Consider the following 56,974-nt stretch of genomic DNA (forward strand, 5'->3'; position numbering starts at 1 on the left):
AACACCTTGGAGGCGGGCGAGCGGAGCGTGCGCGGGAGCGGAGGTGGGGTGGGCGGAGGTGGGGAGGTGGAGGCGGTGCAGGCGGGCCCCAAAACAGCCCCTGGCGGCGGGCGGGCGAAGCGTGCGCAGCGTGCGCGGGGGCGGGGTGTGCGCGAGCATGCGCGGGCTAGTGCCACAGCAATCCCTGGAGGCGGCCGAGCGTTGCTCGCGTGAGTGGCCAGGGTGAGGGTGGGCGGACCTTGCGCGGGGGCGAGGCCTCGGGCTGTCAGTCCCCCGCCCACCTATCCTGAGCTGGCTTCTGCTCCTGCAGTTGACCTCCTCCTCGAGTCTCAGAGAAGTTTCTGCTTGCTTTATAGTGGTGAGGCGCTCATAACCTGAACTTTACCATCTTAACCATTTTTAGGTGCACATTTCAGGGGCATTAAGCGCGTTCACACTCTTTTGCAGCCATCCCATCATCCAGAACTTTCTCATCTTCCCATACGGAAACTCCACCCCCATCAAACGCAGATCCCTATCTACCTCCCCAGCCCCTGGGAACCCCATTCCACTCTGTCTCTATGAACCTGACTCCTCTGGGAAACTCATAGAAGTGGAGTCATGCAGTATTTGTCCTTTTGTGACTGGCTCGTGTCTACCAGGTTCCACCATGTTGTAGCATGTTAACCTTTTTAATGGCTGAATGATATTCAGTTGTATGTGTATACCATATTTGGATTATCCGTTCACCCACTGATGGACATTTGTGTTGCTACCACCCATTGGCTGTTTTGAATAATGCTGCTATGAAGACGGGTGTACAACTTTCCTTTCAGTTCCTTTGTAAAACAGACACTCCTGTGTATCCTATACTCTCACACTACCCTTCACTTCTTACCACTAAATGTGTGTGGGGGGGGTCCCCACACCACACAATTCTCTGACACCAGCTAGGTGTCTTACAATTTAACTCAATTTTTAATCCATCTATCTGGAGATAGCATGAGATCCCATTAAGACTGCCACACACACTCTCTCATACACTCACACTCTCCCCCCCCCACCCCCCACTGCAGATGCAAGTCGAAGTCCAGGTTGTCACCTGTGCTTCTGACCAACCAGCTATAGATCAGAGGTTCCAACAGCCCTCTCCTTGGGTTCAGTTAGTTTATTAGAGTGGCTCACAGAACTCAGAGAAACATTTTACCCACCAGATTACTGATTTGTTATACAAGGATATAACTCAGGAACAGCCAGATGGAAGAGAGCAAAGAGCGGGGTATGTGGGAAGGGGTGTGGAGCATCCATGCCCTCTGAGCACACCGCACTCTCCCCAAATCTCCATGTGTTCCCCAACCCAGAGGCTCTCCAAACCCAGTCCTTTGGGGATTTTACGGAGGCTTCATTACCTAGATGTGATTAATTAAATTATTGGCCATTGGCTGTTGATTCAACCTCCAGCCCATCACTCCTCCCCAGAGGTCAAGGGGTGGGACTGAAAGCTCTAACCCTCTAATCACATGGTTGGGTCTGGCAACCAGCCCCCATCCTTAGGGGCTTTTCAGAAGTCGCCTCATTCACATAAACTGGTCGACCAGAACTCCCTAGGGTTTTCCAAGCCCTTGGTCCCCTCCCAGTCGGCTTCCTGGTTGTGAGCAGCCAGGCCTGGAATGCAGTTCCACTGGCCTTTCATGGAAAAGGTCTTCCTCTGTTGGGCCTGTGTTCCTAGGGTGACCCAGCACCTCCCTGTCAGCCCTGTGAGGTCAGGGAGGAAACCATTCAAGGACAACATGGTGCGGGGGAGGTGCATTCCTCCAGCCTCACATCAGCCCATCCCTTGGCCAGCAGAAAACCTGCTTCCCACCAGCACAGCCTGTGGGAAGGGCCAGCAGGCTGACCCAGGGCCACCCGGAACCTTACCTGATGTTCCCAGTCCTGAGGGCCCCTGCTGCCACCTGGGGCTGTTTAAATGCAGATTAACTCAAATGAAGTCAAATGAAACTTTTAGCTCCTTACTGGATGGGCCACACTGAAATGTCCAGAGCCACACTCAACTGGTGGCTGCCTCTGAACAGAGCAGGCAGCACCTCCCACCATTCTAGAGTCTGCCAACCAGCACTGCTTCAGGCTCCCTCCTCCAGGAAGGCTTCCCAGATCTCTGCACCAGCCTGGCCAGCCCAACAGCGGGGACCTCTGCATGTGGGCATGGCCTGGCTACTGCTCCTTCTCAGGTCCTCTCACTGCAGCTTCTCATGCCTACAGGTCTATGTGGAGGGAACTGTGGACTGGCCTCAGGATGCTCCCAAGGAACCCCACTCATTGGCCTGGGTCCAGCTGGGGGCATAGGTTGCTGCTGGATCCCATGTGCATGTCCTCCCTCTGAGGCCATGGGCCCTGGAACTGTCGGATGGGGTGGGGATCTGAGAGCTGGAAAATCAGCAGACATGGGGGTCCCAGACCCTGTTTCCCAGCTGCTGCCAGGCCAGGGGTTGTTTCCTGTTATTCTCTCCTTATGGCCTCCTCCCTTCCCAAAGTCAGAAGAAGGAAGCTGCCCCCATTCTGGGCACCCCCCTCCCTGAAGCCCTCCACGATCTCCCTGAGCAGCCGGCGAGCTGGCTCCAGCCATGGAAACGGATGAGAATGAGACAAGGCCGTTCTGTCTGATCCTGCTCCAGCCGCTCCCCTGGCCTGGCCCTGCCCCTATACAGACCTGGGTGGGCCCCACACAGCCCGAGGACCCCACCAGGCAGTGAAGCAGGGGTGGGGAGGCCTGGGCTCAACCCACCAGCCTGCTCCAGAGCACAGAAGATGGGGGGCGAGGGTCGATGGCTTTGCACCCCAGTTCAGCTCTCCAGCCTCATGGCCATACAGGCACTGAGAGGATTTTTTTAAGTAGTTAGGTGAGCATTAAGTGCCAAGTTTAGTGGTTGGGTTCCACCTCTGAGAGTTAACAGACTTGGGCATATTAGATACTATGTCATAGGTGGGAGATGGACACCCCGTTAGGGTATCGGGGCTCAGGCATGAGATCATGGTTATGGTGGTTCAGAACATCAAGAAATTGGTGTTAGAGGTAGGAACGTGTACGACACAGAGGTTGGCTCCCCTAGCCTGGGATGGCCAGTGACATCAGTTGAGAGGACATGACAGTAAATCCTAAGTCACCCCCATCGAAAGCTCACAAAACATACAGGGCCCCAGTGGTTCATCCAGGCCCCTAAGTTCCTGAGACAAGAGACTTAGGCGTTAGGATCCCCTTCTGTGGTGACTGAGCTTTTAGTTAGGCATCTGCCTTCTAATATGGGTTGCATTGCATCCCCCCAAATTCACATTATGGAGCCCTAATGCCCAGGACCTCAGAACGGGGCTGTATTTGGAGATGGGGTCTTTAAAGAGGTGATTAAAGTCAAATGAGGTCACTGGGGTGGGCCCTAATGCAATAGGACTGGTTTCCTTATAAGAGGAGATGAAGACACAGACTCACACAAAGGGAAGACCATGCGAGGACACAGGGAGAAGACCGCTGTCTACACACCAAGGAGAGTAGCCTCAGGCGCTGACACCTTGGTCTCGGACTTCCAGTTTCCATTACTATGAGAAATAGATGTCTGTTGTTTGAGCCCCCAGTCTATGGTATTTGTTACACAGGGTGAGCTGACTGTGATACCTCCCAGAATAGAGCCTCCATTTGCAGTTTTCCTCACAGCTGGGATGCCCTTTTAACAACCTCTGGCTGATGGAGTGTTGATTAGTTGGGGTTCTCCAGAGAAAGAGAACCAATTCGATAGAGATTTATTACAAGGAATTGGCTCACTCAACTATGGAGGCTGAGGAGTCCCAAGGTCTGCCATCTACAAGCTAGAGACTCAGGAGAGTTCTAGCCCGAGTCTGAATCTGAAGACAGGAGACCAGTGTGCTTGCTCAAACTGTCAGGCAGGAGTTCTCTCTTACTCCGCCGTTTTGTTCTACTCAAGCCTTCACCTGACTGGCCAGGGCCCACCCGCACTGGGGAGGGCCATCTGTTTTACTCAGTGTGCAGATTCAGTGTGAATCTCATCCAGAATCACCCTCATAGACACACTTAGAATCATGCTTGTTCTGGGCACCCCGGGGCCCAGTCAAGCTGACCCATAAATGTAATCATCACTGGCAGTCTGGAGGGAGAATCACTTCTTTGGGAACCTTAGTCTTTGTTCTTAAGGCCGTCACCTGATTGGATGAGGGCAACCCACATTAGGGAGGATGGTCTGCTTTATCAAAGTCCACAGATTGTCAATGCTAATTTCATCTAAAAGCACACCTTCACTGCAACATCTACATTGGTGTTGGACCAACCCACGGAGACTCACAGCTTGACCCACATCTGACTTCCATGTCACAGACACGCAGCAAATAGATTTCCCCAGGAGCCCCTGGGCAGTGTCCTGCTCCCATTGACCTAGCTGCCTCAAACTGTATCTAAACCAATTAGGAGTGGGGGGACTGAGATGATAGAAACTGGACAGGCTAAACAGTATGGGGCGAGTTATGGACCGATATCAGAACTGTGGTAAAAGAAGGGGGCGGTGGCTGCAGAGGCCCCAAGATCACGTGCCCCTCTGTGTGCGAGTGGGAAGGGTGCTGAAGGGCTTCACATGTGGCTAGGGGGGCCAGCGGACCAAGGCCAACAGAGACTCTCTATTCCACATGCCCTTAAAATGTGACACTGGCCCATTGAGAGGGATCCTGTAGGCCTGTGACTGCTGTGATGTGAAGTGATATGACTTTAGGGCTGGTGATAAGAGTCAGTTGGCCTTTGCTGGGTCCTCTTGGGCCGCCATGCTGCAAGGAGGTCCAAACCACATCGAGGGACCCCAACATGGACCCCCAGCTCGGTGAGTGAGGAAATCGTTGAGCCAACCCTGGCCCCACCAGACACTCCCAGGCTGCAACTACACCAGGAGCCCAACCCGAGTTATAGAGGGTGAGATCCTGATGTTACTTTGTTCAGGAGGGGCCCAGAGAATGAGGTCCTGACCCCTTGAACTTGACCTAAAGCTCCCTCTCTGTGGATGGGGGGAGGCTTCCCTGGACACGGTCACAGTGAAATCCAGAATGTTCTTCCCCAAACACAAACCTGCCCAGGGTCTCCCTGTCTGCTGGCTTAAGGCTTCTTTTCAGGCAGATGCTGAGGGCCCATGCCCCACCTTCCACCCCTTGTGGGACCCTGTCACCATCAAGTGTGCCTCATGGCCTTGAGATGTGGGAGCACTGACCATCAGGATCGAGGCCGACCCTGCTCGGAGTGGACACCTGCCTTCCTCACCAGCCCTCTCCAGCCACTAGGGTGGTTCTGAACCCTAAAGTCTCCCACTATTCCCCACCTGGAACGCCCACTTATCTCCCTGAGGTCCTGATGTCCTCCAGGCCCTCCACTGGCTGCAGGAGGCTGCTCTCAGGGACACGGGGGGGCAGGGAGGCTATGGAGGGGCCACGGCAAGGGTGTCAGCCAACAACAGTGCCTTGCAGATGTCCTTCACCAGCTCTGCCCCTCACTGCACCCAGTCACACTGATGGGAGCCAGGCATGGCTGGACAGCATGTTTTCCACCACAGAAACCCTGTATTCCTCATGACGACACTGCCAGAAGCACAGCCCCAAATGCAGGGATGCCAGTTCCATGGGCTTTCCTCTCTTGGAGAGGCGAGTGGTGAGTCCCTGCTCGGGATCTGGATAGGCTTTCCTTCTGAGGCTCTGCTTCCAGCATTGACATCTGGGACTTCATGGGGGTGGGGCTTACCTGGGGGCAAGGCTCACCTTGGGGTGGGGTCACCTGGAACCCGGGATCAGCCAGTCAGACCCCACAAAGGAAAGGGACTCAGCCTGCATTTGGCATCTGACCAGAGGCAGGCTGGGTTGGGGTTCACCCAGGCTTGGAGCTTGGCCCTGGGACCCCAGAGAGGGTTTGCAATCTGGGAGAAGCTCTCAGGGCCTGCCCTGCGCCTGAGGGAGGCTGGTAGACAGCAGGATCACTGAAGTCTAGACCAAGGTGGCTCCTTGATGGCAGCAGCTGTTTCCCCAACTGTGCTCACCTTTGCTCCCCACCCAAGCTACCACTGCAGGCTTTGGCCAGCATCTGGATAACGCCGGGGCCTGAGACAGGACTGCCTCGCTGTCCTTTGAGCTGCCACCTTGGGCTCTAAGCATGCAGGCCCGGCTGTTCTTTGTTCTCATTCAGTCATATCCCTCCCCTCTGGGCCAAGCCTGTTGCCTGGCACAGAGTGACACCAGAGTGTCTCCAAGGAGCTGCAGGGGCTCAACCTGGGCCTTGCTCCCCGGATGGTCCCTGCAAAGTGGTTTCCTCTCCCAGCCATCCCAGAGCTGAGACATGTGTCCCCAGAGGCCAGCGGTGGACACGTACACACATGCATATATGTGTACTCACACATATGTGCACATGCCACACTCCCACATACATACACAAGCGCACACACACACATTCATGTGGACATTCATACACATACACATGTGGTTGTAGACAAAAGTTAGTTTTATTTCACTCCCTTTGGAGGCTGTGTCTGAATTGGAGAGGGGGCTGGAGGGAAGAGGCTGTGGTGGGAGCCTCAGAGTGCCTTCCCCTAGCATGGGCAAAGCCATAGCCCCTCACCACCATCCTGTTGGTCTGAGTGGCAAGGGGGGCCGATGTCTTTTCAGAACTTGAAGTATGTCCCAGAGGAAGGGGCCACGCCAGGCCAGCACAGGAGCTGGAGAGGGCATGGTCCCATCCACCCCGGGCCCAGGCGGGACCTTAGCCCCAGATCTGCCTGGGCAGGGAACAGGAAGCAGGGTGCAGGTCCACCTGGCACTCGAGGCAGCTCATGCTTGGGGCCTAGTGGGGGTGAGGCAGGAGGTGGTACAGACCAGGGCTGGGCACAGGGGCCTCTGCCCACTGTGGTCTCTGTTTTCCCTTCTGTACAAGGAAGACCTGGCATTGCTTCCAGCTCTGCAAGAACCAGAACCTGGGCTAGAAGAGTGTGGGTGCCAGGAAAAGAGCCCCATTTGCTGGGCAGGGAGTGAGGGCAAGCACAGTACTCCCCAAGACCCAGGCCAAGCACCCCTGGGCAGTCACACATGGGCTACTGCCAGGAAAACGGGGCAGGACGGGGTGGAGCTCTCTCCTGGAGGGCAGCCTTGTCCTGAAGTGGCCAGCTGGGTGGCTCTGGGAGGGCGGAAATGCCCCAGCCACAGTCCCACCTACCCATCAGGGCTTATGGATCAGAGCTGGGGACCATTAGTGATTCCCAGGCCTCCCTTCCCCCCGCATCCTGGATGAAGATGGGGCTCAGGCAGGGAGGGGCAGTGATGCAGAGCAGGCTGGTGCTCCCCACCCCCTCCCGAGGGGGAGAGCAGCCACCTGAGGGGGAGGAGGAGGGCAGGTTGTGCTCTGCCCTTTAGGCAGTGTCCAGACCCTAGACTTCCTCCAGAGCCCTCCACCTCGGCCCTGGTGAGGAGGGAGGCGGGACAGCAGCCAAGGCAGGCCTCAGATCCACACGGTGGTCTTACCCTCCCTGCTGCTGCTCGCACTGCCCTTCTCAGAGCCCATCCTGGGTTTGGCCCCTGGCCGGCCCTGGCCCCCGGCAGTGCCCCCCGACGTGGCACTGCCCGACCCGGAGGCAGGGGCGCCGGCCCTCGGGGGCCCCTGGGCGGTTGCTGGAAGGCCAGGGCCTGGTGGGCTGTCGAGGTCCCCAAGCGACCGCCGGTCCTGCAGCACCTGCAGTGCCAGGTTGGCCAGGTCCTGATCGTGGGTGCGTGTGCGCTCAGCCGCGCGCACCACCAGGCTGTAGTCTGGCGGGCAGGCCAGGCCCGAAGGCGCGGCGGGGAGAGCACAGGGCTGCTGGTGAGGCATGGGGCCAGGGGTGGTGGGCAGGGGGCGGCGGCTGCGCACAGCGTCTTGCGCGCTGCCCAGGCCCAGGTGCGCCATCTCGCAGAGGTTGAGCACCAGGCAGAGGCAGCTGACCACGTACATGACCAGCAGGAAGACCGTCTTCTCGGTGGGTCTCGACACGAAGCAGTCGACCACGTGCGGGCAGGGCTGGCGGCTGCACGCGAAGAAGGGCCGCACCTCGAAACCATACAGCAGGTACTGGCCCACCAGGAAGGCCACCTCGAAGGCGGCCCGCGCCACCAGCTGGGCAACGTACACGCGCATTAGGCCCTCGCGCTGGATGCGCCGCCGCCCGTCATGCTGACCTGCCGGGCCTGGGACCCCAGTCGCCTTCGGGTCCCCTCCTGCGCCCTTGGCTGCACCCGCGTCCTCAGCCTCGTCGTCTTCGCCCAGGCCCTCGGCCGCCCCCGGATCCTCATCCTCTTCACCTAGGCCCAGCATGGGCTCCTCTTCGCCCAGGTCTGCGGGCTCGGGCCAGCCCGGGTGGGGCGGTGGGGGCAACGACAGGGGTGCGCGGGGCGCGAGGCGGCCTGGTCGGCGGCGAGAGGCGCGGCGGCGCTCGTCCTGTGAGGCACGGGCCAGGCGGTGCACGGCGTAGCCCAGGTACATTACGGAGGGTGTGGAGATGACCACAATCTGGAAAACCCAGAAGCGCACGTGGGACAGGGGTGCAAAGGCATCGTAGCAGACGTTGTCGCAGCCCGGCTGCCGCGTGTTGCACGTGAACTTGGTCTGCTCGTCGGAGTAGATGGACTCACCGCCCACCGCCGTGAGCACGATGCGGAAGACCACCAGCACCGTGAGCCATACCTTGCCCACGAACGTGGAGTGGTTGTGGATCTCTTCCAGCAGCCGTGTCAGGAAGCTCCAGCTCATGTTGGTCATAGGGGCGGGGGATGGGACCTGCAGGCCATGAGCAGGAGCTCAACCTGGGGCGAGGGTAATGGGGGCAAGGGCTGGTGGGTTGGGAGGGTGTACAGTGGCACCTGGAGCCCCTCCAGGAGCGCCGCCCTCTCCCAGGGTCCTGACCCTGCCCTAGGAGGGATCAGCAGGAGGCCGGGGCCTCTGAAGCCAGAGGATAGACCCTACAAGGACAGACAGGGGGTCTCCTTCTCTGGCTGAGCACATGCCCTTGCTCCCCCCAAAACCCGACTCTAGGTCCGTGTGGCCTGGAGCAGGGCCAGCCCTCCTGCCCTCCCCCAGCTCTCTAGGAAAGCCCAGTGCCGTGCAAGCTGTGTCCCTTACCCAGCCTCTGAGGACCTCACCCCAGGCCCTGAGAGCCACAGGGAGTCCACTGGGTGAGCTGCCTTCGTAGGGCCAACCAGAAAACGGACCAGCCTCGCTCAGAGTCTGGGCCTCACCTCAGATGCCTGCTCCCACCTTGCAGCACCCAGGTTGCTGGATTCCTATTTCCAACATACCAGGGGCCCACCAGGGGATGGGCCTGCAGCCTGCCTGGCTCCCCAGCTCCTCAGCCACTCCAGCCCCCCATCAGCCCACAGTTCTCCAGGCCCCTAGACCCAGTGGCCCTCAGCCCCCAGCCTCCTAGTCTAGCCTTCTCATCACCCCCTAATCCCATCCATCCCCAGACTCAACGGCTCTGTCCGCCTCCAGCCCCTGTAGCCCCCAGCCCCATCAGTTCCAGACGCCCCACCAGTGGGCCCCCCCCTTCCTCCACATCCTGGACAGGGGCTCTGGTCCCCCTGTCTCCACAAAGGACCAGTGCCATGCTGTTTGCGTCCCCCCACTCCCGCCACTGGTCCAGCTGTACCAGGGGCTGAGGCCGACCCTCCAGGCTGCTCCTCCCTCTTGTTCCAGCACTCCCATGTCCTCTGCACATCCTGGCTGGGGGTGGGGGGTGAGCCCAGGTGTCTGTTCAGGGTGGCACCACGTGCAGCGAGGCCCACAGACACTGTAAGGCACACACACAACCACACTCGGGTACCCGTGACACTCGGAGACAGCCATGTGGCCACTTACCACGTCCCAGACCAGTGTTCCTTCTAGATCAGCTACCCCTGAGTGAGCCTGTACCTAGAAGGGGCTCAGTGGGCAGGACCACACACCTCTGTACCCCTGCACCTCTAGGGAGGGGGCTGCAGCCTCCTAATGCCCACCCTCCCTCCTCCACACCAGTACCTGCTCCTGGGTAGTTTGGAGGCAGAAAACCCTTGAGTACCTGATGCTTTTGGCCCCCTCCTTCTGGAACAGGCCTGGGAGGCAGCGTGGGCAGGTGTGGAATGGAACAACAGGGGCATTCAGGGCTCCGGGCCCTCTTTATGGAGCTGGGGCCTCTCCCGGGGCAGGGGGTGGGGGCAGGAAGAGGGGGCAGCCGGGGTTCCTGGGGAAGTGACCCTATTTCCTCACATCTGTGTGCAGCGCCCCTCTCATAGCCACACACATGCAAACACTCACAAGTGCACATGCAAATGCGTTCACTCAGACACACATGTGCATACATATGTATACACACTCACATGTGCAATGCACTCATGCACAGGCACACACATTTACAGGTACACAGACTGGCACATGCTCAGCCCTTCAGGGCCATCTTTGATATACCTCTGCCTCAAGGAGGAATGAGTATGAGGGTCTTGATGTCCTCAGCTGGCTGTGTTTCCTCAGCTCTAACTTTAGCTCTCTTTCAGGACCTGTCCCCGACCCTGACCTCGACAGTCCCACATCCCAGGAGGCTGAGGCCTATACTCCCACCATGCAGGAACCCAAAAAAGGGATGGCAGAGCAGCCCCCACTTCTTTCCCCTCCAAGACGGAGCCCAGTGGAGAAATGGGAGGGAGGGTCGGGGTGCCAGGGCGGTCCTGACCCCTTCTGTGTGGTGTTTAACAACTGGCCCTCGGTGGAAAAGCCTTGGTGTAGTGTTTGCTGACTCCCGTGGTGTAAATGCTCCCACCAGGCCCATGACCAGCTCGAGGAGACACGCACGGGGGCGGGAAGTGGGGGTGGGGGCAGGGTTCTTGAGACCAGCTCTAGCATGGCACTGGGTGGACCCTGCCCTGGGGTGTGAAGGATGGCACGTTGCCCTGGGGGGCTGACCTGGGTGCAGTCAGAGCCCCCCCCCCCGAGATGAGTCGTGTGGAGAAAAGAGGGTGCAGCCCTGCAGGGTGTCAGCCGAAGGGGACAGGCTGGGCAGCAGGAAGGGCGAGCAACCCTCCTCTCTTCCTTCCCCCAGTGCCAGTGGGGGAGCTCAGGCACCCTCTGGGTGTGGAGCACAAGCTCTGGCTCTTCAGACCCAAGGGCCCATGCCTGCGTGCTGCGTACACGTGCGTGCAGGGCCTGTGTCACACACGCAGTCACGGCGGGGTCATTCCATGGTCAGGGGGCTGATGCTGACCAGCTATGGCCTGGAGGAGCCCAGGCCCTCAGTGCCATGCGCAGGGGTCCCCTAAATCCAGACTTCTGGGGCCAGCTGCTGGATCGGCACATGGATGCCAGCAGGCACAGCAAACCCCAGAAGACCAGACCCCAAAATTTCCCTCCAAAGTGTCTTCCTCTCAGATGGGCTTATCCTGGACGGCTCTCTGCCCAGACCCCCTCCGCTTCATCAGCAGAAACCCTGAACCGGACTCCGCCGGGTCCTGCCATTCCCTGGGTCTGCCTCGCTTCCACCGAGCACCTTGGGAAGCCCAACGACCCATGCTCCTGAGACTCCTCCTGACTTTGCAGTACAATGCCAAGCGCACCTGGTCCCAATGCACCAGCACCCGCATTCTGCTCCCACACAGGCGGAAACCACCCTGCTGGGGCTTCTGCTACGCCGCAGTCCCACGCGCGTCCACTTCCCACCCACAATCCCGCTCCACCCCACCCCACGCTGAGCCCTGCCCCCTCCTCCTGTCTCTCCACCCGGTTGCCTCTGAGGCCAGCCCACCACCCTGTTATTATAGATTGGTTTACAGATTGTCACCCAAGGTAGAAAATGTATGAGACCCCACTGACACAAAGGATACAATAACTAACTAAATGGGGGAGAAGGGAATTCTGAATAATTCACGTAGTCACTGTGACCTCAAGGAGGGTGCTCTTCCAGAGAGCACAGCAAGGAGGGAGGGAGGAGTACAACCTGACAGACATCACCTCAGGCAGGTGGCCGAGGTCCCCACCTGCAGGGAGGAGCCAAGTTGAGAGCACAGACCTTGCTGCCCCGGAGGCTTCTTCCCAAACCCTCACCCCAGGCGATCATGAGACATATTGACACAAGTTCCAGGAGGGGCTTTTACGAACTACCTGACCTTCAAAATGCCAAGGGCATCAGTAACTAGTGAAGTCTGAGGGAGTCACCCCCAAGAGGGACCAAGGAGACACGAGGACTGTCACCCCTCCCCCTGGGGACCTTGGGACAGCAGAAGGACACATGGAAAAGTAAGGAATCTTTGGCTAATGGCAATGTATCAATATTGGTGCACCAGTTGTGACAAGCACATCACTGAAGAACTGGGTTTGGGGGCAAATGAGAACTCTCCCTGGTCTCTTTATAGCTTCTCTGTAAATCACACGTGTTGTAAAATAAAAAACCTTATTTAAAATGGTTTCCTACTCCATCACTTCAAGTTCCCTCTCCCTGTCTTGTCCCATCTGGAACATATTTCTCTGTGTCTGGAGGCTTCAAGCACAGAGCTGGGAGTTTTGCTTGTGACCTCTTCTGGGTCTGTGGGGTGCAAGAAGGACCCCAACACAGAGATTGGGCAGTGGGAGGCAAAGGCCAGGCCCATGGCTGCCCAGTGCTGATGGGAGACAGCCAGTGGGAGCCTGGCTCTGGGCTGGGCCAGCAGGAGAGGAGGGTGTGTGAGGGGGTGCTGGCCCCTCAGGGAACAAGGCCCTGGCATTTGCTGGGACCTTTGTTCAGAGGGAATCTCACCCAAAGCTACATGTTAGAGCAAGTGCAGGTGGGGGCCACTCAAGTGGGATCCAGGACGAGGTTTGGGGAGAAGGGGCCCAGGTGCACCTCGGTGTCAAGGTCTGGGAGGGGACAGGCCTGGGAGTGTTCACTGAAGGGTGTGGGGTCGGGGGAGGGAGGGGTGACTGGGCAGGGTGCAGTCTGCCCTGCAGTCTGCCCTTCATGGGGGATCCCCAGGAAGGGGGCTGGGGTCACCTTCACCAAGAGTTGCCCGAGGAGGCGCCCTATTGGGAGGAGGGTGATAGGCAGGCACCATGGGCTTCAGTGGGCATCAGGATGACCTGTGCTGGGGTGAGCTGAGCCCTGCACACCTGGTCCTGGCACCAATGGAGTGGCCCCTGCAGGGGTGGGCAGCTGGGCTCTCCCTGCTTCAAGCCCCTTTCACCCCTGGGTCTGAACAAAGGTCCTGGGCTGGTGGGGGGCGGTGGTCAGAGGCTGAGAACCAGAGATGCCCAGTGCCTCCTCCTGTAGTAGTGAGGTCAGGGCCTGCCCAGCCATTTCCTTCCCATCCCTGGCCCAGCTTCCTCCCATGTGCCCCCTCTCATGGTGGGTGGACTTCCTTTGGCTGAGTGCCCCCTGCCCCCCGGAGTGGCGTGCTCAGCTCACCAAGAGGACTGGTGGAACCCTTCCCCGGGAACCTGGGCATCTCAGGCAACCTCTTCCTCTTCCTGAGGACTCAGATTCCTGCACGCACCCGGCACTGGGTGGTCCCTCCTCTACATATGAGTACCTACAAGTAGCCCAAGGCGGACTCAGCCCTGGGAGACTTGAGGCCTTAGATCAGGGACCAGGGGCTGCTCCTGCAATCCACCCACCTCCCAGGCTAAGGTCTCCCTCCTGCTGCTTGCCTACCCACCCACTGAAGTGCCCTGTGGGGGACAGTTCTTACTCAGAGAGTGGGGCTGCAGCACTTGCCTTGCTCAGTCCCCAGTGCTGTATGCCTGAAGAAACCCGATTTCTCTCCACCTCCACTAGCCCCCGGGCCTCCCAATGGTGGCCTCCCTCACAGCCTGGCCTTAGGATGCCCACGAGGTCTCTCCCTTGTCAGTTTTGTAGTGGTTCTGTGGGTTGTCTTCCATTCCCCTCCCTCCCTGTGCCCCTGTCCTGGATGCCCCAGGTGTGTCCTGCCTGAACCCCCTGGCCACTGAGAGGTGTGCGCCTGTCCCCAACCCAGGTGCCCAAAACCCAGGCCCCAGGCCTGGGGACCCTCTGCCACATCCATCCACCCCCAGCAACTCCAGTGCACACCACAACCTCCCACACAGTGTAGACACCAGCTAGTGGCCAGGTTCCCTTCCCAGTCCCCTACCCCCATTTCCCCTCCTGCAGGCACCCCAAGGTGGGGACACAGGCCCCGCTGGGTTGGGTCCCAGGGAGCCTGGGGCTCTCAGCACAGGTCCCCAGGAACTTCCTGACCTGCTCCTGCCCACCTCAGAGCGGACCATGTCTGGACTCCCTCCCTCCAACAACTGCATACCCACACACTTATACACGCATTTGCACGCCCACACACTTCATCCTCAAGCTCAGGCACACACACGCACTGATTTCTGCCTTGTACCGCTCCTATGGGCTTCCTCTGGGAAGCTCCCTCCACAGCCAGAAGAGTGAGGTGTCCCTCCTGCATGCTCAGTGCCCCCAATCACGCAAACGCTCAGCAAATGCCAGTGGGATGATGCAGTGTCTGAGGCAATGGAGCCGTGCCTGGAAGCTCTGGGGAGGGTTGGTGTAAACCTGAGGTGTCAGGCCCCTCCTCCCTCCCCGGGCCTCTGGAGGTGCAGGTGGCTGGGCTGGTAACCGCGTCCCATGGTGACCTTGGACATGGGGCTCCGGGTCTGTGGAGGAACGAGGGGGCCCCTCTCTGCTCTGCTCCAGCCTGGAACCCAGGAAGTGGGGGGCCTCCTGCAGGAGTGGAGGGTGTGGTTGGGACAGGCCTGGGGAGTGAGTCATGGTGGCACAGCCTGTACCGCTCCTGCAGCCAGGCCAGGAACTGCTGCTACAGGGAGGCCTGGGCCGTAGAACCCTGGGCTTCGGCAGGGGGAGGTGTCAGGAGGTGCAAGGGTGTGAGGCTGAACCAGGACCCCTGCCCAAGCTCAGTGCCCCCTCAAGGACCTCCCCAGGCATTGCTGGCCAAGGGCAGGACACTGCCCCTCGGACCCCATGGGGTGCCCTCATTTTCAACCCCTCCTTCAAGCCTCCACCCGTATGCGGCCCAAAACGCCGTGTTAAAGCCACTGCAGGCTCTGCCCCCCCAGTGTGTGGCAGTGTCCCTCTCTCTCTGCCCTGCATCCCCCCTTCCTGCCCTCAACACCTCTCATGTCCACCTGCTCCTCCAACAGCCGAGCAGACCACAGGGCCAGCTGCCGCCCCTCAGCTGTGCTGCCCCTTGTCGGGACCCCAGCCCAGTCCCACTCCCCATTCTTGTCCAGCCACCCTGCATGCAATCTGCACCCAGACAACTCACATCTGTGGCGCAGTGGGTGCTGCTCCTGGAGAACAGGAGTCTGTTCTGCTCTGCTAACCTCCAGGACCCAGATCTGAGGACGCAGGACCTAGCAGGTGGCCAGAAGGGTTTAGGAGGTGCCCGTGGCCACATAAAGGCTAAACCAAGAGCAGTGTGGACAGCAGGCAGGTGTACCAACTACAGCTTGTCTGCCCATGTGGAAGAGGTGGGGCTCCCCAACCTCCCCCCAGGGCTGAATAGCCCAAGGCCCCAGCCTTTGGATACACTGCAGCTGCCTAGCTGGCAGGGGCTGGCCGGTCCCACATGGCCTGAGGGGTCCCAGCTGCTCGGGGGCCCACCCCCTTGCCCCCTTGCTCATCAGCTGGCCTGAGCAGCTTCTGGGGGAGGGGGAGGGGCAGACTTCTGTCTCTACCTCCTCCTCCCCTTGAGTCTTACTGCAGCTCAATCACCACCCAGAATGATGGCCCTGTGAGGGCAGTGGGCCTGAGATGGACAGACCCCCAGAATGGAGGGCCACCCAACCAGGCTCAGCACCCGTTATCTCCTGGGGTTGGCTGTTCCAAGAGAGTTGAGTCCAGGCCCCTGAGACCCTGGGCCCAGAGTGAACAGGGTGCTACTCAGCCCCAAAGGGCACCCCAAACCTGGTCCCCTGGTGGTACCCTACCTTTTCCAGGCCAGGAAACAAGTCCTTCTGAGCCCTTCCACCTGCTGGCTGGCTGGACCCCAGCCCTCCTGAGGGTGTGCACCCGGCTAAGTCCAGGGCCCGACCCAGGGCCACCTCTCACCACCAAGCACAATGTGGGGGGAGGGCCTTCAAGGACTCCATTGTTCCCCATGAGGCTCGGGGTCTGAATCCCTGATTGTCCCTGGGGCTGGATGGGTCCCAGAGAGGGAACCAGTCTCTCCCAGGCTGTACAGTAGGTCAGGAGGCAGCCCAGCCCCATCTCACTTGCCCCCAGGCCTAGGGGCTGCCCAGCGCCCCTCTGCCCACCGTCCAGTGTCCAGGCCCAGCTCTCGCCTGCCCTCTGCTGTGCATCTGCGCTTTTGGATGGAGCCCAGCCTTTCTGTTTCTGCCTTGGCTCCCTGCCTCCTCCAGGTCTGCATCCACCATCTGTCTGGGTTCCACTGTAGGAGCATGGCCTGGGCATGGACCAGGGCTCAGGCGAGTGCCTCCTGTGCCTAGTACAACTCAGCTGCCCCGACTTGAGATGGGCAGCTTTTGGAGGTATCTTCTGAGACTCCACAGAGCCTGGAACCCTAACAGAGGCCCCCAGGTGTCTTCCCTGGGCTGGCCTCTCCAGGAACATTAGGGCCGGCCAGACCCCCAGCGGGCCATGCACAAGGCCCCCAGATAGAGGTCCATCCTCTGTAGTCTCAGTCCCTCTTCAGGTATGCAATGTCTGTCCCTCTGCCACCATCAGCCCAGTTCAGGGACCAGGAGGAGTGGTTCATGCAGGATGAGCCCCCAGGACCTTCTGACCCCAGCCTCAATGGCAACTCAAAGAGACAGTGGGGGATGAGGCCCTGCACCCACCTGGTGGGAGCCCAGGGCAAGCAGCGTGCAGCAGCTCAGGAGCAGCCCTCTCTGGGGGCCGGCAGCCCAGAGCAGCAGATATCATCAGATGGATGCTGCTGCCCAAGAACCTCCAGGGGCTGGCCAGTTAGGGTGTGGCTGCCAATAGCAGGGTGGGGTGGGGGGTGGGTCTGGAGTGGTGTACTGTGGCCCCACCCACCCAGGGCCATGATCCACGGGCTCAAGGACACTCTAACCCAGCAGTTCTTTATTTGGATGTTGGCCCAGCTTCCATGGGAGGGGGCGTTGATAGGGCGGGGTGGGGAGGAAGCCTAGAAATGGACATGGGGAGAGGGGGTGAGAGAAGTCCTCCAGTCACGGTGCGGGAATGAGGGAAGATAGGCAGCACCCCAAACCCTGGGTGCTAGCTGAGGTGAGCAGAGCCACCACCGGAGACCCTGGCCCGCTGCAGGTGGGTGCCAGGCCCTAGGCCCCACCTGAGGAGTTACAGCCGGTGGACCTGCTCAGGAGTGACCAATTGCTTGAGCCTTCTTTATTTCCTGCCGGGGAGAAAGGAAGAGAGACTGGGAAAAGGAAGAGGGTCTCGCCCAGGGCCTGGGGCTGCCATATCACCTGTCCCAGCCTATTTTCCCCATTTGCCAGACAGAGGTCTGAGGCCCCACCTCCACCCCCAGCCCACCTCGGAGAGCGCCTCCTTCAGGGCCCAGTAGGCCTTGTCCAGACTGTCGTTGACGATGATCAGGTCAAACAGGCCGGGCTCCTCGCCTGAGGGTGGGGGCAGGGTCAGTGGAGGCTCTGGTGACAGAGGGGGTGTCCGGGGACCCTTCACGCGGACCACAGTGCTGGGTGATGGCTCCAGCCCTCCTCTGCCCCTTGCTGGGTGGGACTGTTCTACTGTGGGGGTTGGAGAGGGTCCAGGGATACGGAGTGATAGGTGCCCACACTCACTGCTCTCCATGTCAGCCCGGGCAGCAGCCAGACGCTTAGCCAGGCTCTCCTCCGTCTCTGTGTTCCGCTGCCGCAGCCGCTGCTCCTGTGACAAACTACGGAAGTCAGAAGGTCAGAGCCTCCAGGGTTGCCCCCGCCACCGCCCTCCTCCCTCAGCCCCCACCAGGACATCCAGCGAGGGTGGCTGCACAAAGATGTAGACGGGCCGCAGGTCGGTCTTCTTGATGTTGCGCACGCCCTGCAGGTCCACATCCAGCACGCAGATGCGGTTCATGGCCTGCACGGCCCGCACAGCTGCTTTGCTGGGGGTGGGATAGGAGGGGGGCTGCTCAGCTGTGGGCTCCTGAGGCCCTAGCAGACCCCATGGCCTCGAAGAGCCTCAGTGGGACCATCACTGCCCATCCCTTGCTCTGGGCCTCTCTGGGGGTGCCCACAGGGGCCCACCCTGACTGTGGCGTCTGTTCCCTCTTTCTGGAAGTACTCTCTGAGCAACCCTTGCACAAGGGGGCCCTCTGCTGGTCTGCTGTGGCAGTACGGAGGGGCACCTTCAGACCCTGGGCCAGGGCCTCTCCTCCTGGCACCTGCTCCCAGGCCCCACACCACTCCATCACCCCAATCAGTCCCACCCGCCAATCATGCCTCCAGAAGCTTCTGGCATCACCCCCTGGATCGTGCCCTCGGGCTAGCGATGGCAACCACCCTCCCATATCCTGCATGCTGGGGCCCTGCTTGGAGAGGGATGCCCTGGCTGTGGCCCCCATAGCACTCCACGGCACGCCCTTGGGCTTCCTCATCACCTGGACACCCTGTGTAGGCTTTGGCCCCTCATCCTAGGGTCACCACGTACCATGTGCTCCTCATCCACTGGGGGCACTGCCCCTTAGCGGGCATTGTGTGTCCCAACAGTGGCCAAATGACCCCACTTGGCAGCCCACTACTCTTCCCATCTGCACCTGGGGCAGAGTATGCTGGGTCCTGTGGGGTACCTGCCTCGCTCAGCTAGGTGGCTCAGGGACAGGCTATGCACAGAGGAATGCCTGGCCCTGCCTGCCTGTTTCAAGGCACTGCTTCCAGGCCTTGCAAGCCAGGTGCGAGGAGCCAGCAAAGACTCCGCTCTGGTGGGTTGTTGGGAGGGGCAGCTGCTGTTGTGCCAGAGACCGTCTCAGGCTACCCCAGGGGTTGGAGGTGGGGGGGGCATAGTGCAATCTGCCGACCTATGAGACCCAGGTCCTCCAAGTCCTCATTGCATACCAGGCCCTTGTGTGGCCCACTGTTCTCACAGCAGCCTGGCCTGGTAGACACAAATGGGGCTGGGCCACGAGGGAGTGGCCTAGAGAGCCCTGACTGTGGCTGCATCTTCACCCCTGGGGGGCTGGGTCCCTCGCCCCAACTGCCCAGACGGCCCATAGAAAGAAACCCCCCACCTGGGGCCCAGCCAAGGGGAGACCCGCTGCCCAGGGCCCACAGAGAGATACCCCTGCCTGGGCTGCCCACTCTAGGTTCCTGAGAGAACTGGAGGAAGGGAGGGCCCCAAGCATGGCCTACCTGGTCCCATACAAGTTCCCTGAGAACTCAGCATGCTCGATGAAGTCTCCAGCGGCAATGTCCCGCTGCATCACCTCCCTGGTCACAAAGTAGTAATCTGCAAAGGAGGAGGAGCTGATGGGGAGACTGAGGCCTCATGCATCACTCTGACACATGGAGGGCTGCTCCAGTCCTGTGCTGGAGCACTGAGGCTGGCCGAGCTCACCTTTGCCGTTCTCCTCTCCTGGCCTCGGGTCCCTTGTGGTGTCTAGGAACAAGTACCAGTGACTGACTTGGGATGACACCTGGAGCCCCAGGCATCCCATCCCCAGGGCCTTGCCCACAGGGCCTGGCTCAGCCAATCTGGGGGTGTGGGAGAGGAGGCTCCAGGTTAGGGTCAGCAGAGTGGGGGTTTCCGCCACACCGTGTGGGAGTGTGGGGGGCTTCAGGGCATGTCAGTAGGGGTCCCCGCCCACAGCTTCCTTGAGACCCTCCCCCACCTCCCCTGGGGCCTCACGGGACACGCTGAAGCCGAAGATGCTGTCGTGTTCCTGCAGGAGTCTCTTCAGTAGGGTGCTCTTCCCAGCCCCTGAGGGTCCGCTCAGGACAACGGGCCTTGGTCCTGACATCCCTGTAGCGGGGGACGGGAGAGGCAAATATCAGCAGGGCCTTGCTCCCTATGGAAGTGGGCGAGGTGGCTGCGGTGCCCCCATCTCTGCCCCAAGTGAATTCACCCCAGAAATTGGGCGGAGCTGTGGGCAGTCACTCAGAGCCATGCTCAAACCCTGGCTATGCCTCCCTTTGGGCGTGCTACCTGGTAATACATGCACTGACCACAAATGTGTGGCCTCCCAGCTGTCCACTCCTATCCCACCCTCAAGGAGCTCCTGGGAGGGGCATGTCCGGGTCCCAATTCCTGCATCTCCTGGCACCACACCCCAGAGGTGCCCTTGGTCAAGGTCAGCGGAACCCAAGCCCTGTTCTGGCAACTTCCACTGAAAAGCAAGGGGCTGACCCCCAACGACCACAGCTTCCTGACTCCCCTTCTCTGACACTTGGGTCTCATGAAGCCAGCAGGAGAGCAATGGGTGCCACCCTCCCAGCTCATAGCACAGGGCTCAGACACCTGCCACAGGTGAAAACGCTGAGGGCAGGAATAGTGGGGGAGCCCTGGAAGCATCAGCTTAGCCTGCTCTGTGCCCATTGGATCAGCCCAGCACCCCTCATACAGGACCTACCTTCTGCATGGGGTGCAGCCTCCGTGCTCACCTTGGGGCTGCTCGGGATGAGCTGAGAGGAGAGTGGTAATCCTTGCCTGCTCCCCACCCTCTAAGCACTAAATCCCTCCCAGGGCAGCCAGCGCCACCTGCTCAGCAGAGGGCAAAGGCTGCTCCTCACCCTAGAGATGCGCACTTGCCCACCCAGCCACGTGAGCAAGACGGGCTGAGGAAGGTCAGGTGCATCGGGAGCCTCAGAAGACAGGAATCGAGGTAGGCACTGAGCTAGGGGGCTGGGAGGCTATGTGTTGCCCCGGAGGGAGACCCTGAGAGGGCGTGTGGTGAGCTGACCTAGCCCAGCAGGGCTCTGTCTGTGGGGTGCCTGGTAAGGTGTGGAGGGGCAATAAGTGGCCAGTAGACCAGCGATGAGGCCCAGGAGGGACAGGCCACTCTGCTCGGGGACACCCAGTCATCTAGCCCAGGGCAGCTCTCCAGCAGGGCCCCAGGTGGGCACTGCTTTCCTAATTCGCAATGAGGCCAACCTGGGTAATCTGGCTAAAGCATAGCTAGTTATTCTGGGACCATCATGCCATATGCAAACACCCCGGAGAAGGAGTCGGGAAACAGATACGCTCCTCTGCTGAAGAGAGATAGAAGAAATGGGCCCAGAGGAGCTCAACAATTATCTGTCACTTCTAAATGACCAGTTCTTAGTTCCCTTGTCTCTTCCAAGTTTCCTATTACAATAGTACATCGTTTTTATCTAGCAATGGTCCCATTGGACTCCCAACTCCTTTCTGGTGTCTTGACTTTCCCGCCCAGACACAGTGCCACCATACAAATGCCCACATGTGTGTGTGTCCGACTCCAAGCCCACTGCTGTCGCTGCCCAATAGAGCGCAGCCCCCTCCCTACCTTAAGGACTGGTGCATGGGAAGGTCTCATCTCTGGCTCACTGTCGGCCTTCACAAAGTTCCTTCCTTTGCACAATGAACGTCCTGTAGGCAACCCAGCCCACCCCCCTGGGTCTGTCCTGACTTCTAGACAGTGAGTGACCAGGGTTGTGGGGAGAGCTACGTCGGGGTGGAGGGGCATAGGAGGACAGAGGAAACATTGGGGGCCAGTTGGTCCCCGAGCAAGGTTGCTGCCCCTAGAGGAGGCCTGGAAAGAGAAAGGCTATGGAGGCTGGGGTCTGCCACCACACTGCCCGGCCTCGGGACTGTGCCGAGTCACCGCCGCACACACACTGCCTCCCCACCTTGCAAGCAGGGCAGCTGTGGTTGTTCAGCAGCGTAGGTCTTCCCAGGACCCGGCAGCATGTAGGCGCCACAGCAATGTGAGTTTCTCCAGGGCGGGGGCAACATCAAGTGGACACGTGGCAATGCTCACAAGAGATGGACCAGAAAGCCTACCTGGGCCTTGCTCACAGCAACAAACCCTCAACTCAGTGGATGCAGCTGGTGCCTTCTGGACCCAACTTGGGGTATCCACCTCCAGGGAGGGGAGGACCCATCCTGCCTATCTATGAAGAAGCCCCTCAGGAACACTATGCTCCTTTGCCATGTGTCCAACTTGAACAGGTGCCCCGCCCTCACATCCCACAGCCCCCAACTGTAAACCTTCCAGCAACACCCAGAGACTACATGGTTTTGACCTGCCCTGTGCCTCCAGGCCAACACACAGGCCCCTAACATGTTTCCCTGGCAGTTCCTGCCCTGTTCCCCATGCCTGCAATCATGGCCAGATGTTGTGGTCATAAGCTCTAACATCTGGACACTGCAAACCTACATAGGGAAGACATGTCTTCAATCAGGACCAAACACTACACATGGAAGTCGCAGCGCCTGAAACCCTCAAGGAGCATGCTGTGCACAAGTCTTACTCATCATCTTACCTGGTTTCTATCTGGCTTTCTACCCCATGTCATGAACCCTGGGGGCATGGGCACGGCACCTGCATCCCACTGAGACCTCCCATCCCCAGCCCAACAACCACTGGCAGTAAGCAGCAGGTATGTATGCACGCATGGGGGTTGGCTGATGGCTGCAAAGTTCACTCCCTGCCTGGGTCCAAATGATCACCTTACCCTGCCAGCCCACTCCTCACAGGGTATCCTCCTGAGCCCCAACCTGCCCCTCAAGTCCAGGCCCCAGGCCTTCCCAGTGCTGGCCATCCATCGTGCCCTCCTTCAAAGGTTACACTACTGATGACAATGGGAGGGGGCACCCACCTAGCACCACTGCCTTGAGGTGGGTGGGATCCAGAGTCCTTCCTCTTGTGGGGCTCTTCCCTGAGGTCACCTCCTCTTAGCACAAGGGCGTGAGCCACAGTGACCACATGGGAGTGGACTCGCCCTGCAGAAGGCACTTGGGGAGTCGCTGGATACTGGGCTCCACCCAGTGATCATGGTGATAGAGTGATCACTAAAGCCACCTTTGACAGGAGCACACTCAGTGTGGGACAGACCTCAGGGCCTCTCAGTCCCAGTGATCAAGTGTGCCAGATACCCCTGAGCCTGATTTTGGCCCCAGCAGCTGGTATAACTGATTGGCAGTTAGGAATGCTCTGTATCCGCTCCTCCTTGACTATTCCACAATTCCGAACCCCAGCTTCCTGGAAAGAAACTGGAAATTTCCCAAGGACAGCAATAAGGATCAGGGATGCAATTTCTGTAGGAGTCGCTGGTGCAAGCCTGTGCATTCTGGAATGCTCTCTGCTGGAACCCCTCACAAGGAGCTCCTCAGGCAGCCTTGGAAGGCTCGCCTCGAGAAGCATTTCCTGCTCTCCTTCCTGCTTCCACCTGCTTTCCCGCCCTGTCCCAAGGGCTGGGCATGGCCACCACCCCACTTCCCTCCCCACTCGTCCATGAGACGCTAAGACAAGGTGCAACCCTCTGAGGATACACAGAAGAGAAAGTCAAACCCCACCAGCCCTCTTGCAAAACACAAGCCACAAGACATGAGTTGATCTGGGTTAGGATAGCTGGTCATGCCCTATCCCCCAAACAGGCTGTGTGGGACAGGAGGACTACCCTGGCCTTGGCCTCAGGTGCTCCGTGTGTGGGACACGTCCTGGCCCAATGACCTTAAGAAACCATTTAACCTTCAAGAACCTGACTTGAAGTGGGAGAGCCACAACGCAGCCAGCGATTTTCTTCTCACTTCCTCTCCCGGCAGTGGGGTGAGACCATGCCTTCCCTGAGAGGAAGCTTGTCCTTCAAAAGTGTTGGCAAGAAGCCACACCATGGAGGACTCGGGCCTGTCATGGCTACACAGCTGCGTCTGGATCTCCTTCCATCAAGGAGAAGAACCGGGATTCAGTCCCACATGAGATCCTCAGTTCTAGCCCTAAGGGAAGGCAGAGGGAGCATGAAAGGGAAAGGGGTCCAGGACATACAAATCAAAGAGCAAGAAAAAGCCCAAGCCCTTCTGGGTGGGGCAGGGTTCACTCTCACAGAGAGGGGAACAGAGGTCAAGCACACCCAGGGTCAGCCAGGGACCAGGGGACATCAAGGCCCAGCACGCACAGGATCAGAGAAGGACCCGGGGGAACAGAGGCCTGGTACACAGGTTCAGCCAGGGGTCAGAGCCCGACTGAAGGGCACCTGCCTCCATACCAGTGTCCCAACAGCTCACCCTCTGTGCTTCCCCTTTTCTCCTTGAGGACTGGGGTCACTTCCTTCCACGCCCAACTACATCGTAATACCTTCCTTCTTGCTCTTCCTCAAATCCTCTGAACGTGTTTCTTGGGCTACGCTAAATGTGACGCAAAAGGTGGAGATCAACAGTTCAGGTGTTTAAAAAATAAAAAGTTTGGGTGTGGCTGAAGAAAAATGTGCAACTTCAGAACTTGCAGAATCTGCTACTCAAATAAACTGCTGATCTTACCAGTTCCAGACAAAGGTCAAGGGCTGGATCAACATGTTCTCAAAATCTAAAGGAAAGCCCAAGCAAACTACACCTATCACAGGTGTGGCACCAACCCAGATCACAAGCTGGCCTGGTGTGTGCAGGCAAGTGTGTGGAATGCTTCCAAGAGGGCAGAGTAGGGGCTCACGTGGCAGGAAATTCAGCTTGTCAGTGATAAGACAGGAAGCCACACCCACCCCACATCCCTCCTGGTGGTGAAGGTGAAGGTTTTCCTGGGTCCCTCACAAGTCATGGTCTGGGAAGTGAAAGAGTGACAGAAAAGTCCAGAAAAGTCCACATTTGGCCAGGCATGCTGCCAAGGGGCACTCACAGGGGACTCGTGCGAGGCTGACCATGAGAAGCACATCTTGGCCTCCCTCCTCCTGTCCCCGTGGGCCTCATCCCACACTGGCCAATCATCACCTGAGCTTCCACCTCCTCCACCCCTATCAAAAGACACTGATAACATGTGAGGTGGCACACCTCACTGCTCCTCCTCAAACCAGCATCTGGGTGGAGACTCACTCCCTCTCACTGCTCCCAAAAGAATGTCTAAAATCAGCAGATGGGCAGCTCCAGGAACCTAGACTTGAGGTGTCTTGTCCTGAGGGAAGCTGAACCCCAGCTACCATGCCCACGAGTCAGGAAGGCCTGCCACCAACAACCTGCTCCTGCGTGGAGTACCCATATCTGCAATGTCCAGCAGCGCTGGGCTGTGGGGCTGGCCAGGAACCTGCAGCAGTCCCAGGGGCCCTCTTGGCTGGGAGTCCTTGGAGCAGTCAGCTAGGACGCCCCTGCGTTTGCAATATTTGGGAACCAAACATAGCACCAAAGCTGGACCACCGGGAGGGGTTCCCAACTGTTACCTGTGCTGCTCCTCTTGAGCTCGGGGTAGACTACATATTTCTACAGGCCAGGTGAGCTCATCGGGACTTCTGCGACTCTGCCATACCAGGGGCAACCTAAGGTCCTTCAAAACCCTCATCTCGCAGGGTTTTCGGCTCTGCTGGGTGGCCCACCTTGGAGAGGGGTGTCAGGCTGCTTCCCCTCTCTGCCCCTCCGCATCCTGCAGGGTCCACAATGGCATCCAGCATGAAGTCCTCAAGCTGCAGGGGTTTTACAAGCTGTCTGGAGCTTCCCGTGCCAGGAGAATTTCCTCCTACATTTTGAGGACTGACACAGGGGAACCAGCTTTTCATTTGTCTAAGTAAAATAGTAACTACCAAAAGCAATTCTAAAACACAGACACACGGGATACAACTTCAAAGCGAAGGAAAGCCTTCCTGAATTTGCCTCCATGAGGAGACGCACTACCCTCTCCTCGTCTACCCCGCTTTGCTCGCCCCGAGACGGAACTCTGGAAACCAGTGAGGACCGCCGAGGGCAATTTCGGTGGCTGGCGGGATGACCGAATTCACAAGCACAGCCCCACGAGTCCCCTCAGGCAGGTCCACGACACCGGCGCTCAGCACGGGCTCTGGCGGCCCCTCGCACGCAAGCAGCGGCGGTCCCCGCCTCTCCTCCACGGATTCAGACAGCGACACGCGAGCCCGGGGCCGGACTCCCCAGGAAGGCCCTCCCGGGGCCTGCGCGCGCCCGGACCTCCGCCCCCCTGCGAGGGGCCGCCACTCACCGTTCGATGGGGCCCGGCCCAGGGCGGCCGCCGCCAGCCCGGCCAGCGGGCGCCGCAGCATGAAGGGCCGCCGCCACCGCCCACGGGGCCGTACGTCACAGAGCAGCGCCACGCCGGCCCGGCCTCTCTCCGCCCCTCAGAGAAGCACTTCAGCGCGGAGCCGGACCCGCCCCAGCCAGCGGGGAAGCTGGTCAGAGCTGCGCCGGCCTCGCCCCGCCTCTCAAGGCTGTACGTCAGCGCCGCACGACGCTGCGCCCGCCGGATGACGTTGTGGCGGTGCCGCAGGAGGACTGAAAGCTGCGTTTACGGTGATTGTGGATTGGGCTCTGGCCAGTCCGGCACCCGATTGGCCAGTGGCGGCCTGGCCGCTGGTCCTCGAGGCCGCTCCGGAGGCGGTGAGGGTGGCAAGTTGGTGCCGGAAAGGCGCCGCGTCGCGCGGGCTTGGAGGGCTTCCCCCAAGGGAGGGTCCGTGCCCCGCCGCATGCCGCCCTCGAGGGCGAGAGAATGGGCGGGTATTGCTTGGGAGGTTTATAGCATTTCGTTGTCCTGCAGAGTCACGTCCGAAGGCGGAAGGAAGCCTGCAGATGCCCTGCCCTGACAGGGGATAGCGAGGCAAACCTTCTCATCTCGGCCGGGAGGGCTCTTTTCCTGGGGTCTGAATGTCTGATACATCAGGTCTTCGACATTTGAAACAACTGGTTGGTCACCGTGAAAACCTCCGTTTCCCTGGGACTCAAGGTTTAGTTAGCCGCGGCTGCCCTTTTGTCATCTTTACCTCGCTGGATTTTGTGAGAATGCAATGACCTTGGAAAACAAGGTATAAGCTAGTCTTCTCCGTTTACGTTGCATTCCATCCTCAGAGTGGCTTCCCTGACTCAGCAACCCACCAGAATGGTCCCGGGCCCTGCTGCAGACGTACTAAGTCAGAGTTTTGGGGAGTAGGAGTGGGGCATCTCCGGGTCAAAAACGTTCCACAGGTGATTCTAATGCCAGGTCAGGGCTGGAAGCCTGATAGGTTACTGGGCAAGACGGGCACTGACCTGGTAATGTCTTGGAGACCGCTTTGTTCCCGGCTGGGATTTGGTGAGAATCAGTTAGGTGGAAAAGCCTGCCTTTTAAAGAAGATCTCTCATTTCTTTGCCTAGCAGGTCACACATTGGGCCCGTGACTGACCCTGGGCCTTCACGTGCTGCAGGAGGAATGGTGGCCAAGGGCAGACTGCTTGGGTAAGCACGGCCCTCCAGGCCTCTTGGGACTGCTGTACTGGGGCCACCCAAAGAATGCCAACTCAAGAGGTTCAGGCTCTGCTGCCCCAGGAAAACCTCCAGAGCCAGTGTGCTTATCTGGAGAATACATACAAGTACATATGTGGGGACAGCTTAACAGTGTTGAAGGAGGAATGGAAGTGACTTGTGAGTATACCTGGCACCAAACAGATGTGATGGTGGTCACTGTCCTGTTCAGCGCCTGCGGGCCAGCCGTGGAGAAGGTCATGGCCTGCCTTCTCTTACCACCCGAACTGCCTCCCCGTATGCGTGTTCCTCTCACTCCCTGGTCTCCCCCAGGTGAGAAGTATTGATGGAGGAGAAAATGAATGCAGGTTTTGAATTGTTTCTGTGGAATCTAGGGAGAGGGATGTGGCACCTGAAGCTGTGAGTTAGTATGAAGATGGAGAAGGGACTCGGGCTGCAGCGTTCCCAGGAGGGCCCTCATGCTGGAGAAGGTTCATGTTGGAACTGCAACTGCTGTTTGGTGGGAAAACATCCACTCTTTCCCCTCAAGGGTTGACTCCAGCCCCTTCCAGAAGCCTCCTGAGTCACCAACCCCAGGTTCTCCGGAGCGGCTGTGTCCTGGGCTCCCTGGTGCTGCTTAGGTACAGGCCCTGCCCAACTGACTGCAGGTTCCTCTGGTGCTGGAGTTTACCCACTACCTCCTTTCTCCAGTCTTGCACTTCTGGAGGCAGGGACTGGATTCATTTTGCCAAAATTTATGAGCACTTAGCTAGGGAGAGTCTGGGACTTGATAGCAAATAAGACGCAGTTCTCGCCCCAGGCCGTTAGACTAGTAGAGGAGATGGGCCCTCAGCCTGAGGTGTCAGCTGGGGAGTGCAGGGGGTGGTGGGAACCACAACCAAAGCAGAGGCTGCCATACTGTGGCTGTGCATGGCCCATGGCCCATGTGCTTATGCTGGCTGCTTTGTGGAGAGAGAAGTTCTGAAAGTCTGGTGGGAGCTACTGAAGTGATGTGAATATCAGAATCACTACCCGCAAAGCAGGGGAACTTAATAGGAATTGAAATGGGGACCAGGTGGGAGGCTGTTGGGAAGGTTTGCATTGATGTGACTGCCCATGCAGTGAGGGAGTTGGGAAAAGGCACATGGTGAGTGTGCAGGATGCCTGTCCACTGTGAGTGTTCAAAAGAATGCCAGAAGAAGAAGGTCACTTCCAGAGTACCCGACAATTCCAGGAAATTCTGGTACTTGTTTGAATGCATTCTTCCTCAAACCTGTGAGGAAACGGATGGACTGAGGCACAGCCTGGGGCTCTGAATTCAAGTTTGCATGAAAGCCAGCCTGGAAGGGACTTTGGGGCGGGGGGCGGGTCACAGGGAGATGCTGGGACAGGGAAATCGAGGTCCCGAGTGGGTGAGACAAATGTGGGGTCACGTGGCTGGGTAGAGTGGGGCATGAAGAGTACCTAGCCCTTTCCTGTCACCTTGGAGCATGTGCTCTGCTGTGTGCAGGAGGGCTGAGCGCCCACCACACTCAGAAGCCAAGTGGACCAGGTGTCTCAGTCTGCTTGGGCTGACCTAGCAGAACACCACAGACCAGGGAGCTTATGAAAGCTGGAAGTCTGAGATTAGGGTGCCAGCAGGGTTCTGGTGAAGTCTCTCTTCCTGGTTCAGAGATGGCTGCCTTCTTTCAGTGTCCTCACATGGAGGGGAGAGTTAGCTCTCTGGTCTCTTCCTCTTACAAGGGCACCAGTCCTACTGAGGGGACCCTATGCTCACGACCTCATCTAATTCAAATCACCACCCAAAGGTCCCACCTCCTGACACCATCTCAGGGGGGTTAGGGCTTCAACGTGTGAATGGGGAAGGGGGCGTGGGATGGACTCACAATGGTCAATCCAAGCACCAGGTTTGCAGTCCCCTGGAAATCAGCTTCCTACTCAGTGCTGTAGTCCAGCACCCTAGCCATGGGGCCAGGCCTCACCAGAGACACTCACCAGGGTCCTGGCTGTGGACTCTGTCCTCACCCATCTGAGGGCCTTGTGGACTCACCCTTGCAGCCTCTTTCTGGATGTGGGGTGGAGCTACTCTGACCACATCCTGCCCTGGTGCGGGTTGCTGTGTGCCCCCATAGGAGCTGGGCTGTGTGGCCACTCTGGTCCTGGCACCAACCGCTGACCAGCACGTGTGTGTCTGCAGCCTGCTCTGGCAGCGTGTGGTGACAGGGGCTGCCCTTGAGAGCCGCCGCCAACTGTATATGTCCTCCCGGCGAGCTGATTGCAACAGAGCCTCACTCACTCGAGTGCACCGGCAGACCTACGCACGCCTCTACCCTGTGCTCCTGGTCAAGCAGGATGGTTCCACCATCCACATCCGCTACCGGGAGCCTCGACGGATTCTCACAGTAAGCTTCCTTCCCCGACACTCCCCTGGGGTGCAGGTCTTGGAGGACTTAGCCTGTAGAAACTGCTCCTCCAGGGGTTCACGGGGTCAGAACCCACCATCGCTGGACTGGGGCAGGAAGGCGAGTCATGGGTCAGAATTGTTTGAGGAGAGGGAGGAGGGTGATCTGGAGCTCACTCCACACACCAAGATGAGGAAGCAATAGTGAGCTGTGTGTTCGAAAAAACATCACGTCTTGGGAAAACAAGCAGAAAAAGTTTTTAAAAAAATAAAAGCTTCAGGGCTTCCCTGGTGGCACAGTGGTTTTAGAGTCCGCCTGCCAATGCAGGGGACACAGGTTCGTGCCCCGGTCCGGGAAGATCCCACATGCCGCGGAGCGGCTAGGCCCGTGAGCCATGGCCGCCAAGCCTGCGTGTCCGGAGCCTGTGCTCCGCGACGGGAGAGGCCACAACAGTGAGAGGCCCGCATACTGCAACAACAAAAAAAAAAAAAAAAAAAAAAAAAAAGCTTCAAAGGGACAGAAAACCCAACAGAACACATAAGACCTAAACTGTGTGGTAGATGATAACAAGGTGAAGTGGAGACCCTGGAGAACATCCTGGTACCCTCCACCTGAGCCATGTACACATCCCTTCCTCCCCGCAGATGCCCGTGGACCTGGACTCTCTGTCCCCAGAGGAGAGGCGTGCACGGTTCCGGAAACGAGAGGCCCAGGTCAAAGAGAAGGAGGAGCCAGAGCTCAGTGACGACTTTGATGTGGAGAAGTACAAGCAGTTTTGGACCAAGAAGTGATGGTGCCTGGAAGCTGCTCTGACCGAGGGGGATGCTATGGAGCAGGGAGGGGCATGTGTCTTTAAATCATGTGTTCACGAAGCTGTGTCCATCTTATCTTTCCTTTTCATGTGCCCTAGCCTGGAGGGTCTCTACAACTGAGCTGAATGGAGGGCTTAGAATCAGGTCAGTTGTGGTTTTAGGATGAGGTCCAAAGGGCATGTGATCCTTCAACAGTACCGAGGTCATGGGTGCTCTTCCTACTGCAGGGAAGCCTGGCCACTGCCGTACCTGCCCCTCTGGGTCCTGGAGCCCCCTTGGTTCTAGCGCTGCCTTCAGCCTCAGGGCACCAGGGACTCTCCCGGGGGAGCACAGTGGCCACCAAGAATAGGTGGGAGGAGCAGGGTGTCTGGGATCCAAGGACATCTGCACCTAGCCTACAGCTGGCCTGCCCTACCCCTCACCAGGCCTCCCTCAGCCGTACCCAGCACGCAGTGGGAAGGTGCTCCCCATCAAAGGGGCCAAAGGGACTGGCCGCTCCCCTTTGTTAACGCCACTGAGGTCTGCAGTGCGTTGTAGCTACAATCTGCTGGGCCTTCCAGTTGACTGCTGCCTTTCTGCTCCAGGGGTTGATTTTACCCTGGCAGCCTTCCTGCAAGACCCAAGGGAGCAATTCCCAGTCTTTTTAAGGCAGCTGACCCGGCCCAGGCCTGGGGCTGCTTCTCGTTAGGTCCTGGGTGGTCAGGCTCCTTTTCATAAACCTGAGGGCCAGTCGTAGAGTACTGATACAGTAGACGGTGGGGACGGCATTCTGTTCATGACCTTGGAGGCAGGAGCCAGCAGCCTTTGGGAGATGAACCCTGTACCTTATCTCTAGATCAGAAGGCCAACCCCTTCTGGTCCACTCACCACACCAGCACTGTACAGCTGCACGGGAACATCCACTGCACTGCACCACCCCCCTGCCCCCACGGCAGCTGTCCACTCCAGGCCCTGCCAACCTGGCTTGCTCAAGGATGACCCCGGCAGCCGTCAGGCAAGTGAGGGATTCCCCGAGAAAGCAGGTTCAGAGGAAGGCCAGGTGAAAGGCCTCTTCTCGATTCCCTGCCAGCCCATCAGGCGAACTCACTGAGTAACCTGCAGGAGGGCAGTGGCTTGTGAAAGGACTAATACAAAGGGCATACAGAATAACACTCTTGACACCTTGCTGTAAATTCCTCAGAGAACATTTGTTCACCCCGCGGTTTCAATTCAGCAGGGGTTGGCTAACAAGAGAAGCACCGCTCCACTCACTAGCACCGTTATCACTGAATCTAGTCTGGTTCGCTGTGGTGATAAACGGAGCGCGCTCGCCCTACAACTAGCTCAATTTACTTCGGATACTGAGCCATCACCTGACAGCAGCAATGACCGAAACAGTGCCGAATGAGAAGCATCTGCCAACACTTTGTGGGTGACTGAGGCCTTCTCTGCGCTGTCTGGGGAACGAACGCGATGAGGTGTGCTGCCTTGGGAACTGGACACAGCCGGTACCCCCGAGGGCGGAGGATGAGCGGCGTAGGCGCGACCTGACCTTGGAGGCTCCCTGTCTCTGGGGCAGCCTGCTACCTGATAGAAACCTCAAGCAGCTATAGCCGGGAAACTTAGTGCGGGTTTGCAGACGTGTCTCCAGTGCCTGCCCCTCTGCCGGCACAGCCAAGGGAACACGGCACACAATGGGAACAGTGACTCTGGGGCGTCACCCACGTAATGTGACTTCTAATAACGGCTGTCCTGTCATTGGGGTGCCCGGGTGCAGCCTCCGCACCTTTGCCAGTGCCACCGCTGGGGCCGCGGCAGTGCGCAGGCGCTCGGGGGCCGGCACTGAGGCACAGGCGCGCCAGGGCGGGACACCGTCGGGAGGTGAGGGGGAACAGAGCGCAAGCGCACGGGTTTGGCGCGGGCGTGACGTCACCGCGTGCGACGCGTGAGTGGGAGCGGGGACCTGTGGGGCCTGGGTACCGGGAAGTCCGGAGGTAGAGGGCTGCCTGTTACCATGTTCGGCTCCAGCCGGGGCGGCGTGCGCGGCGGGCAGGACCAGTTCAGCTGGGAGGATGTGAAGACTGATAAGCAGAGGGAGAACTACCTGGGTGAGCGGGGCGCAGGGACCGGGGGCTCGCGGGCTGGGGGTGCGCCGACCCGCGGGCCGTGCCGAGCATTCGGCGCTCCGTTCCCCGCAGGCAACTCGCTGATGGCCCCGGTGGGCCGCTGGCAGAAGGGCCGTGACCTCACCTGGTACGCCAAGGGCCGGGCGCACAGCGCGGGTCTGAGCCGGGAGCAGGAGCTGGCGGCTGTGAGGCAGGCGGAGCAGGAGGCGCTCATGGCAGCGCTGTGAGTGTGCCTTGAGAGCTTGGGCCGGGGGTGGAGGGGGGCGGGGAGGGTGTTGGTTTACCTCCGGGTCGGGGGGCGGCAGGGGCCGAGGCGAGGCCCGCAGCTCCCTGAAGCTCACGCGCGGCCCCCGCAGAGGCTACAAGAACGTAAGGAAGCAGCCCACCGGCCTGAGCAAGGAGGTGAGAGGTGGGCCCTCCTGGAGTGCGGGGGCGGGATTGGGAGGGGGCTGACCCTGCGCTGCGGCGAGCACTTGCACTCCCCTCCCCAACAGGACTTTGTCGAAGTCTGTAAGCGGGAAGGAGGTGACCCCGAGAAGGGAGTGGACCGGCTCCTGGGCCTGGGGAGTTCCAGGTGCGGGACCGGAGGGTCCTTGGGGGCCCCAGAAGTCGCGAGGGCGTGGCTCCTCGGGGCTCCGCACTGTCAGCCGCCCAGGTGGACGCCAGCACGGGTCGTCTGGGCGCACCACTTCTCTAGGGAGGCCTGGGGATGGGCGGTCCTCGCCGTGGGTGTGTGTCTGTGGGGGTGTCTCACCATGGGGGGATCTCACCCACGTCCCCGCAGTGGCTCTGCAGGGCGAGTGGCGCTGTCCCGGGAAGACAAAGAGGCTGCTAAGCTGGGGCTTTCAGTGTTCACGGTAACTACCCCCAAACATCCTGGGATCCCATGGTGGGGTGGGGGGCGGTCTGAGTGCCTCTTCCCGTTGAGGGCCATGGGGGCAGGCCGTCTCTCCTTGGGGATACCCTCCCAGCTTCTGGCTGGTTCTCGCCGGTCGGTATGCCGGGGCGCCCCGCACACCCCCTGAGTGGCTTTTCTCGGCAGCACCACCGCGTGGAGAGCAGTCGGACAGGGACCTCCCCGGCTTCGGCCAAGAAGAAGCCTCGGTCAGAGGAGAAGGTGGAGCCGGGGTAAGGCCTCCCAGGGCACAGCACTCACTGTTTTCTCAGGACGTTGGCTGCTTCTCCAGTCAGTGAACTCCCCAGCTCCAGTCGCTTTTTTCTTTCGAGGAGCCTCTGGAGATTCTGAGTCCTGGGGCGGTCTCACGACTGCCTACCAACCCCCAGCAGGGTCAGGGGCCCTGGAGGAGGATGCTGAGACATGGGCCACTTGTGCGAGGGTCTAGGGAGCACAGGAGGGGGTCACCACCTGGCCCCAAGAGTGCAGGGGCATCCCAATGGGAGGGCTGGAAGGAGCCCTGAGATTGTCAGGTGCTGCCCTGCAGACCTTTCTGCTGTGGTTGGAATGTGTCTGTGATGCCCACCATGGTAGCCACTGGCCACACATGGTACTGAGCAGTTTCCTTTAGTGATCTGAGGTTGAAATGGCTACACATGGTCAGTGGCTACTGTGGTGGCCCCACCCCCGGCTAGACCCCCAAAACCCCAGAGGCTCCTGGCTCTCCGTATCACCCTTTGCAGCCCTGAAAGCCACAAGAAGAGCAAGAAAGAGAAGAAAAAGAAGAAGAGGCACAAGAAAGAGAAGAGGAGGAAAGAAAAGGAGCACGGGAGGGGGCCGGATTCCTCACAGCCCCCTGCTCCCATCCAGTAGGTGCAGCTGCCTGGGGATGGAAACAGAGTGCTGGGCAGGCAGGGGCCCTCACGCCAGGTGTCCCCTGGTCTCCCTTAGGCATGACTCAGACTCCTCGACTTGCTGCAAGAGGAAGCGCAGGCATGACAGCGACTGAGGCCCAGGCATCTGGAGGGCTGGCCTGTGGGGGTCACCCCAGGTCCCCAAAGAGGCTTAGTTGTGGCCAAGTATGGCTACTTCTATTCTTCTTTGTGTTGACTCATTCTTTGTACTTAAATAAACTTATTTTAAGTGGAAAGTATCTCATACTAAAGGGAAGGCTGTTGTCATGTGTCGCAATAGAAAGTGATGTGTGAAAATGTGGTAAATCTCTTGAGTTCCAGCAAGACTACCTGCAAGCCCATTGGGAGGGGCACTGTCCTTTTGGTGGTCAGTATCCTGGGGTCCCATGTTGGCCTGGTCCCCTGCATCAATTTCAGGTGTACCAAGAGCCCTGGGTCATGTGTGGCCAGCAGGGAGGGCAGAGGGGCCAAGGAGTGCTCAGCTGCAGGTAGGTGAGCACGCTAGAAGGGGCAGCCTGGGCATTTAGATCATGGGGAGCTAGACTTGTACCTGGAGCCACCCTTGTCTCCCCAGGCCACCAAGGGACCTTTTAACCACTGTCTCACCCCCACCCCCTTTGCGTGCTACAACGGCACTGGCTCCCCCCACCTGGCCCCCCATCTCCAAGGCTGGGAGGCATACATACAACCTGGCCCTCCACAGAAAAAGTGAAAACTTAACATCTTACAACCACATTGGAATAAAGACAAAACCCAGACTGGATTCATTATTGAGGTTCTTGTTTTGCTTCTGATTTTCAAAGAAATGAGAGCTGAAGGCAATTCTGTCTTCAGAGCACTCGGCACTGGTTTTCAACCTGTTAGAGCAAATCATTATTTATGGTGGGGCAGCCTGCCTTCTGGGGGAAAGGACACCTGGACCTTCGCCTGCCAATGCCTGCACCCAGTGGGGGGAACAAGGGTGCCAAGAAGGGCTCCAGGTCAGAGGAACAAGCCCTGCAAAAGTGAGACGGGGTCTATGGCACAGGTGCACAAAGCACCCAGCCAGGCATGGGTCAATCGCTGTGGCAGTGACGTGGAGCTTGGTCAGGGGTTCCCGCCCCTCCAGAGGACAAGCTGGCTGGCTTGGGGGGTACCACAGAGGGTGGATGTTAGGAAGGGTGGGGGGGTCCCTCCACATTACCACCCGGCCCTAGCCTTTTGGGCATACTCCATACGGTGACCCTGCTGTCCCTTTCACAACCAGGCATTGCTAAGACTGGGACCAGGGGGCTGGACTGCCAGCATGAGACCAATGAGGTGGTCACCACAAGGGCACTGGGACATACCCACACCCACCCATGGGAAAGTGAAGCAGTGGGGGAGGGGGGCAGGGAGACAAGGGTGGGGTGGCAGGGAAGGGATGGGCAGAGAGAGAGAGGGAATGGGGCAAGTCAGAGCAATGCTGCCCTCCCTAAGTGAGGAGGAAGCAGCTGTCCCTGCCCAGCCTCCACGAGGCACACTGTCAGTCAGGGGCACCCAAAAATGGGAGAGCCATGAAATAGTTAAGAGATTTTATTCTAATAGCTGTAATTACAGTGCTTGTTTGTCGAAATGAAAACTGAAAACAAGTATACAAAACAGTTGATTACTAATTGTGTATTGAAAGCAGTAAGAGGTTCCACGACACCAAATAAACCAGTTCTGAGGTTTTCCCCAAGATAAAGTTTAACAGCTCGAGCTTCTTCAGTGTTTATCAAAATACAAAAGAAAAAAGTAGAGGTTATCATTTTTCGATGGCAAATCTGACCCTTGCAGGCTGAGGGAGTGAAAGCACACGTAGACAGGGGCTCCGAGGGGCTGGGGCTCAAGGATGACCACCCGCGCTCCTGCTGGTGAGACCCCAGAGAGCCCGGAGCAGGCAAGCAAGGGGACTGCAGGGCTCCCACTCAGACCAGAGCGTTCCAACCAAAGTGCCCATGCTGACCCAAGAAAAGGCTGGGGTTCCTCCAAGGGGTCTGAGAGCGGTGGATGCAGCCTCCAGCCCATCTCCTGGGCAGCCATGTAAGCACAGATACAAGCACAAACGCTACGGGGTGTGGGATGACCCAAGACAGAGCAAATCACAGGGACCCTATTGTGACCATGCAGAATGGATCATAGCTGGTTCTGCCCCGTTTCACGTTCCCAACGGGAAACAGACCACTGGTGGACTGGACTCAGGCCATTACTGCAGAACCTACACTAGGCACATTTCTCCCTTCTGTGTGTTCAAGTGTTCTCCTTATCTTGTATTTGTAACTATTTTAAAAAATGCACTGAGTTTGGGTTAAAAACCAACCACCAAAATGGATCTCAACACAGATGTAAAGCCCAGAAGAGGAACATCGGGCTTTTCTGACACAGTGACTCCTGGATGACCCGTGTGCCTAAAATCCCTTCTCAGTACTAAACAGTGGGTTGATTTTCTTTTTACAATAAAAAAAGCTGAGTAATATTGCATAGGAGTACCAGAAACTGCCTCACTGGAAACAAAAACTATTTACATTAAATAAAAACCCAGTTGCAGGCTGCGTCTGCACATTTACAGCATGGTGAAGCACACTGTGACCGACCATGGAGACAGCTTCTGGCACTCACACCACAGGGGCACGTTTGCCACATGAGAGTAAAGCGAGGGCAGAAGGAGGGAGTGTGAGGGGAGGAGAGAGGAGTACAGCTCACTTCTGGTTCCGGAGCTGATTGGACAGCCAGTCCAGTCCCTCATAGAGCCCGTCCCCGCTGGTGGCACAGGTGGCCTGAATGTACCAGTTCCTGTGGCGCAGAGAGTGCAGACCCAGCTTGTCCGTGATCTCAGCTGCATTCATGGCATTGGGGAGGTCCTAATGGGGAGGGTAGCAAAGCGGGCGTGGGTCAAGGGGACTGCATGGAACCCTCTCCACCTGACCTGTGACCCGCCCCCCGTCAGACCTCCATCGCCGAGAGGCTGGCTGCCTGACACGCACGCACCACCAGCACACAGGGTGGCTCAGCCATGCGTACCTGTTTGTTAGCAAACACGAGCAGAACGGCGTCCCTGAGCTCGTCTTCTGCCAGCATCCTCATAAGCTCCTCCCGGGCCTCATTCACACGCTCTCTGTCATTGCTGTCAACCACGAAGATGAGACCTGCACAGGGAACAGTAAGCATTAGTGCAGGCACCCAGGACACCCCCAACCTCTCCCAAAGGCCACAGCCCCCCTCCTGAGGGGCTGTAATGGGGTTGCCCACCCTCACCTTGTGTGTTCTGGAAGTAGTGGCGCCACAGAGGCCGGATCTTGTCCTGGCCACCCACGTCCCACACAGTGAAGCTGATGTTCTTGTATTCCACGGTTTCCACGTTGAAGCCTGGAGGAGACCCAGTGTGACGCTCTCCCCAGGGCTACCACTACCCCCTAGCCTCCCGGGGCCCAGCCTCCTCACCTATAGTGGGAATGGTGGTCACGATTTCACCCAGCTTCAGTTTGTACAGGATGGTGGTCTTTCCCGCGGCATCTAGGCCCACCATGAGAATGCGCATTTCTTTTTTGCCAAAAAGGCCCTTGAAGAGGTTTGCAAAGATATTCCCCATGCTGTAGACTGGTGGGAGCAACACTGGCCAGAGAAACCTGCAGATACAAGGAGTCCTTGTGTCTCTTTCTGTGCTGCCCAGGGCCAGCAAAGCAGGAGCAGCTCAGAGACAGACTCACCCACAGACAGACAGATGGACATCCTGCTATCTCTCCTAAAAACTCACAAGGCATAAGCTGATGAAATCCTGGTTCCTATCCAGAAGAAAAAGAGTCCTGCCCGCCTGCCTCTTGAGCCCTGAAATCACCCTTAAAAGGGAGAGAATGGGAATCTTAGAACAGGGCTGACCGGATTTTGAAGCAGCTACTGCCATTATCTCAGGAAGTGACACCCAAGGCCTCAGGGTAACTTACCTCTAAGTCCTACAACCTGCCACGGTGGGATGCTACGTCCAACATGCGTGGAGAGGTGTGGCTTTCAAATGAACGCGAGATTCTCCATAATCTAATACAGAGCTTTTCAAGGGGCCAGAAACAACCACTCCAAGGCCCTACCATGTCTCCCAACTGCTCCAAGTCTCAGTGAAAAACAGTCCAATGTTAAGGCAACTAACACACGAGAAGCTAGGAGGGCCCATGGCAGAGACCAAAAGCCAACCTTTCCCAACATGCTGAGAGCTTAGCACACCCTGCAGGCAGGACCGGTGGAGTGAGAACACCTGGGCTCTAGGGCAGCACACCAGGGCATTAAGTCTAAGGGTGAGCCCACAGCAATGACCCTGGGGAGCCTGCCAGGGGACACTTTCCCAAGAGCTGTGGTCAATGCTGTCCCAGAGAGGAGAAGGCCTGTGTGGTGCAGCAACATGCTTGTACGAGAACACATGTGCTGTGTTTGGGCTCCCGCCAGGCTCCCCTCACTCAGCAGGGCAGAAACACTAAGATACCACTGAGCTGGCTGGACTCAAGGTCAGAGACCAGGTCCAGACACCCAGACCTATAGGAAGGGACAAGTGACCACAGCTGTGGGAGAGTGAGGCTCTCGGAGGAGGGGATCTCCTGTCCCAAAAGGCGCCCAAGGCACCAGAGCTGCCCAGGCCTGGCCTCTCCATGCTCAGTACTCTCCTCCTTCAACTGTTTTATTTCCAAACAAGGTCTTAGGAAAAAACGGTCACTTTCTCAAATGCTTAGGAATCTGGACTTTAAAAAAATAATAATAATAATTAGTTAATTAATGGCTGAGGTGTGTCTTTGTTGCTGTGCGCGGACTTCTCACTGCAGTGGCTTCTCTTGTTGCAGAGCACGGGCTCTAGGCATGTGGGCTTCAGTAGTTGTGGCTCGCGGGCTCTAGAGCACAGGCTCAGTAGTTATGGCGCACAGGCTTAGCTGCTCCACAGCATGTGGGATCTTCCTGGACCAGTGTCCCGTGTCGAACCCGTGTCCCCTGCATTGGCAGGCAGATTCTTAACCACTGTGCCACCAGGGAAGCCAGGAATCTGGACTTTTGGCACGTAAGGTAAAGCCAAGCTGTGGAGAGCTGGGCAGCCTTCAACTGGGAAGAACTGTGTGAGTGTTGACAGAAAACCAAATGAACCACAGAGAACTTGTTCCAAGCAGGCAGGAGCTGCTTGCACCTGACCTCTGAGAGGGTGTTGGTGGAAGGCACTGTCAAGGCTTGGAAGGAGCCTTTCCCTGCATACCTGACCCCCTAGAAGTAACAATGAGCTCCCCAGTCTCTGGACTTTGAATGGACACTGCTGGGGTCAGAGGCCAGACCCATGAAGGACACAGATATGGGCCTGCCACAGGCACGCCTCACTGCACTCCACCTGGGTGGGGGGCGGCGTGCCCCAGATCCCCACCATTCCTTATCACCTCTGATGACAGGCTCAGGTGGAGTCGCCAGGCCTCCACTGCAAGTTACTTTCTGCCTTAGTCATCAGTGAGTATTTGGTGACTAAGTCCATGTCCCGCTCCTCATCCAACTTCCACCTTCTAGTTTTAGCACTCTGACATTTCCTGGCTGAATTATTGCCATGAGGACTGTCAAATGGTGATTTTCTATTGAGTCATTCCTTCCAGCTATTAGTTAGTTAGCATTCTACTGCAAGGAACCACTTCTCCATATATTGACATAGTGTGAACTTGTGCATTCCTAGTTTACTCAGTAGGTCAGAATCACCAACCCACTGTGACTTAGATGCTCCAATGGTCCTAGAGGTGTCCCGTGGAGGCCCTTCCAGCAGGCTTCAGTGCACTTTCAACACTTTAATTCTTTTTGGTTTTGAATAATATTACCTAGTTACAAAATTAAAATTTAAAAATATCTTTACTATATTTCCTTTCCTGCAGATAGTCATTTTTCCTAAATATAGACAGTGATAAATTATAGAAGACAGAATAAACTGAACACACACATTTATCTCAGCTTACTCCTGAAATCATTACCAATAAAGAAATAAGTGATGACTGACTCAAAAGAGAAAAGTGGGGGGAGGTGGAAAGAGGTGACAGAAGACAGCAAATTTTGGTGAGGGCTGACCCTGACCGAGTGCTCATCCTCAGCCCTGCAGGAAAGCCAAGGGACCTTTTTGGAGCAACTGAACCAGGGGCCCTGACTCCGCTATCCAGGCAGAGGAGGGCATGGGGTGCACTGTACTGGAAACAGACGGATACGGCAAAATCAACAGGGAGGCACACTGCCCTGCAGACCCTCACATGTAACCCAGAGGCCTCAAAGCAAGGACCTATGGATTCTTGCACCTGGAGGCCCTCAAACAGCCACGCCGCTATCTCCCTTTAAGAAGCCCCCAATGCAAGTGACTGAAACAAAGAACTTGGAGAGAAGACAGAAGACATTTAAAAAGAAAAAAACAATAAAAAACAAACAAAATTCCCAATCCACACACAGCCTTGGCATCAACATGGTGGGGACCTGGTGCCCACAAAACAAGAACAGGGCATTAGGACACAGAGAACAGCAGACCTCACAACCAAAGTGAAAAAAATCCACACACACACACACAAGATTTAAAAAAGAGGAAACTGGGACTTCCCTGGTGGTCCAGTGGCTAGGGCCCCGAGCTTCCAATGCAGGGGGCCCGGCTTCGATCCCTGATCAGAGAACTGGGTCCCGCGTGCCGCAACTAAGACCCAACGCAGCCAAATAAATAAATATTTTTTTTAAAAAAGGGAGGGGGAAACTAGGAGCAATTTAAAAGACCAACATCTACCTTGCGTATGGTGATGACTTTTTAGACACAACACCAAAGACATGATCCCATGAAAGAAATAACTGATAAACTGAACTTCATTAAAATGACAAACTTCTGCTCTGTGAAAGACAAAACCAGACTGGGAGAATATATCTGCAAGAGATACATCTGATAAAGGACTGTCATCCAAAATATACAAAGACCACTTATAACTCAACAATGACAAATTTAAATTTAAAATTAAAAAAATGGGCCAAAGATCTTAATGAAAACCTCATTAAAGGTTTACAGAAGGCACGTAAGCAATGAAAAGATGCTCATCATATGTCCTCAGAGAAATGCAAATTAAAACAATGAGCTATTACTGCACACCTATTAAAACGACCAAAAGCCAAAACCCAGAACACACGCTGGCAATGCAAGAATGTGGCGCAACAGGAACTCTCCTCCATCCCCCGAGGGAATGCAAAATGGTGCAGCTGTCAGCAAACAGCTTGGAGGTTTCTTACAAAACATACTCTCAACATGTAATTCAGCAATCATGCTCCCAAAGGAGCTGAAAACTAACATCCACACAGACACCTGCACACTGATGCTTACAGAAGTTTTATTCATTCCAAAAAATTTTATTCATTCCAAATTTTGCCACAATTTGGAAGCAACCATGATGTCTTTCAGTAGGTGAATGGATAAGCTGTGGTACATCCAAACAATATTATTCAACTAAAAAGAAAGGCGCTATCAAGACATGAAAAGACATGGAGGAGCATACATGTGCACTACTAAGTGAAAGAAGCCAATCTAAGAATACTACACACCTATGATTCCACCTATGTGACATTCTGGAAAAGGCAAAACTGTGGAGACAGTAAAAAGATCCTTTCAGTGGTTGTGAGGGGTTAAGAGGAAGGGAGGGATGAATAGGTGGAGCACAGAGGATTTTTAGGACAGTGAAACTATTCTGTGTGAAACTGCGATGTAGATACGTGTCAGTACGCATTTCTCCAAACCTACAGAACACACAACACCAAGAGTGAACCCTAAGGTAAACTATGGGCTCTGGGTGATGATGTATCAATGTAGGTTCATCAGTTGTAACAAATGCACCGCTCTAGTGGGGGATGTAGTGAGGAAGGCCATGTGGGTGGACATCTCCATGCCTTTCTCTCAATTATGTGGTGAACCTCAAACTGTTCCCCCAAAAGAGAGACATAAGCAGCACTTTCAGTCTGTAATTCTGTATCAGCCAAAGGGCAGAACAGAGGTCTGAAATGCAAGGCTTCACACATGCCTTCTTCTCCAGGTTGCCACAGGCAGAGGGAGCCCCCAGGGTGATGGAGGGAGACACAGAGGCAGGTCTGAACAGCAGCCAGCGCAGGCTGCAGCAGGAAGGAGGAGAGTTCAGGAAAAGAGGAACAGTTACCAATGTGGTTTAAACGTGGGGTTTGGCAATTCTAGGGGAATTGGGAAAAACTAATGACAGGTACACAGAAAAAAACCCAAGGATGAAAATGCAAAGAAGTCATTTTAAGATTTCCTGAGGGAAAACCATAAGCCAGTCACCACTTGACTCAGCAGTGAACAATATTTACTCAGTCATGATACTTTGACTGTCATTGCTGGGTATTGGAAAGCTGAGGCCGGAACTTGTGGTCTCAAGGGCCAACCCTCACCGTCCAAAGCTGACACACTGAGAAACAGTATTAGGACACTACTTAGTACAGTGAGGCATGAAAGGGGCTATCCCTGGGAGGCAGGATGGAAGACTGCTGTTTATACTTGTTTTAGTGTTACATTCCTACAAATTGACACAAAAACCTGGGCACTAAGGGGTGAAAAGGTTAAGTGTACTCTCCCAACTCCCACATGGGACTGATGGAACATTCCAGGTAAACTGGGCCCAGCAGCAGGCCCACACCTGCATGTCAGCCTCAAAATGCAGTCAGTCACAGCCATGGCAGTCCAAGAGCCTCCTCCCCTCCCCACCCCAGCGTGTCTGCCCACTCACCCCTGGCCAGCCTTGGCCGTGCAGTCTGCTGAGCCCTGATTATCAGTGTGGTCCTTGCCTTCCACACACAGTTTTTTAACCTACTCAAGTCCTGAAGCCCCAAAGGGGAAGTGGGCCATATATTTGGTGGCTGAACCTGGATGGGGATGAGCACAAACTCTAGGGTTTAAGATGCTACACACAGCACTTGGTCTCTCCCACTATACAAGCATCTATCTATACCCGCCCTGCATCTGGTCCAGGGACCCTGGCAGCTCCTGACCTAACACAGTATCATAGTGGAAAGGTTCAACAGTGACCACGAGAGTTGTTCCATGGCCTCTCCACACAGGTTCTAACTTGTAGGATGCCCAGCCTAGGCCTATTTCACCCTTTCCTCCACCAGGATCCCTAGCACTAAGGTCAAAACCTGTTTTTCAGGTTCATGGAGTGTTTCTAAGCAGTGAAGACGCCGATGTTCTCAAAAGAGCACTTCCCCGCACCTGCCTGAGTTTGCACCTCCGAGCTGGCTCATAAGAAGATGCAAGAGTAACAACAGCACGTCTCTTTCCTGAGGCAGAAAGCTCTGAGCGGACACAGCCCCTTAAGAACGGTTTTTTCCTTTTTCTGGTTAGGACCAGAAACAATGATAGGGTGGCAGTTCAACATTATAGCAAAGAACAGGACACAACTGGCTGCCTACACTCCTGCATGCAAAGACCTACTAGGTTACAGGCCAAGGCCAAGGCCAACAACAGGCCTCCCTGGGAAAGCCAGTGCAGGGAGGAAAAAATGTAGCCTGAGTTTACACCCGTTCCACTCCAGTAAATGAATCCAGAGTGACTGGTTTAGCTGCTGAAGAGAAATATATGTACCCACGACCTCTACCTGTGCCTGCTGCATCTCCTAACAAGCCTCAGAGGATTCAAGATAAGCAAGGGACAGCCCTCCCCTACAGGGCTGTGCAGCTTACTTCTGCAGAAGGAAAGTTTGTCACATTTTCTGAAACTGTTAGAGCTGGTTTACTTAACAAAATCTCTGTATCCATATCAAGATGACCCAAACTGCTGGGAATCAGTAGAAAGAATAAACCACTAACCTAGAGCTTGTCTTGGTTGTGATGGGTTGTTCTGGTCCCTCTGTAAATGAGAGATCACATGGATGAATCCCCTATTCAAATGAACAGCTAGGTGACATCAGAACTTCTTTCGTTTTGCTTTTTTTTAAAAAAAGTCAAGTTTATTAGGTGTAAATTACATATAGTAAAATGTACAGCTCAATAGTTCGTAATGGCAATTTTAATATCTAATTTGAGAAAAATTAACGAAGTGAAGATCTTACTGAGGAATTGATATACATTATAAAACATTTTCTTTAAGGGTTTCATTCATTCTTCAAGCAGTCAAATATGTGCTTAGATTATCAACCACTCAAAAGCCTAATTCATCCCTGACATGTAGGATTTAATATTAAGGGGTGGGGGTCCTCTACTTTCATAGGCAATATGATCACATAATATAATCTGCTACAAACTGCTTTTTGTACATCAACTTGTAGCTCCACCCCATCAGCTAAATAAAGCCTTCGGTCATTACTCTATTAGTCCAACATTCCATTTCTGTAGCTCTAACATTTTTCTGCAATTGGGTAGAGCGTTACTTGTCACTTTTTCATAAAAATTAGCATAAGAATACTGAATGTGCCAATACTAGTGATAGGCAGATACACCTCACAGGCCTAATACAATTGTGATGAAGATAAGAATCAACAACACTCTCAGAAGGAAGAATATTCAGCCTGAGACACTCAAAGGATATAATTAAGCTGACTGAACTTTTTTTTTCCTTTCAGTTTTATTCAGATATAACTGACATACTGTATTATTTTCAGTTGTACAAAAGAATGACTTGATATGTGTATATGTTGTGAAATGATCACCACAAAAAGTCTAGTTAACTCCCATCACCTCACACAGTCACCCTTTTTTTCCTTGTGATGAGAACTTTTTAAGATTTCCTCTCTCAGCAACTTTCAAATATAAATACAGTACGGTAAACTACAGTCACCATACTGTACCTCATATTACAGGATTTATTTATATTATGACCGGAAGTCTGTACCTTTTGACCACCTCCACCCATTTCATCTACCCTGACTCTGAACTTTCAATACAAAGAAAAAGAATAAATGAAAGAACATGCAAAAACATTCTAGAACTGTATAGTTCTGGTCTGCTTCTAAAGGTGAATTCCAATGAGAGACTGTTTTCTGTTTTTCACATCGAAACTTTTAGGATGTTTTGCAGGAATCAATTAGGTACTAGACCTGGCCTCTATGCAGCAGTCCCGTTCCCAACACCCCCCCACCCCAGAGGAGGATGAGTGCCAGAAATCCAGAGACTAGTACACTAACCCTGGTCTCCAGATGCCCTACAAGTTGCCTCCCAAAGCTGAAGGAAGGGGTTTCCGGTAAGGTCTGATTCTTAGGAGGAGCAACCAGTGAAATTCAATTTAGGTCCCTCTTGGCCAGCTTAAGATTCAAGGTGAAATCCTTAAAATGACAACAAGAAATGAGTTTCATTCATGAATGTAGCTCTTGGTCTATACTAACATGAACATCCAAGAGTCACTGTCCATTGTCTAACGGAACAAGCATACCAACCCACAAGGCGAGCGTGGAAACAGTGAAACTGCAATTAATCCTACTTACCAATAACTACAAAATCCAAAGTATTTAACTGATGAATATATTTATTTATCTTTTGCAATTCTCCCTTATTCATAATCTTAAGGTTTTACTTACTATTTTTTAACATAACTGTTCTCAAAGCCCATTACCAAAGATACTTACACTGACGTGAAATCTACAGATGGGAGCAAATAACCAGAAGGTCTACCCCAAAAGAAAACAATATCCATGTAGGACCTCTGAACACAAATGTCACGCGGCCTCCAACTGGAGTGAAACAATGAGTGGATGATACCCACAAGTTGAGGCCTCACTCGGATGCTACATCAGGAGCATCTCTCACAGTTCTGTGCATTTGTCCTAGTGGCAGACGCTGGATGCTCCTTGGTATTTTCTTCTCCCAGATTTGTCCCTGGGCTGGAGGCCTTCCAGAGTAAACCTACATTCCTGGCCCCCTGTAGCTATGCAGGACCATCTGAGTATGCTAGCCCATGGGATGGGGCAACAGTAATGGAATGGCTTCCAGGTCCTGCAGACCTGGTGGTGGGCGCCTGGGCCCCCCACTGTGGTGGGGCCAGTGCCATGGACCCTAATGAGCACTTCTACCCCAGAAGTCAGGGCATATATACCCTCTATCTGACTCCAAACACACAAGTCTAAAGAAATTGTTACTGGAAGAAGAAATCAAAAGACCGAAAAAACAAAACCAAAAACAAATTTGCATCAACCTCAGAACATTAAAATGTACAACAAATTAAACTGAAAATGGAGGAAACAAAGCAATTTATGACTAAAATGCAAAGCAGGATTAGAGAAACTACAGGCAACTCTAAACCACCCAGACACCCTGAAAAGTGTCATACCACCAACTCCTTACTAATTCTGCACATCAGTGGTCCTTTGGAAACCAATTAGAATTGTATTTCAACCCATCCTAGTGGCAAACAGAGAACCATTGGTTTGGAACTCCTCAGCAAGTCACTCAGGCCCACATTCTGACCTTGGCTGTGCTCCCAGTCCCCTCTCCATACTCATTTTCTATGCCATGCCCACCGAGCCCTTCACTCAACCTCTGAAGCCAAGTTCAGATGCCACCTTCCACAGGGAAGAGTCCTTTTTATTGTTCTCAGCATACCCTTGACACACTGTGGGGCTAACAGTCACCACACTCATGTAAGGAATAGCTATGTGATGAGCACAGCCCTGGGCACACAAAAGCTCAACAGTACTCAATGAATCCAATTGACAGATGGTGAAACAGAAGTGGAACAGCGACAGTGCTCACCTTCCAACCTCACCTCAATGGTAAACTAGTTCTTAGAGGCTCTGGGCCAAGCAATGTCAAAGACTGATCCACAGTTACACTATAGCCCTCTCAATGCAGCTAAAAGCTTCAACATGAGCGCAGACACACACACACACACACACACACACACTCACACTCACACTCACATAACTCCAGCTGCTGAAGTCTCAGTCCCCATGATCCTGACAGAAAGGGCAGGCACACCTGTCAAATAACACAGTCCTATGTTTCAGTTCCAGTAGTGAGAACAAGGAAGAGAAGGCAATTCAGGATTCTGATTTCGGTTGTGAAGTATATCATATTAATTTGTTTCTGTCACTCTACTTCTTTAATTATATGATCACCACAAACATGCCAAAGCCCCTATGGTTTCTGTTCTGGTGCCTTCTCAAGGAGGCCACCTGCACCCATGGTGCAGACATAGGACCCTCTCCAGGCACGAGGGTGGGGCTCTGGAGAAGCCAGCGTTGCTCAGACCCCTTTCCACACCCTTGAAGAAAAAGGGAACTGCAACCAACCACGAGCTGTCAGAGTGCCCAGTTCTTCCTCCTCAAACTTCTCAGAGTGGCAGGCGGCCCCCTGAGGCTTTTTCAGCACAAGGGGACTTAGTGAGTGATTAAAATGATTAAACCAATCTCTAAAACTTGATTTTTGCCTGCAGAGAACCTTCATTTTGAAAACAAAATGTAAAAAAAATTACAGCCCCACCTCTTTTTCTCAGTGATGGGCTTCCCAGAGGACACAGAATAGCGAAGTGCAGCAGTGGTTGAGAGCCTCTGTTAGATCCCCCTACCTCTGAAGCCAGCCCCCTGCCAGATCTGCCCTCCTGAGACCCTTGTTAGGAGCACCCAGAGGTGCACCAGCTCAGAGTACTCGGGGCAACCTCTGCCTCACTCTCCAAGCAGCTGGTCTTGGCTGGGAGGCCAACGTCCTTGTGGGAACTTCTCAGTGTTTGGCGTGAACAGCCACAGCAACCTCTCAATAGGCCTCTTCCTACCTCTGCTCACATTTCAAACCCTGGGCAGCCCTGGACTCAGGGAAATTTCATTCATATACCTGCTCCTGCCATCCTCTGCTTAAAACCTCCCAGCAGTCCCCGTCACCCGCCTCAGGTGACCAGCAGTCCCATCGCACTCAGTGTCTTGCACTTTCACTCCCTAGTACTGCCCCTATCCAGCCATTCACTCCCAGAGGAACACAGTCCCCTACATGGGACCCCAGATGAAGCTTCCTCTCACCTCCAGACTTCTCTCCTACTACCCCCTTAACACATGGGTCTCCCATCAAAATCTAATCCTCAAATATAAAGGACCCACTCTCTCCCACTCTAACCCTCTGCAACTTCCTCCCAGTTCTTCAGACCCAAAGCCCGGAGACACTCACAATCCCTCTCTCTGTCCCTCTCATCCCCAAATCTGTTTACTTTACTGGCAAGTCCCATCACCTCTCCCTTTGAAAGTTGCTTCCCCATCACTATCCACCTGGTCCTGGCCACCTCATCTCTCCTCTGGCGTTCCCAAAGCCTGTAGCTTCCACTTGCAAGGTGTTCTCAATGCCAGCAAGAGGGGCCTGTTAGGAAAGGTCAGATTAAGTCAGGTTCCTTAAGAAGATCAGAGCCGACACCCCCATGGCATTTCGCAGCACCACCCCTGCCATCCAGAAAGGAAGCTAGCAGACAATACAACCAACATACACACCAGACTGCAAAAAACCCACGTTGCCCCAACTAAAATGTAACAGGGAAATGAAAAATGGTGTCATATGATATAACACGTGACCTTCAGTATTGGTCATGACCATACTACAAGTTCAAGGGAGGTAGTCAGAGAACCACCTAATGAAGACTGCCACAAATACATCAGCATCTCAGATACTCAGGGCCTGCTGTGTCCATGAAATGTCCCCCCACCACCGGAAACAGAGAACAACTCTTGGTAAAGTTCTACAAAGAACAAAATACAATCACCCTTAATTTACAAGGTAGTTTCTTTCCTGGAAAATTCAGAACATCTACTAAAACCAAACACACACACACACACACACACACACACACGCGCGCGCGCGCGCGCGCGTTGACTCTGTACATAAGCAGAATTAGGTTTAAGATATAAACAGATTTTTCACCTATATGAAAGTCATGCAGAACGCATTCTTGCTGCTAAACATACTAAATATCAGTATTGCCTCTCACCATTGACAGAGCCCAAAATCCTCCCACAAGTTCCCAAAATACCCTTTCTGTGGGGCTATCCCTCCAAGGACCACTGGTACACACCAGCAGGCTTCTCTCCCCTCCTGTGCTCCTGGCAGGTCTCCAAAACCACTAAATGCACTCCCATCTAAGGGCCTTTGCACTTACTGTTCCCCTGCCTGGGAGAAGCTTCTTGTTTCTCCCAAAGACCCACAGGACGCTCACTCCCTTATACCTCTACTCAAATGGCACCTCCTCCCCTATCCTCCTGATAGGTCTGACTCAGTGCCCACTCCTTTTACTGTGTCCTGTTGGCCTGCTTTTCCATTCCATTCACTGCCATGGCCCTGTGTCTCCACCCAGCCTTATACTCTGCCAGTGAGTACTCCTCTGCCTAGAACTCACCCACCTTCTTCCACCCATCTCTCTATCTCCATCTGTTTTTCTCTACTGGCCACCTCCCTGGGCACCCAAGAGATTCACTGTCAAGAAGAGGAGAAAAGAATCATAAAAGAATATTTACCAGGGCCTTAAGTATGAAAAAGTAGAAAGATTAATCATACACATATGCTTTTCTGAAAAATTAGTTTGTCAGAAAAAAAAAAACCCTATCAACTCAATGATGAATTTCATACTGGTTTAAAAGTATACATGAGTGTGGTGGAATCTGAACATTCTTTGACATTCCAGTGAGGAGGAAATCTGGGCTGCAGAGACATAGTTAACTACTCAGGGCAAACACGTCCATCTCAGCAAAGTTCAATACCGCAGGAGAGGTATGTACACAATCTGCTTCCTAAACCTGCCCTCAGGTACCTGCAACCAGTGACTAAAAATATATTTTCAGTGATCTCCCCAGGAATCTGCAAGATCTCATATCACTCTGACAAAAGAGAAATGCTAAAAGCTGTAATTATTTTAAGCAAAGTTACATCACCAAAATTGACAAAAGATACAGTATTTTAAATATAAATTAATAGATTCAATCAGTTAGGAACTGCATGCTCATCTACAGATGACAGAATACTTCACAGGAAAACACACTCTTAACAGCAATTTTTAAAGACATCCTTTATTCTGAAACCTGTGATCAAAACACTGGCACATCTAACTTTGCCTTCATTTCTAATCTTCACATGTAAGTCTAGACAGAATCTTGAAACTGCTTTCTTGGCCATTTGTCCCTAAGTCAAACTGACAGGACACTTAAAAACTTCACGTTAAAAATTTCCAGGACCTCAGACACCTAGTAGTATTAAGCTTTCTGTTTAGCTCCCACATACATCACTGCAAAAATAATTTGATGTACAATACAAACTGAAAGATGTTGGCTATTTCACATATGACTTGCTCTTTGGAGACAAACTCTTCTAACTTGCTAGCATCCCTCTGAGGAGCAAAACTTACTAAATTCTGATTAAACATTAATTAATGTTTCTAAAATATACTGTACATCTCTAACTTCTGAAAATGTGCATGGATCATAACTGGGGCTTGTTAATTTATGCTGTATACTAACAGTCACCCCTGTAGCCTCAGGTGTGTAAAAATGTTTGCCTCCTAAAGAGAATCGCTCCCGATTGCTATGTGTGTAAAATCTGCCTGTCTTGCATGCTTTTTTTGTCTCTTCCTTTTCAGTGAGTGATAAGTCCCACTCTTCCCTTTCTATGTGATGACAGGCTGCCAAGCTCTTGTCCCCAATGTATGCAAAACCCAGGAAACACTGGTTTGTTAGGAATATGGAGGTTAGTCCCTGTAACAGATAGCTTCACCGTTTCTTCCCACTCATATAAGGAAGCTTGGGTGAAAGAACTGCGTGAGGGCCTAACAGATTCTCCTAGGAATAAGGAGCTTTGATGTTTTTGTGTTAAATTCTGCCACATTTTTTCTAGCTAATCAGGCCATCTGATCCATCTGAGAATGTTGAACTACCTTCCAGAATAGTGATAGAGCTGTATAGCTATAACAGATGCTATATTTTAAAGACTTTATAACAATCACGAAAGGATAAGAACCTAAGGATGAAGTACCCCCCTCACCCTGGCTCACACTCTGAAATTAACCCCACCCCCTATTCTTTCACACTCACACGTTCCCAAGCCCTCCTTTACCTGCCAGTAGGAAGTGTTACACCCAACCCACTATTAGGTCAAAAACGTTTCCAAAAGACCACTTCAGATGGTGCTAGGAGGACATCTCTAACACCATCCACACCAATGACGAGCAGACAGACCACAAAAGAGGTAAGTTCTTATTTAATGTTAAGATCCCAAATGAAAGGAATTTTTCATGTTTCTTTCTCAACCACCTCTGACAGATGTGCATTTTATTTCCTTCATTCTCCTAATCTAACAAAGGTTGGAAGGTCAAAGGGGAGAATATCTATGTGACAACGTGTACAGAGACGAGCCATAAATGCTATGGCAAGCACAGGCTAGCTGGGTCTGAACACCAGCTCAGTAAGTGATCACAACCCTCAGGAAGGCTGCAGAAATGCTTGGTGAGCCTGAACTGTGATCAAGAGCAGATTTAAATTCATGTATCTCAAGGCAACATTGAATTTGAAGAATTTGAAGGAAACTGATTTAACTCTCTCAAACCAAGTTAATATACTATTTATGAACTTGCACAAGGGTTTTTCCCCTATGTTAGATTTATTCCTACAGCCATTCGACCCTGGAGATCACCTCAGTGGCTGATGGTCCATACTGAATTCTACTAAAGTAAACAGAAAAGTCCAGGTGTACCTTCCTGTAGTTTCAAACCCTGTCTGATCTTTGGTACAGGTGGCTTAGCAGGTCTGAACGCCCTCTTCACATTGTGCAAGAGGCAAAGCAAATAGCTAAACCACATGATTTAAAAACCAGAACTGTGAGAAGCACAGAACCAGTTTTTGCTTTCTACTAACTTTCTTACAATGATGAGCAGACGGCATGTGAGTCAGCTATTATCTAAACCAACTATTTTAAATCTTTCTGAAGTAGCCATTTTGAATACCTGTATCTGAAGTTAGCCCTCACGGGAAACAGGTTTCTAATGCCCAAGTGACAAGGATTTGTTTTCAACAGGACATGCCCAGTGAAGAGGCACACTACATTCTACCCGTTAACTAGAGAAAACCTTTATGGCACACTCTTAACAAAGTGGCCAGATTTGTGATAAACACATACACACTCAATTCCTCATAATTTTGGACCCAGCTAACAACACCATGCATTCAGAGTTCTTCCAGTTTTGGCTACTCTTGACAGTTTCTTAAAACTCCAAGAACACCACACACAGCATGCTCCATGGCATCTCACACTCCTTCAGACACACACACACTGCCAGAAATGCAGGAGCAACCATGCAAACAGCCAGCAGAAAAAAACGCTGACCACTAGTTCTGAAACAAGAACTAGAGCTGACCACTCCAACGCCAACTACATCAGCTACAACTACATCAACTACACAGCTCTCAACAGTGACTTCCGGGGCCTCCCCACCCAAATCGTCTGAATTGCCTGTCTCCTGCCAATGATTTCTTGTGCATTTTTTGCTCGATTCATTTAAAACAGCAACTTGGTGTTTTGAGGAGCTCAAAAGTGCTCAGTTGATTAGCTAATATTTTAAGGACTTCATAATTGCCAAGCCTTATTAACAAAGCTACCGTTTTACCTCCCGTAACCACCTGGACTGGGCAACAAGAAAGCTTTAGGACGCTCTGCTAGGGAGGCCGACTCAACCCTGGACAGGTCGTTCCAAGCGTAGGTTAAAGATTCACCAGCTCGGAAGTGTGTTCTAATCCATGCCAAAGGCACCCAGGAAGCAATCCCGGGGTTGGAGCAAGCTTGGATAAAGGGGCCCTACAGTGCCGCCGGCGCGTCCATCGGGGGCTTCCTTGGGCCGCAGGCACCCCACTCAGACCCCAGCTCCACAGCACCCGCCCTGGAACCCGGACCTCGAACCCCGCCCCGCCTCGCCGGCTCCGTGCTCGGAACAGACAGGAACTGGGCTCAAACCCTGGCCATCGTGTGACCTTGGCCGCGTCCCGGGCTGCGGGCCTCAGTTTCCTGGTCCTCGCGACCCCGAGGCAGGAGGCCTCGCAGGCGGAGCAGGAAGCGAGGCTTCCTGGAGAGCCCGCGTTGCGGGCCGGACTTCCGGGCGCCCGCCCCGGCGGCTCTGGGGGGCTTGGGGAGGGGGTTGCGCGACCGACCCCCTCCTCGGCCTCGACTCGGCTCCCGACCCAGCTCGGCCCCTACTCGACCCCCATCCCAGCCTAGACCCCTGGCCCAGCGCACAGCACCCACCCTGCCCCGCCCCGCCTCGGTCCCAGGTCCGGCCTCAACCCCCAGACCGGCCCAGCCTCTCCTCAGCCCCCGGCCTCTATTCGACCCTGGCCCCTGCCGGGCCTCGGCTCCCCGCCTCTACCTACCTCACCTTCGGCTCCCCGCCTCGACCCACGGCCCGGCCTCACCTCGCCCCTCGCCCGGCCCGGCCTCACCTCGGACCCGTCTTGGCTCTCACCGTCCCGGCCCAGCCTCACGCCGGGCCTCAACTCAGCCCCCGCCCCCCACTCGGCCCGGGCCCAGCCTCACCCTCGGCGGCCGCGGCGCAGCTGCTGCTCGGAGGCAGGCGTTGGTTTCGCTCCCACAAGATGGCGGCTCTGACGGCGGCCACGTCAGTGCCTGCTGCCGCGGAGGACGCTGGGGAACGGGGCGGTCCCGCCCGCAGTCCCGCCCACTGCCCCGCTGCAGCGTGCACACGCAGACTCCGGGCGGGCGGTGGGGACGGGACCGCGGACAGGCGCGGGGCTCAGGGACGACGCCTCTCTCACCGCTGCGCTTGCGCGCACCCCTCCTTCCCCCCGCCCTCAGCCCTGGCAGAGTCCGGCTGCGCCTGCGCGCGCCTCCAGTGGTCGGCCCCGGGGGGAGCTCTCGCGTCCGTTTCGCAGATGCAGAGGTTGAGTCCCGGGTGGGCCCTGCGGTCCCGGGAGGGCGGTGCCCAGGTGCAAAGTCCCCTCCCCAGCCTCAGCCCGGGTGACTGCAGTGACCCACTCAGCCCCGTGCGCGCCCGAGGAGCCGACCTGAAGAAGCAAGACCCAAGATCAAATAAAGCTGGCGTCTAGTAGCACGGGCGGAGCAGGGAGCCAAGCTGGGCAGGGAACAGCGCTCCCCCGAGGTAGCCACCGAGGCGGGTTCCAGGTGACAGACGGGGGAGCCCTCTCCTCTGGGAAGCCTCCCTGAGCTGATCAGAAGGGAGGGGGGGCCTGTCGTAGTCCCTCTCCACGTTCTCCCGCCTAGAGGTCTGACTGTGGCCTCCCGCCAACCCCCAGTCCCGCACCATCCCTCCACCCCTGTGCTACTTGAACTCTCTCCCCCACTACCCTCCTGCTGCTGTGAAGGGTCCCCAAATCAAGAGTCATTGGTGAGATTGCTGGGGGCCTCTTCCCCAAGTGCCCTGCATGTTGTGGAGGGCGCAAAGCAGGCCATCACCTGGGTCTTGGCCCAGGGGCCTGCCTGGCAGAGAAAAGCCTTCAGAGAAAAGCCTTGAGGTGTTGTGCAGTATGCCGGCAGGCTCCTGTCATTTCTCTGCCCCACCTCACCCACCCACTCCTCTTGGGCAGGGCCTCCTTACTGGGCTGGGGTGGCTAGGACCTCACCAGCCCTGCCCAGGGCTACCCAGCCCCCCCCGCCCCCCAAGGCAGCCCTCCTGCCCCGAACACCGATGACCTCTTCTCCTGAGAGGCTGAGGGCCCTAGGCCCTGTGAGCCAGGCCCCGCCAGTCCCCTGTCTCAAGACCCAGGCTCCCCCAGACCTCACAATCTATGGAAGAACTAGCCTGTGCTCTGCACCTCAGCTCCTGCCCCCCCCCCATGCTGTAAACACATCACAATGCTCACTCAAAGTGCCCTCTGGGGTTTACATCTCCAGAGAGGGGCACAGAACCTTCTGGTGCTGCTGGCTCTCTACCCCCAGAGAACTGACCCACAGCTGGATGTCTGCAAATGATTATTGTGTCCTCAGAGCTTCCTTTAAAAAAAAAAAAACAAAAAATATAGACAGGAAGGAGCATGTGAAAGATACATGCACAGTTTAAAAAATAAGATGGATTCCTGTGTAATCCCCAGGTTACTGAATTTACCTTCCTCCTGATTCTGTTCTCCTGGTTTGGTGCCCCCCCCGCTTGGGAAAAGGAGGCATCTTCAGGCCAGACAGGTATGGGAGGCCCAGGGTGGGCACCTCAGGGGAAGGATCCCTGTCCTTGGCCGGAGACCTGTTAGAGAGCCAGGAGGTGTCAGGCAGTTGCCTAGGGAGAGTGAGGCCCCAGTGCCCACCAGGACCTCCCTGCCCCCTTCCCTGGAGTCCAAGCGATGGAAACACGGGATGGACAGAACAGGGTGCCTACCCAGCTTTGGCCAGGAGGGGGCAAGGTGAGCTGGCTAGAGGGCTTGCCAGCATCCATGGCCACCTCCATTGTCAGGCTCAAAGCCCCCAGCCCAGATCCTCACCTTCAGCTTGACCCACGCCAGGGGCCTGGCTGGGGTCTGGCGTCAAGTTCCTCCCCTCTGGGGGTCCCTGAGTCCAAATACAAGATCAGACACAAGGATGCTGAATAAGAAGGCCCCCTGGGGAAGGTGGCTAGAGGGACAGAAGTACCAGCAAGAGCAAAGGGGAGGAGGCAGGAGAGAGAGGGAATAGGAAATGCCAGGACCCCAGGCCTGGCAGGCACCTCATGCAGCTTCTGTGTGTGGCACCTGTGAGGTGGACAGCATTTGTGCCAGGTTATTGGCAGTCAGAGAGGTTGCAAGCCCACCCAAGGTCACACAGCTAGGATTGAGCCCCTGGAACTCAGACTCCAGCATGCCTGTTGCCAGCACCTTCACTATTCCTCTGGCTGTACCCTGCCTCTGGAGACATTGGAGCTTCAGTACATCTGCAGGCTGCAACATTATCTTGGACTCCTCCAGTGATGGGGAGCTCACTACTTGTGAAGGCACTCAACATCCAGGACCTAACTGCAGAACTTTATCCTCTTAAAGAGTTCCCTGGATGGGGGTGGGGTGGGGCTGGGGGTCCTCTGCCTACTTGCACTCCCCTACCTGCTCCTGGCTCTGTTGGGCTGGCCTCTATAGAATTCCTGAGCCCAGAGGGGACCCTGAGATAGGCTTCTGTCCAGATAGAGGTGGGGTGTGGAGAGGGCCGCACCCTTCCCTCTGCTCAGCTCAGAACCCTTCTTCTCTAGGCGTACTCTCCAAGCCCACCCTCCTACATGTCCCTCCTGGTGCAGGTGCAGGGATTATTACAGCTATTCTGATGGTGTGGGTCCCAGGAGGGGACTTACACACCCTCCATACCCATTTTCCTACCCCACCCCTGGGCAGCTCTGCCCCTTGTCTTGGGCCTGGGCTGGAGTCTGGGGGTTGCCAGGTCATGTGGGAAGCCTGTGGTTGGCACAGGGGTGGGCTCACCCAGAGCCACACAGCGGTCAAGGGGCAGTGTGAGGACCCCCATAGCCCAGTTCCACACATGTGAGAGGGCTGGCTCTGGGGTCTCTCTCACCTTTGGACCCTTTGAACATACCTGCTCTTGCCTCAGTTTCCCCATCTCATGCAGGCCCCTCCCTCCCTGCATCCTCACTATGGCCCCCTCACTCTGGCCCAGCTCACAGGGAC

The 56,974-nt window shown here is 55.5% G+C and overlaps 6 protein-coding genes across 19 annotated transcripts in view; 2 read left to right on the forward strand and 4 right to left on the reverse strand.

The window, feature by feature from the left end:
- Positions 1–78, reverse strand: part of IBA57 (iron-sulfur cluster assembly factor IBA57) — an 11,576-nt gene extending 11,498 nt beyond the window's left edge. The window contains exon 1 of the mRNA XM_060092646.1: positions 1–78. This exon is cut by the window's left edge and continues 410 nt beyond it. The gene's annotated coding sequence lies outside the window, so the exon portion shown is untranslated.
- Positions 79–7,498: 7,420 nt separating this feature from the next.
- Positions 7,499–8,803, reverse strand: GJC2 (gap junction protein gamma 2). The gene has a single exon (XM_060092648.1). The coding sequence runs from the start codon at positions 8,786–8,788 to the stop codon at positions 7,499–7,501; it is 1,290 nt and encodes a 429-aa protein (XP_059948631.1). The 5' UTR covers positions 8,789–8,803.
- An 8,241-nt stretch (positions 8,804–17,044) lies between these two features.
- On the reverse strand, positions 17,045–26,239 carry GUK1 (guanylate kinase 1). Of its 6 annotated transcripts, XM_060094994.1 has the most exons (9): positions 26,050–26,229; positions 25,436–25,589; positions 19,809–19,922; positions 19,518–19,559; positions 19,313–19,409; positions 17,931–18,069; positions 17,768–17,852; positions 17,499–17,614; positions 17,045–17,358 (listed from the first exon to the last, which is right to left on the reverse strand). In XM_060094994.1, exons 2-9 carry the CDS (start codon positions 25,479–25,481, stop codon positions 17,323–17,325), a joined length of 675 nt encoding a protein of 224 aa, XP_059950977.1. In that variant the 5' UTR covers positions 25,482–25,589; positions 26,050–26,229; the 3' UTR covers positions 17,045–17,322. The 6 variants fall into 6 exon arrangements, with proteins under 6 accessions (XP_059950977.1, XP_059950975.1, XP_059950978.1 ...); XM_060094992.1 differs by lacking the exon at positions 25,436–25,589 and having other exon boundaries at positions 26,050–26,228; XM_060094995.1 differs by lacking the exon at positions 25,436–25,589 and having other exon boundaries at positions 17,499–17,584; positions 26,050–26,219.
- A 17-nt stretch (positions 26,240–26,256) lies between these two features.
- On the forward strand, positions 26,257–30,555 carry MRPL55 (mitochondrial ribosomal protein L55). 7 transcript variants are annotated; one of them, XM_060095002.1, is made up of 5 exons: positions 26,264–26,357; positions 26,602–26,866; positions 27,195–27,275; positions 29,479–29,683; positions 30,328–30,555. In XM_060095002.1, exons 3-5 carry the CDS (start codon positions 27,250–27,252, stop codon positions 30,472–30,474), a joined length of 378 nt encoding a protein of 125 aa, XP_059950985.1. In that variant the 5' UTR covers positions 26,264–26,357; positions 26,602–26,866; positions 27,195–27,249; the 3' UTR covers positions 30,475–30,555. The 7 variants fall into 7 exon arrangements, with proteins under 7 accessions (XP_059950989.1, XP_059950985.1, XP_059950983.1 ...); XM_060095000.1 differs by having other exon boundaries at positions 26,304–26,444; XM_060095001.1 differs by having other exon boundaries at positions 26,304–26,444; positions 27,198–27,275.
- Positions 30,556–32,405: 1,850 nt separating this feature from the next.
- C3H1orf35 (chromosome 3 C1orf35 homolog) lies at positions 32,406–34,645 on the forward strand. The gene is made up of 8 exons (XM_060092649.1): positions 32,406–32,582; positions 32,673–32,823; positions 32,957–33,002; positions 33,095–33,174; positions 33,385–33,457; positions 33,643–33,728; positions 34,239–34,364; positions 34,447–34,645. The coding sequence occupies exons 1-8, from the start codon at positions 32,489–32,491 to the stop codon at positions 34,502–34,504; spliced, it is 714 nt and encodes a 237-aa protein (XP_059948632.1). The 5' UTR covers positions 32,406–32,488; the 3' UTR covers positions 34,505–34,645.
- Positions 34,646–35,947: 1,302 nt separating this feature from the next.
- On the reverse strand, positions 35,948–53,999 carry ARF1 (ADP ribosylation factor 1). Of its 3 annotated transcripts, XM_060095008.1 has the most exons (6): positions 53,898–53,973; positions 44,235–44,274; positions 37,851–38,035; positions 37,665–37,775; positions 37,431–37,555; positions 35,948–37,270 (listed from the first exon to the last, which is right to left on the reverse strand). In XM_060095008.1, exons 3-6 carry the CDS (start codon positions 37,996–37,998, stop codon positions 37,109–37,111), a joined length of 546 nt encoding a protein of 181 aa, XP_059950991.1. In that variant the 5' UTR covers positions 37,999–38,035; positions 44,235–44,274; positions 53,898–53,973; the 3' UTR covers positions 35,948–37,108. The 3 variants fall into 3 exon arrangements, with proteins under 3 accessions (XP_059950991.1, XP_059950990.1, XP_059950992.1); XM_060095007.1 differs by lacking the exon at positions 44,235–44,274 and having other exon boundaries at positions 53,898–53,999; XM_060095009.1 differs by lacking the exons at positions 44,235–44,274; positions 53,898–53,973 and adding an exon at positions 53,735–53,753.
- Between the last annotated feature and the right edge of the window lie 2,975 nt (positions 54,000–56,974).

This window comes from Mesoplodon densirostris, chromosome 3 (genome assembly GCF_025265405.1).
Source record: "Mesoplodon densirostris isolate mMesDen1 chromosome 3, mMesDen1 primary haplotype, whole genome shotgun sequence".
Classification (NCBI taxonomy): Eukaryota; Metazoa; Chordata; class Mammalia; order Artiodactyla; family Ziphiidae; genus Mesoplodon; species Mesoplodon densirostris.

Excerpts from the sequence above, each read along its gene's own strand:
- C3H1orf35 (XM_060092649.1), top strand. The coding sequence starts at position 32,489 with ATGTTCGGCTCCAGCCGGGGCGGCGTGCGCGGCGGGCAGGACCAGTTC. Across the intron at positions 32,583-32,672 it reads GCAGAGGGAGAACTACCTGG|GCAACTCGCTGATGGCCCCG; the intron begins GTGAGCGGGGCG and ends CGTTCCCCGCAG. Across the intron at positions 33,175-33,384 it reads CTGGGCCTGGGGAGTTCCAG|TGGCTCTGCAGGGCGAGTGG; the intron begins GTGCGGGACCGG and ends ACGTCCCCGCAG.
- ARF1 (XM_060095007.1), bottom strand. The coding sequence starts at position 37,998 with ATGGGGAATATCTTTGCAAACCTCTTCAAGGGCCTTTTTGGCAAAAAA. Across the intron at positions 37,556-37,664 it reads CTACTTCCAGAACACACAAG|GTCTCATCTTCGTGGTTGAC; the intron begins GTGAGGGTGGGC and ends TTCCCTGTGCAG. Across the intron at positions 37,271-37,430 it reads TCGTGTTTGCTAACAAACAG|GACCTCCCCAATGCCATGAA; the intron begins GTACGCATGGCT and ends CCTCCCCATTAG.
- GJC2 (XM_060092648.1), bottom strand. The coding sequence starts at position 8,788 with ATGACCAACATGAGCTGGAGCTTCCTGACACGGCTGCTGGAAGAGATC.
- MRPL55 (XM_060095006.1), top strand. The coding sequence starts at position 27,250 with ATGGTGGCCAAGGGCAGACTGCTTGG. Across the intron at positions 27,276-29,478 it reads GCCAAGGGCAGACTGCTTGG|CCTGCTCTGGCAGCGTGTGG; the intron begins GTAAGCACGGCC and ends GTGTGTCTGCAG. Across the intron at positions 29,684-30,327 it reads AGCCTCGACGGATTCTCACA|ATGCCCGTGGACCTGGACTC; the intron begins GTAAGCTTCCTT and ends TCCTCCCCGCAG.
- GUK1 (XM_060094992.1), bottom strand. The coding sequence starts at position 26,110 with ATGCTGCGGCGCCCGCTGGCCGGGCTGGCGGCGGCCGCCCTGGGCCGG. Across the intron at positions 19,410-19,517 it reads AGGAGAGGAGAACGGCAAAG|ATTACTACTTTGTGACCAGG; the intron begins GTGAGCTCGGCC and ends CCTCCTTTGCAG. Across the intron at positions 17,359-17,498 it reads TGAAGGAGGCGCTCTCCGAG|GAAATAAAGAAGGCTCAAGC; the intron begins GTGGGCTGGGGG and ends TCTCCCCGGCAG.